At 49.6% G+C, this 60,948-nt stretch overlaps 1 protein-coding gene across 1 annotated transcript; it reads left to right on the plus strand.

The window, feature by feature from the left end:
- Positions 1-22,980: 22,980 nt before the first annotated feature.
- LOC142024961 (C-type lectin domain family 2 member D-like) lies at positions 22,981-42,176 on the plus strand. The gene is made up of 5 exons (XM_075017353.1): positions 22,981-22,996; positions 35,804-35,893; positions 37,790-37,974; positions 40,720-40,829; positions 42,014-42,176. The coding sequence occupies exons 2-5, from the start codon at positions 35,812-35,814 to the stop codon at positions 42,174-42,176; spliced, it is 540 nt and encodes a 179-aa protein (XP_074873454.1). The 5' UTR covers positions 22,981-22,996; positions 35,804-35,811.
- The last annotated feature ends 18,772 nt before the right edge of the window (positions 42,177-60,948 follow it).

Consider the following 60,948-nt stretch of genomic DNA (forward strand, 5'->3'; position numbering starts at 1 on the left):
GCCCGTTCTCAGCCAAGCCCTCCGCCCCCTCTGAGCCATGAACTGATGCAGTGGAAAATTTAGCAAGGCAAAAAAACACCCAGCCAGGACAGAAGGAGGCAATTTAATGGGGAGGCCAGGGGCTGAAAAAATTAAAGAGCCCTTGGGTGGGTGGACAGTCAGAGATCAGTGGCCTCACTGAGGCTAAACACAGCTGGGGATTGTGTTGAGGAATGGGGGTGTCCTCTTGTTAGACAGTTTGTGACCCATCAAGTGATGCTCGCCAAATAAGGTTACCATATAAAAAAGAGGACACCCCTGTGTGGGAGTGTATCTGTATCAGAATCTACCCGCTCACGGTGTAGTAACGTGTACAATATATCTAGTACATTAATACACCGTGAGTGGGTAGATATTGACACAGCCACATTTCCCCTCAAGGATGTCCTCTTTTTTGAAAGGTCAAATAGGGTAACCTAGGGTTGTACCTTTTCGCTACACCCGTTACTGTAACATCCACCCACCCTCCAGCCTGTGCCCCCTCAGAACACCCTGTTCTGTCTGTATAGTAACAGAGAGGAAGCCGTGCTAGTCTATACACTATCAAAACAAAAAGCAGTCAAGTAGCACTTTAAAGACTAGCAAAATAGTTTATTAGGTGAGCTTTCATGGGACAGACCCACTTCTTCAGACCATAGCCAGACCAGAACAGACTCAATATTTAAGGCACAGAGAACCAAAAACAGTAAGCAAGGAGGACCAATCAGAAAAAGATAATCAAGGTGAGCAAATCAGAGAGTGGAGGGGTGGTGGGGGAGGTCAAGAATTAGATTAAGCCAAGTATGCAGACAAGCCCCTATAGTGACTCAGAAAGTTCCTGTCCCGGTTTAAACCATGTGTTAATGTGTCAAATTTGAATATAAAAGTCAGCTCGGCTGCTTCCGTTTGAAGAACAGTGCGAAAATTCTTTTTCAGTAACACACGTACCTTTAGGTCATTAATAGAATGCCCCATTCCATTCCCATGACATGCCTGTTCTCTCCTACAGACAACCTCCCAACCTTAAGAGGATCCTCACTAACAGCCACAGTCTATACCCCAGGAATACCAGTCCTGGAACCTTTCCCTGCAACAAAGCCTGCTGCCAGCTTTGTCCACATATCTTCTCTGGAAATACCATCACTGGACCTAACCAGGTTACTCACAGAATCACGGGCACTTTCTCATGCTCCTGTACTAACATCATATATGCCATCATGTGCCAACAATGCCCAGATGCTTTGTATATTGGACAGACTTCTAACTCCCTTAGACAAAGGGTTAATGAGCACAAAACAGACATCAAAACACTCCAGATCCACAAACCAGTTAGTCAACATTTTTAATGGAATGGGGCATTCTATTAATGACCTAAAGGTATGTGTGTTACTGAATGAAAGTGGTGACAAGTTTGGAATGGGTACCGTTATGAAGACATGTTTAAAAGACTAGGACTTTTCAGCTTGGAAAAGAGGAGACAATGAGAGGTGTATGGTAGAAATCTATAAAATCATGACTGGTGTTGAGAAAGTAAATAAGGAAAAGTTATGAACTTGTTCCTATAACCCAAGAAAGAGGGATCATCAAGTGAAATTAGTAGTGAGCAGGTTTAAAATGAACAAAAGGAAGTATTTCTTCATGCAACACACAGTTAATCTGTGGAACTCCTCGGCAGAGAGTATTGTGAAGACCAGGACTTTAACAGGGTTCAAAAAAGAGCTAGATAAGTTCATGGAGGCTAGGTCCATCAATGGCTACTAGCCAGGCTGGGCAGGAGCGTGTCCCTCACCTCTGTTTGCCGGAAGCTGGGAATGAGCAATAAAGGATGGATCACTTGATGATTCCCTGTTTTGTTAATTCCCTCTGAGGCACCTGGCATTGGCCACTGTCAGAAGACAGGACACTGGGCTAGATGGACCTTTGGTCTGACCCAGTATGGCCATTCTTATGCCCAAAGAGCCTGGGACTGCAGCAAGGCCTTGCCCAAGACTGAAAACAGGATCTAACAGGAAGCAAGCAACACTGGAGTGGCCAACCCCCAAACTGGCAATGGTAGGAAGAAGCTCAGGGCAACCGATTCTGAGGCCCTGTTGGGGCATGGGATGGGATGGTGGGGAAAGTGGGCCAGGCCCCCCTAACTTCCAGACTGAGGCTCCTCAGTCAAGTGAGCATGAGTGGGGGGGGGAAATGAGAGTCACACGCCCTAACCACTAGTCTAGCTGGCCCTCCAAGGTGGCTGCAGCAGATGAGTGCCATAAATAAACCCAACCAAAAGCTGCAAGAAGAAGTGAAACTTGCTGTCACAAAACTGCAAAGGATAGGGCCTTTGTGGATATTTCAGCAGAACTTCCAAAGAGGGGAAGCCTAGATTTCATTCTGTGCCATTGCAGAACCCTTTGAAATGCCTGGGGAACTCCAGCAGGGTTCCCTCGAGTTTTTTCAATCCACGTGTGGAATAAAGTTTTTACAGGCACTGAAGCATGTGCAGATGTCCACCAGAGGTCAAAACATGGGCTGCTGGCTGTGGTCGCTCTGCTAATCAGCTGGGTGGCATTTAAATCTTTCCTGCGTGGCTGCCCAGGCACTCAGCTTATTGGGAACACTGGAAACTGGTTGCTTTCCAGTAGATTTTCACAAGAGGGTGCACAGTCAGAGGGCTCACAGCACATTGGAATGACCATAGTTCTGAACCGACTGAAATAAAAGCTCAACCCTGAAATGAGAGATGCTCAGTGAGGCTTTTACAACCCCAGTTTACAATCCACAGAATCACAGGGCTGGAAGGGACCTCAGGAGGTCATCTAGTTCAGCCCTCTGCTTCAAGCAGGATCAACCACCACTAAGTCATCCCAGCCAGGACCTTGTCCAGCCGGGACTTAAAAACCTCAAGGGATGGAGAATCCACCACCTCTCCAGGCAATGCATTCCAGTGGTTCACCACCCGCCTGGTGAAGTAGTTTTTCCTAATATCTAACCTACACCTCTCCCTCTTCAACTTCTGACCATTACTCCTTGTTCTGCCATCCGACACAACTGAGAACAATTTCTCACCCTCCTTTTTAGAGCTCCCCTTCAGGAAGTTGAAGGCTGCTATTAAATCACCTCTAAGTCTTCTCTTCTGTAAACTAAACAAGCCCAAATCCCTCAGCCTCTCGTCATAGGTCTTGTGCTCCAGACACTTAATCATTTTTGTTGCCCTTCGCTGAACCTGCTCCAGCAAATCCACATCCTTTTTATACTGGGGGGGCCCAAAACTGGACACAATATTCCAGATGTGGCCTCACATCAGTGCCGAATAAAGAGGAATAACTACTTCTCTAGATCTGGCCAGCATGGATTGTTACCAAACAACAGAGGTGGAAAAAGTACCCCAAATGTTACTTAAGTGAAAGTGCAGCTGCTTTTATTTCTGGATACGTGAGTACACCCTCCCCGCCCCCGCCAAGCAGTTGTACTTTTGCTCAAGAAACTTTCTGGGCACTCTTCCCACTTCTGCTAAAAGACTAGCACAACAAAAAGGAAGTGAAGCTAGTGCTTGCAGACTTTTGTGGCTGCATCTGTTGGCACTGTGATCCCTGCTCTGTCCATTGAGTGTGCTGTGATAGGATCAACACACAACTCTTACGAGCACCCCCTCTGGTTGCATGTATCTACTTTATTCTCTGGGGTACCCTCTTTTAGTGTATCTCAGGCAGTTTATCTCGTCCCTCCTGGGGCTCTGTCCTTTCCAGTCTCAGCTCTGTGATGCGGCTGTATCCTCAGCACTTCCACCTTGGAGACATTAGTCTCTTGAGGCCCTCCACAGACTCAGTCCTCACCCTGCCCCTGCGGCCAGCCAGGAGCTCGTTCAGTGCTCCTCTGGTCTCTGCTCGTAGATTGCCGTCAGCTCATCCCAACCACTCTCACCAACTCTCCCCTGCACTGTTCCACCACATCTTTGCATATGGCCCTCATGGGCCCTGATTGATTGCTTCCAGTGCAGCCACTCTAGCCTACTTGGAGGACCTCTCCTCTGCTCCCATCCTGGGATGGGCATGGCAGAGCACTGAGGTCTCCCACACAGGGTCTTTGGGCTTAGTCCGCACCAGTGTTCCCTCTAATTTTTTCCATCCCTGGGCAGAATAAATTTTGTTGTGCTTCAAAGCATGTGAGGATGTGCACCACTATAGAAACACATGCTGCTGATGGTGGGTGTTCTGGTAATCATCTGGGTAGCACCTGAATTGACACAGGGCGGATCTACACTAGACCTGAAAGTGGATCTTAGATATGCAATTCCAGCTATAAGAATTGGGTAGCTGGAATTGATGTGTCTGAGGTCGACGTATAAGGGCTGTCCTCACAGAGGAAGGCCAATGGGAGAAACTCTCCTGTCAACCTCCCTTACTCCTTGCGAGAATGAGGAGTACTAGGGTTGACTGTCATGCCCATTAGGCGGGCTAAATTGAACCCCAGAAGATCGACCCTGACCAGGTCAATCTTCTGGTAAGTATAGATGTGACCACAGCGTACTCTTTTCAGTAAGATCTGAGGTATAAATTGACCTGGGAATGTGGCTGGTCCTTTGGGATTTGCAGAATCTGTGTGTATTTGGTGAGATGGTTCACATGCCTCTTGTCTGTGTAAGGAGGGGACTGGTGGTGGCTCAGGATGGCTGGGATCTCCAAGGGGATTGACTGTATGACTTTTTTGCTAGCCAGTGTGCCGAGGAGATGTGCTCTTTGTGGCTGGTTAGCTGTGCCTCGGAAAACCACCAGTCTTGGGCTAAGACTGTAGAGAAGACTCAGGCTTGGTCAACAAAAGGAAAATAAGTTGATTTCAGATATGCAATTCTAGCTACATCAGCAATTAACCTACCTGGCTGTCCTCACTGAGGAAGGTCTATGGGAGAGTTTCTCTCATTGACCTCCCTTGCTCCTTGCAATACATCAGGAGTACAGGGGTTGACTGTCGATCCCGATAGCTTGATTTTGAGCATCCCTACAAGGCATGCAAAATCAAATTCTGGAAGATTGACCCTGAGTGGGTGGATCTTCCAGGTAATGTAAATGTGACCGCTCTCTCTCTCAGTATGTGGTCTGGGTGCCACTATGTGGGACAGTGAACCACCCCCCTAGGTCTGTGGCTTGCACATGCAAATAAGTTTTGCACGTATTGGTATTGCTAAATTTGGAGGGGGAGGGGCAAGTGAAATTTGAATGGGTTTAACTCTGTTTTGTCTAGGTTTCAGGCATTTTTATTTTGCTGAACTCGATGTTCTGGAAGGGTATGAGATACCAACAGGCAACTTGTAAACTGTGTAAACTAATTATGTTCCCAGTGAATTCTGGGGAAAAAAAGAAACCTTAACAATGGTATGAGAGCTAGTGGAAAGGGTTGATTTTCAATAACTATGAAGAGAAGGCAAAAGTGTGCAATAAATATTTCTGTTCTGTATTTGGGAAAATACATATGGTCATCATCATCATCATCATCATCATCAACCACCATGGGCTCAATACCCGATGGTGTCTGATGCCTCCTTCACTATTTCCTTCTGTCTTTCCCCGTCCAGTGTGGAGTGGCTTCATTTCTGGAGACTAGTTGTAGACATACAGATGGTGCATTCATATTATTTGGTGATTTTGAAACACTTTCTGTTCCAAGAGTAATTCAGGAGAATGTTAAACAATAGTTGGATATTTTAAAATCAGCTGGGCTGGGTAACTTCCATTCAAGAGTTTTTAAAGAGCTGGTAGAGGAACTCTCATCTGACTATTAATATTCTTTTACAAGTCTTAGCAGAGTGGGTCTCAGAAGGGTACATGTACTCATGGGGCTATGCAGAGGTCTTCCAGAGGGTACATCAACTCATCTAGATATTTGCCTTGTTTTACAACAGGCTATGTAAAGAGCACTAATGTATTCAGTACAAAATAAAAAATTTCATACGATGGCTTTTTATACTGCTCTATACGCTAAATTGTAAGGACAATATTTATATTCCAATTGATCTGCAGAGAAAAATGAGAAAGTCAGCAGCAGCTTTCCATGACACTTTATTACTTTAATGTCTGATTTTGTAAGCAAGCAGATTTCAAGTGAAGTGAAACTTGGGGGTACGCAAGATAGATCACACCCCTGAAAGCAGTACAGTCACATATACAGAATGGGAAGCTGCTGCCTAGGATGGAGTACTGCAGAAAAGAATCAGAGGGGGTGTCAGAGTGGACCACAAGCTAAATATGAGTCAATAGCGTGATGCTGTTGCAAAAAAAGCAAATGTGATTCTGGGATGCATTAACAGAAGCGTTGAGAGCAAGACACGAGAAGTCATTCTTTCGCTCTACTCATTGCTCATTCAGCCTCAGTTGGAGTGTTGTGTCCAGTTCTGGGCACCACATTTCAAGAAAGATGTGGAGAAACTGGAGAAGGTCTGGAGAAGAGCAACAAGAATGATTACAGGTCTAGACTATATGAGCTATAAGAGAAGACTGAAAGAACTGGGCTTGTTTAGTTCAGAAAGAGAAAACTTAGAGGGAACATGATAGAGGTTTTCAGATACCTCAAAGAAGGTTACAAGGAGAAGTGAGAAAAATTGCACTATGGGCCTGCAGGATACCTGCTGTGGGACAGACAGAGATCTCAGGCCACTTGTTCATTGTGGCTGCAGGAGGGGATGTGGGGCAGACTGATGAGGCCAGGGGTAGGCTGGGGAGCAGGCACCTGAGACCAGCAAAAGGACCGCACCTGTGGTGGAGGAGCTGAGCTGTGCAGAGATGCTGGGACAGAGGGCAGCTAGTTCCTGGGTACAGTATTGCAGCAGTTTGACGATGTGGTTAATAGCGACGATGCCACGCAGCTGAGGGAAGTTCTGCTCTTTTGCTATTCAGTGCTCGGCTTGAGATGTGCAGCCACCTTCAGACAAGTCCCCCTGCTGCTGCCTCATGTACTGAGGTCTTTACTCAGCATTGCCAGGCAGAGCAAAGCAGATTCACTGCTGGAGGTGCAGCTGTTGCCTGATCTTAAAGAGTGAATGCGATGATTTTGAATAGTACAGGTTATGGGCTTGTCAGCTGCCCTGATCAGAAGACAATAAGGTTCTTGTCCCAGAATGAGGCTGAGCAGAGTTTGCAAAGACCCTCAGGATGTGTGGCAGGGACACTACAGTGAGACAAATACAGCTGAGAGGCTTTTATTGAGCTGAATTATGTAATAATCAGATTGTACCAGCTGAGTGCTATCCTCAGCGTTATAAATGACACAAGGTTGTTCTTGAGACACACATGGTCTTAGGAACTGAAAGCTTTGATTAATATACTCACACCTTTCCTTTATAGTGACAGAATGATAGACATGTTAGTCTTTCCTTGACAGCCTGGTGACAAGAGACAAAGGGCCAGCCTCACCTCTGGCAGGCCAGGAGAGTTCAGGTCCAGGTGCGTCTGTTCTCGAGTGGGGGGGCCAGGGCTGAGGAGAAGTAGAAGAGCTAAGAGCTAAAAAAGCTCACATGGAGATCTACTTAACTCCCCCACTGGAACTTACAACGAAGATCTAACAGACTGTTAGACTAGTAAGCAAAGGATAGTAACCAAAGAACTAAGAAACCTAGAAGCCCCAGCTCCCCCCTCGGCAGGGTGAGGTCTTACAGACCTTGAGCAGTTGAGCACCTATGTCCAAACCCAGTTTGCTCACCTACAGAAACACTAGGTGGCACTGACTCCATCGACAGGTGTGTTTGGCCATATGGGTGACAGGTACATACATTGTAATGGCACTAGCTCAGTCTCACAGCTGTTATTTGTGCCCTAACTATCCACATCACTTTCTCTAACCCTGTGTAGTGCTACAAGGCTGGCCTGCAAATCTGTTGTTGTGGGTTTCTATAGCTACACAGGATTATGGAAAAAGATGGGAGTGGTGTATCAAGCACTCTGTAATTTATCTGCCCCAGCCGTCGGCTGCATCATGTCCAGCTGGTTACTTAGGGACATTCAGTTAGCCATATTTTTTGGTTGGGATTTGCTATGTGTCTGTTCAGAGCTCAGCAACGTGGGGCCTCTTAGCTCCCTGGAGTGTAATGCAAACAGACACATAAGCATTGCATAGACAAGGAAACTAAGGCTGCCTCTACACTATGAGATAAAATCAAATTTATTAATATCCATTTCAAACTCTGGAATTTATACATTTGATTTTGACTGTCCTCACCTCCCCACGTACTCCTCACAACATCGAATTATTGCTGCCACACTCCATTGGCAAACATTAACTGTTGCAGTAGTGCATTGTGGGAACCTATCCCACCATTCCCCCATCCCTGTAGTGTTCTGGGTATGCTTGCTGGTCTTTGACATCATCTTCCCACATTTCATTGTCCTTATTCCCCTTCCACATTAAGCAAACTTCCATTTTTCCAGACAGAAGGAAGGAAAAGTAGGGCATCAACAAAGATGGCAAAGTTAACAGAAATCTTTCTTTTTCCTGTAACTGAATTCTCAAGAATTTCATAAAAAACTCAGCCAGAGTGTCTTCTGAACTGGCCATCCACTGACTGTCCCCACTTCTGTGATTGCATTTAATCCCTGAAAATAACGCAGGGACAATGAAAAGCTTGAAGAAGGAGTTGATAGTAAAGCTGTTGGAAAAAGAGTTGCTGAGGAAAGGGTTTTTGGGTTCCCAGTCCACCACAGCTTCTGTGCGCACACTATGTTCTCAATTGTCCATCCATGATTGTCCCCACTCCCTTGATTCCATCGGATCCTTTAATATAACACAGGGACAGTCTGTATAACAGGCAAAGGAATCTCAACTGGCCCTTCATCCATTGTCCACTGTGGTTTTTCTTTTTGGGGGGTGGGGTCAAAGCATGAAGAAAGGATAGGAAAGGTTAAGAAAAAGATTTTTATAAATGAAATAGCGAAGATTTTGCAAAAAGCAGCAGGTGTCTGCAATGGGCACTAAGCCCCTGGAAATATTTTTGGTGGGGTCAGGCACGGCTGTGGTCTGTGGCTGCAGAGCCGGTTGAGGTGTTCCACCACCCTGGAATATCTTAGCTGCCAGCGGAGACACTCCCCGATGGCAGCAAGCCCCGGTCCTTGCTGAGGTGTGGGGTGAGGGTTTCAGTGGGGGGCCAGTTGAAGAAGTCCCCCTGAATATGTTAGCTGCTGGGGGAGGCTTCCCCCAGAAGCAGAAAGGTCCCAAAAATATTTTTGGTTGGGGGCCAGTTGAAGTCCTCCCTCCAAGTGGCAGAAAGGCCCCAGTTGTGTATCTAGGGCAGGAGTTGCTGAGGAAAGGATCTTTGGGTTCCCAGTCCACTATGCAGCTTCTGCACACTGTCTGTTCTCAACTGGCCATCCGCCGACTGTCCCCTGCCCTCCCTGCGTCTGATCCCTGAAAATAACACAGGGGCAATGAAAAGCTTGAAAAAAGAGTTGAAAGGAAAGTTTTTGAAAAAATGTAGTTACTGAGGGGGAGGGTATCTGGCTTCCCAGTTCATTATACAGCTCTGACAGTTGGAACCGGAACTAACCGGTTTTTCCCGCTCTTTTCCCTGAGCATTCCATCCCCTCAGAGCTGTTTGCCCCACCAGGGCGCGAGGGGCAGGTTCCTCCCAAGGCGTCCGTCAGAGCCGGTGATGGATGGACAGACGTACATCCCCGGGCGGCTGTCCAGCGTTGCCCCCACCCCCGCAGCAGCAGCGCTGTCTGGCCCAGGGCAGAGCCAGCAGGGGCGTCACGCTTCCCAGTGCTGGCCGGCTGCTGCCTGCCAAGGGAGGGGAAGGAGGAGATCGTCCTTCCACCCGCCCGTCTGTCCCCTCACACCCCATCCACGCACCTGCCAGCACCGCCCAGCCACTGCCTCCCTCAGCTCCCACCGCCCAGGGACTCCTCAGTGCCCCCAAGGGCTCCCCGGAGTCCAACAGCCGTAGGTCCTGAGCACCCGCCACCCTGACGGATGCCACCCGGCGCTCCCCGAGGGCAGGGCTCTCTAGCTGGGGACTGAGCGTATGGGTGTGCAGGGGTGCTGGGCTGGGCTCCCTGACGAGTGGGACGGTCCCTGTTCCACTGTTGTGTGCAGCTCTCTGGCCACCCACCACCAGCAGCAGTGCTGCAGGAAGGATGGCAACACCAGCCCATCCCATTCTCCCTCCTCCCCTGGTCCTGGCAGTAGCGCTGCCATCAGAGCTGGGTGTGTGACTAGAGATCATCTGTCTGTGCTCACCTAGCACAGAAGGCAGCAGCCCCATCGGCAGCCGAGCAGAAGGGAAAGTGGCTATAACGTACCACACCGCCCTTCCTTCTGCGCTGCTGCTGGCGGCAACGTTGATTCCTGAGCTGGGCGGTCTGCCAGTTCCCATCACTCTCTGGCCCCTGGGCATGCAAAGCAGCACTGCCCCCAGGCAGGGGCACCGAAGGAAGGGGGGCAGTAGCAGACCATGCTGCCCTTCTGTGCTGCTGCCTGCAGCGGGGTTGTCACCCAGGCTGGGAACCCCACTTATTACCCCAACTTCCTGGCCTCCCTGCTGAGAAGGTATTGCTACTGCCAGAGGTGGTAGAGAAGGAAGGGAGGCAATACCACGCTGTGCCAGCCTTCCTTCTACACTACTGCCAGCGACAGCACTGACTTTCCGGCTCCCCAGCCGGAAGGACAGAAGGAAGGCTGGTGACATCATTCAACACCACCCTTGCTTTTGTGCTGTTGCTGGCATCAACGCTGCCTTCTGAGGCAGGCACCGGGCCAGCAGCAGCTGCGCTCTAGGCACCCCCTTTCTCTGTTGTACGTGTGCAGATGTTTCTTGGCACTGACTGAGGTTTTGCTTGGACAGGCTTAGTCAGTGCAGTAGTTGTGAAATATCCCTGGTATCTGGCAAGTGCTGGGTGCTCCACACCTCTGTCAATCAGGTGCCTTTGTGTGGATTTAGGGGCCTAATTTAGGAAAATGAAAATTGCCAGCCTGGAGCGGACCAGGATCCATCTAGCCATTCTCCTGCCTCTGATGCTGGCCAGCACCAGCTGCTGCATAGGAAGGTACAACAAATGCTGCAGTGGAAAACCCTTCCACAGGTGTTGGAATAAAGTCTGGATACTGTATGTGAAGCAACAAAGGTTTATCACAACCAGCTGGTGGAGTGATTGTGAACTTGGTTGAGTTTCAGAATGCACTGACAGGCATCAGGCTGTGATTGGTTATATAGAGATCAATAGGCAGAGGAAAGGATAGGAGCAGACAGTAAGGAAATGAGCATAATCAATGCGCGATCCATGTGAATTAACAAACAACCTGGGAGTTACAAAGAGTTTCTGCGTGCAGTTTACAGAACATTTTATCTACAAACAAGTCCTTTGAAGAATGCAGTCCAACAATGATGTATAAAGTGATATGTCATCTGTAATACACTGATGTGTAAAGCAGTGATGTCTCGTCTGGCATGCTGCTGTAATCTTCACACGGACATGATCATTCGTGTTATCTCCACAGAAGCAAAGCAAGCGGGCAATGCAGGATCAAAGCAGAAGATAGTGAAAGAATAGTGTCAGTCGCCCTTAACTATAGTTCAATTCCCCTCCCCACAGGGTCACTTCCTGGAATGTGGCTGCCTAGAGACTTGTTTACATCAACTGGGATGCCCTCCCCAGATGGCTGGGGTGGGTAGGGGGGCTTACCAGACTCCATTTTGGAACAGTGGTTCTTAACAAATATCATGGCCTACTTCAAATGTTGTTCCTATAACAGGGAATGTTCTTCCTGACCCCAGTCAGTCAGAGGTCAGATTACACACTGGATCCTGAGGGTTCCTCTCCTTTCTGAACTAGTGGTTGATCTTTCAATCCTTACTTGTGTCCCTCAGGAACGAGACTTTAGGTATATAAAGGTCCAAAACTTTTCTGAATGCTGCTACGCTCTGGGTCCCAACGATGCCTTGTAGCAATGAGTTCCACATGCTCATATAGTAGGTGGGAAAAATGGGCAGATAATGGAGGGTTCATGGATTTAGGGAACAAGAAGTCCTGGGGCACCTTATAGACTAACAGATACTTTGGAGCATAAGCTTTCGTGGGCAAAGATCCGCTTCATCCCTGGATTTCGGGCTTCTCCTAGAGGTGCTGGGGTGCCTCCAGGCTTTGGCTGCATGAGTTGAAGCAGGTGGATTTTGCCCAGGAGGGCCTGGGAGAGAAATAGCCAGGGGGCAGGGCAGATGGCTAACACTGGGACATCAGAGATGGAATATCAGTGGGTCACTTGCCCACCTCTCCTGCTGCTCCAGGATTGTGGCCCTGCAGTACCCCTGCTGGTCCAGCCCAACCTGTGGGAAAGTGGCTTTGGAGGAGCCAGCTGGGGACTCACTCAAGTTAGGACACTTGTTAGGAGTCTGGGGCAAAGAGATTTAAAAGCATATATCTGTTGGATGGTGATAGCTCTTGCTATGAAGGCAGGGGGCTGGACTCAAGGGCTCCCGTTACACTAGAGGCTTTCGCTGACAAAACCTGTGGAGCCTTTAATACACAAATGGGTTCTGTGGACAGTGAGTTGACAAAGCTCAGCACTTCTGCTGGCAGCATTCTGCCTCAAAGCTTTGAGGCATAACGGTGCTGTGGGTAGGTATCTGTCAACAAAACAGCTGTGTAAAGACCCCCAGAGGGTCTCTCTCCACAGAAAGGGCATCCACGACAATGGGAGGCTCTCTCTGCTGTCCTTCCAGGTGCCTGTTGTGTGGGGGGAGCAACCACGCAGTGTGACTGCTCTGTCGACAGAGCAGAGCGCTCTCCCGGGTTGTTTTTGTGTGCACACGCGATCGTTCAGCAGAGGCTTTGTCGGGAAATCTCTCTTGACAGTGACTTCTGCCGACAGAGTGCTGTAGCGTAACCACAGCCAATGACCTGTCAAGGTCCCTTCCACTTCTATGAAATATGTATATCTCCACATATTTAATGGATAAACCAGCAACATGTGAGAGTGTGCTTGTGGGTGTGATTCCTTGAGGACCTTTATGATGTCACATTAGAATGTTCGCTTCGCTTTCCTCTCCGCGAGCTGGATGGAGCCCGGAGAGGAGCTCAGCTGGAGGTGCCCAAACAGCAGGTGACTTCTGCTTTGTCAGAGGTTATAGAGTAAAGAGCTTTCAGCCTCATTGACTAGCAATATGGAAGAGCATCTGGCAGCCATGATGACTGAGATAGACTCCTCCCAGAGTCCGGAGACAGAGGGAAAAACCCCCCTCTTTGTTCTCCAGGACAGAACAGCAGGAGGAGGACAGCCTTGAGGACTCCACCAACTCCTGCTTTATCAATGAGTCGTCCATCCCCACCTCCTCCACCATCTCCACCTATGCTGAGGTCCAGCTGTATGTGCCACCCTGCAGCGCTGTTTTCCAGCCAGCTGAGGGAGGAGCAGGAAGCAGGTGTGATGTGCAAGGTGGTGGGGATTTTGAGGAGCACCTGATGGTCTCAGACTCTGGAGCCAGTGACACCCCTCAGAGTTCCATAGAAGGAAGTGAAGAGCTGACCTTTAAGACCACTCTCAGCAGTCCCAGTGCACCCAGTAGGGGATCCTGGCTGAAGGCTCCAGACTGCAAACCCCCCGGAAGGACTCAGAGGGCCGGACTGACAGGGATTCTAGTCAGCAGAGGAGGAACAAAGTGGATTTGGTCCAGAGGTTATTGAAAACCCAGAACAGCCTGAAGTGACCCTCACAACGGAGGCTGCCCCTGAGGCAGCGGTGGTAGGGTGCCCATCTTCAGGGTCTGTGGAGACAGAGGTAACCTCTGGCACCTCAGCCTGCCCCCCTCCTGTCTCAGCTGGCGTTCCCTCATGAGATGGCTGCGACAGAGATTCTGGAGATTCCCGTCAGGAAAGCCCCAGGCTTGCAGCAACCAGGGCACAGGGGTGTACAAGGGACTAAGGCGCAGTATATTAAGAAAGTGGATCTCCCATAGGCGCGACTCTGTTTACCCCCAGGAAAGCTGCTCTGAACCCCTTCCAACCAGTAACTGGCTGCTGTCAGCTGCAGGAATCTGAATATAGACTACCACACACCAAGGGCTGCTTATTTGTAAATATCTACTATTTTTGTACATGGCTTCCCATTCCCACCACTTTCCTTCAGTGCTTTAGGAAAATGCTTATTTTTCAAATATATACTATTTTTTGAAATAGCTTCTTGTGTCCTCTGCCTCTCTGTAGGACTTTCGGAAGATGGTTAGTTTTAAAATATACATTATTTCTGTTAACAGAAAAAGAACGAGCAGGAGACGATGCAGACCTGCGGTGTCCAACACACCTTCTGCTCGCGGGTGTGCTCCCTTGCACACGCACTCGACACGGGGGGCGGGGGGAGCCCAGGCAGAGCAGTACCATGGCAGTGGGAAGGGGCTGGGTGCAGACACAAATCTGAGAAGGGACAGGAGGCTGTTCCCTCCCACCACTTGGCCCTAAGGAGGCCAGAGCTTGGGGTTCAAACCTGCAAACTCCTCCCAGCACCTCGGCCTTCCTGGCCAGCTGAGCCCTGGGGTCTCACCAAGGAGAGATTCAGGCACTGCCCCACAAATCAGCAGAGCCTCCATAGCCACCCCCAGCGGGCAGCAGGTTTTTCTCCCCGTGGGGCACATCTTCACATGCTCCTGTGCACAGCACCCACACCCTGTCCCTCTGCACAGCGCCTCCTCACACTCCCTGTCCCCGTGCCCAGCACCATTCACACACCCTGCCTCCACCCATTACCCCACTTCCAGACACCCTGCCCCCTGCCCATCACCCCACTTCCACACACCCTGCCCCTGTTCCACTGCCAGCGGCACACCCTGCAAGCATCATTAGCAGGGTGTGTGTGTGGAGCAGCGGGAGGGGCGCCCCACGGAGCTGTCGCTGGCTAATGCGCTGTCCCACAATACTGCCCCCTTACACACTCTCTCTCCTTAAATAGCAGCAGTGTCCAATACTAAGTGAAGGATCACCACACTTGTGGTTGTCATCCTTCTATACTCATCACAGCCCCCCCTCACTCTAACAATGCCCCCTTCTCCCTGGCATCCCCCAAACCTCTCACTCTAAATAAATGCCTTCCCCAGAGCCAGGCACCCCCAGCCCCGCATCTAACTATTGCTCTCCCCCTCCCCACAAAGTCAGGCACCTACACACCCCCTCCCCAAACTGAATGCAGCGACTCACCCAAGCCACCTCCTCAGGAGCCAAAGGAGCCATGCTGGGTCCAGAGCTGTGGCCTCACTGGCAGAAGCCATCCCAGGGCTAAAGCCACAGCCCGAGCAGTAAGTGGGCCCGAGCTGCTGCCAGTACGCATTTGTCCCATCAAGCAGTGGGGTGTGTGCACACAGTGGGACGGCACCCATGTGTGCGGGTTGGAGGAGCTGCATTTAAATGCTCCAAGAGCTGTATGCGGCTCCAGAGCCAATTGCCACACCCCCGTGTCCCATTCGTCACATGTGCCTGACAGTAGAGGCTGCTGCCCTGAGACACCACATGCCGGGAAACAGAAGCCCCATAAAATTTGCCCATGTTCTATAAAAAAGTCAGGACCCAGTGAGACCATTACAATAAGGGACTGTTTCTGTAAACATGGGGCTGATGGTCACCCTGCCACCGCTTGGAGGAGCTAAAATTCCCACTGCAGACGACAGAATTAGAGGAGTGGTAGGACTATGACGTGAGGAGGTCAGGTTCCCTGTCACCTGATGTGCAGAGACCTCTCTGAACCTGTTTTCCCTGTCCCCAGGTTGAGTCCCCTCTCTTGTTGAGTGCAACCAGCAGCAAGACAGCCTCGTCCTCGTGCACATGACAACACCTCTCATTATGTGTCATTATGTCACTCATTTCTGTGTTATTAAACCCGGAGAACACATTCAACTCTCCCCTGGTGGCAGTTAATCCCTCTGGCAGCTTTAACAAATCCCTTTATTGGTCAACAGATTGGCACCTAATGAGGTGAATCCAACGGGAATGACAGGCTGAACTGACGCTGGGACCTCTGTCCCTAAGCAATACACCCTGACTGGACACTCTCTGCAGCACCCCCAGAACACTCCTCCATTAGTGCCTGGGGAGCTCCAGGGGTCAGCCTTCTGCCTGCTGAAGCTGGTTGCTACAGGGGCCAGATTCAAGGTACAATAGTTCCTCTTAATGCGACAAAACAGAACCAGATTGTGCCCCTCCCAGGAATCTGAGAAAACTTTCCACCTCCGTCAGCCCCACTAGAAACCAGCCCTACCTTTTCCACAGGCCCTGGGTCTGGGTACAGGAAAGCAGAGTTTTTATTAGAAGGGAAGTGAGTGTTAGTTTGGGGTCAAAACCAGCCAGTACCTTCAGAGATGGGCCACCTAAGCAAAGCACCTCCCCCAGAGCATGCTGGGAAGCATGCCCTGCCTCAGTTTCTCAGCTGGATGGTGGGAAAATCTGACTAGCACCCTACTCACAGGGAGCAGCCCACAGTTCATCTATTCTACCCCCCACACACTGCACCAGGCTGCCTGGCTCACACTGCGTGGGCTGCTTACAGCTGTGCCGGTCACTCAGCCACTGTTGGCCACTATCCCTGTTGTCACCCCCTCTCTGCAACATTTTCTGTGATGTCACGCCAGGAGGTCCTGCCCCTTAGCCTGGCTCACCGTGATCTCAGCCATTAACCCGGCTCCTCACCATTCCTCATGGACCCAGAGCAGGCCTAGGGTTTAGCATCTTGACCTGGTCATCAGTGAGTTGTAACTCAGCACCAACCAGAACTGATGCCGTGGGCCACTCAGCTTCCTTTGCTGAATTCCTGGCCAGAGTGGGCGTGTCTATGCAAATACAGCCTGGGGCTGAGGTCTCTCCTGGCCAGCTAATGGCTGGAGAGAGTTCCTTCTGACGGGGCGGACATAGGGAAATCCCACAGGCCAGTGGTTCCCAGACTTTTCAGTATCATGCCACTCTTTTGATTTTTGAGAAACCCTGAGGCCCCGCACCTCTTCTTTACCATCATCCAACCCCTGTCTAATAAAAATTCACTTTGTAATTAAAACAAACACAAAAATTAAAAGTAAGCACAAAAGTATTTTTTCTTGGCCCCTTGCGGGTGGCTGGTGCGGTCCCAGCTGACCAGCTGCCTAACCCCCTGCCAGTCACCAGAGCTACCCGCTACAGCCGCCACTCGCCTGAGGCCTGCGCTGCCAGAGCCACCTACCCGCCTGCTAGCTGCTGGGGCTAGCTGCCAACCTGCCCACCCACCAGCTGCTGGGGCCACCTGCCTGCCTGCCAGCCACTGGGGCCCCGCATGCCAGGGCCAGCTACCACCCCACCAGCTGCCCCAGCCATGGACCAGCCATCCGAGCTGCCTGCATTGCCAAAGCCAGCCACCCACCCATCAGCCTGAGCTGCCCAAGCCCCATGCTGCCCAGGCCAGTCGCCCGAGCTACACACTGCTGGGCCACCTGCCTGCTCGCCAGCCACCTGAGCCAAGGAGGGGCTGTGTCAGCCACAGACACACTGCAGGAGCAGAGGGACAGCGGAGGACTGTGTGGCTGCAGTCATGAATCCAGGGGGGCGAGCTGATCCTACAGCTCCCTTGCTGCCTTGTCAGCATGGTAATCAGGAGTAGTTAGTACCATTCGTCCTAGAAAGAGAGGGAGGGGCCCAGGTGCCTCCTTCCTCCCCAGACAACCAAGACTAACTCCAACAGAGAGCTGATGGCACAAAGAACCCCCTTATTGCTTTGCACCCATCTTTTTATGGGTTTCAGTCCATAGCTCCTGTCCTGTCCCACTGCCCCAGGATGCTGTATGACCATGAGTCATCAGCTAACAGCAGATGGGGCTTTGATCTTCTCTTTCTCTTTCCTGGGTGGATGCTTTTGCAGGGCTCAGTCCGACTGTTCTCTGGCCATCCAGGTGCTGCCAGCAGCTAGTTGTCTAGACAGGCTGCTTTCAGCAACTGAATCCATTGGGCCACACCCACATTCACACTTTCCTCCCTCACAAACAAAATATAACTCTATGGAACAGAGCTCAATCTGTAAAACAAAGCTACAAGAGGTATTAGCAAAGTACCTGTACTCTTATACGAAAGCTAAACTACTCCAGCTCGGCTTCAGTATTTCATACAGAAATTCACACTCCCTTATCATGGTGAGATGTTACAATAGCTAAGAGGTTATACGGGCAATGACTATTGCAAAGCTTACAGAAAGTGGCACTTCAGAGGGGCCGGGGCAACTCCACCTTTACCACCCCACATCGACAGACCTGAATGTGTATCTCTTTGTTACCCCAGTTTGTGTCCTTGATCCCCAAAATGTCTCTCTTCTCTCCCTCTCACTCTGTGTTCCCCACCATGGTGTCCTCAGTGGTCCCTAGTATATGTGAGTCCACCCTGCCTTACTGTGTGTGTGTGTGCACGCACATGCCCTTTGCACCCCCCCTCTCCCTAAGCATGTACCATATGAGGATTTCATAATGGATGAAAGAGGGCCAGATTTCACCCCTGTGTACACCTGTGACAGTACTCAGCAATCCAAGCCGTGTGTCTCTCTCTTTCTCCCTCTGGATAAAAGGAAACAAAACCACAACATTTTCCCCCTGCCCCCCAGCCTCACACTGGCTGCTTAGCTCCATTTCAGACACTCCCCATCCCTAGCACATAGCATTTTTGCTTCTCTGCTTTCAAAGGGTCTTTTTTTGCCCTCCCACCCTGGCGCCAGCCACCTCCACATCCTCCTAGTTGTGCCTGCTGCTCAGAGACCATCTGCCACTTCCGCCCCCAGCACACTACACACAAAATAATTGCTCTGTTTACATCTGCTCTCATCCTCCCTCCCATTGCTGCTTGGGTCTACAGTCATTCGGAGCGGCTCTTAAGCCAAAATAAGGACAGCCAGACAGGGACTTGCCGCTGGTTAGCTATCTTGGGGTTCACGCTAATTTCTTCCATCCATGGGCAGAATAAATTTTGTGAACAAAGGCATGTGTGGATGGGCACCACCGGCAGAAACACGCTGTGGGCGCTCTGCTAATCAGCTGCCCAGCACCTGAATCTCTCCTGGGTGGCTGCTCAAGTGCTCAGCTTCCAGGGAACGCTGCCTCTCAGCTCCCTAAGAGTGATGTTGGCCCAGCACTCAGGTATCTTTATTTGGCATGTAGCAAACCTGCTTTCAGTTGATCAGAGTCAAGTGCAGAGGGCAGATAGAGGGCGTATTGCACATCCAAAGGGACCCAGCCAAGCTCTTCCTTTATACACCTGCATGGCCGTGTCTACACATGCACACTACTTCGAAGTAGCGGCGCCAACTTCGAAATAGTGCCCGTCACGGCTGCACGTGTTGGGCGCTATTTCGAAGTTGAAATCAACTTTAGGTGGCGAGACATCGAAGCCGCTAACCCCATGAGGGGATGGGAATAGCGCCCTACTTCGAAGTTGAACGTTGAAGTAGGGCACGTGTAGCCGATCCGCATCCTGCAACATCGAAATAGCGGGGTCCACCATGGCGGCCATCAGCTGAGGGGTTGAGAGACGCTCTCTCTCCAGCCCCGGCGGGGCTCTATGGTCACCGTGTGCAGCAGCCCTTAGCCCAGGGCTTCTGGCTGCTGCTGCTGCAGCTGGGGATCCATGCTGCATGCACAGGGTCTGCAACCAGTTGTCGGCTCTGTGGATCTTGTGTTGTTTAGTGCAACTGTGTCTGGGAGGGGCCCTTTAAGGGAGCAGCTTGCTGTTGAGTCCGCCCTGTGACCCTGTCTGCAGCTGTTCCTGACACCCTTATTTCGATGTGTGCTACTTTGGCTTGTAGACGTTCCCTCGCAGCGCCTATTTCGATGTGGTGCTGCCCAACGTCGAAGTTGAACGTCGACGTTGCCAGCCCTGGAGGACATGTAGACGTTATTCATCGAAATAGCCTATTTCGATGTTGCTACATCGAAATAAGCTACTTCGATGTAGGCTTCACGTGTAGACGTAGCCCATTTGTTACATTCCCCGTGCATCGCTTCCTGGTTTGGGGTTGGCTTGACTCCTTTGCAGGAACCAGCCCCAGCACCCTCTACCTACGCACTAATTCAGCTTTACTCTCTCCTTCATATTCACCCTCCCAACCTCTCTCGCCCGTCGTTTTCTTGTTCAGAAACAGTTCCCAGTGTGCTCTGCCTCTTGTCTTAGCTAGCTCAGACAGCCTTGCTTTCCGCTTAATGTCCCATTTCCTTATCTGATCACAACTGACCTCATTACTGAGTAACCCTCCCTTCCAAGAAATAAACCTCCCCTTCTCTCCATTGATTCATTACTCACATCAAGCCAGGCCTGGGAGTTATGCTGGCTTCTCACAGGACAGAAGTGTTCCCTCTAATGTTTTCCATACATTGGCGGAATAAATTGCATATAAATTGTCAATTGATTTGCAGGGGTGGCTGTTATAAGTCGTCTCGTTATAATTCGTTTGCCATGTAAGTTGTCAATTAAGGAAACTAAATTCATTATACATTGCACAGATCCACACTTAAGTGGTTTTTCAATCTTTTTGACAGCTCATCAGTGGTGGCTAGGAGCGTTCGTAAATCTATGGCTTGCTACGGGAAATTTTAAAAACAAAACAAAACACAGGAAAGCAGCCAACCCTTGATTCTTTCTGTAAGAAGAAATTGAAGCAGCCACTCCCCGATGAGGTTCAAGCAGGACCCTGTGGCTGTTAAGGTTAAAATCTTTTAAAATGTATGTTTGATTTGATGATTTTTTTACATTAAAATGTTTTAATGTATACCGTATGTGGTCGGTTGCAACCGCTCCCCAATGAACTTGAATCAGGGCCCTCTGGGTGTTAAGGTTAAAATCCTTTAAAATGTGTGTTGGAATTCATGATTTGTTACATTCAGAATGCTCTTCTGTGTGCTGTACGTGGTTCGTTGCTAACAGACATTAAAACAAGACAACAACTTGAAGACTTGGTCCCTATCCCAATGTATTTACATGTATTCTTATTGTAGAAAATCTGGGTACCATTACTGCCTGTGAGGTCCGTTTCCCCCTGTATTTACATGTATTCTTAGAGGGAGAAATTCCCCTTTGGACATGGTTTCCCTTTATGTTACGACTTCGCGGTCCCCAGCCACGATGTATAAAGGGCATCACCCGTGCGTGCACCCAGGCATGTGGAGACGTGCACCTCCACTAGGAACACACGCTGCCCGATGTGGGTGCTCTGCTCATCAGCTGGGCGGCACCTCAACCTCTCAAGAGCAGCCGCCCAAGCACTCAGCTTACAGGGAACCCTGCGCTCAGCCCCTTTCAAATCCTTCTCTGCCCCCAGCTGCCCTGGGGCCCCACCCAGCCTGACGCATGGGGGCAGAGACGGATCAGCCCCCCCGCCATATGTTCATTGTGGACAGGGCTCTCTCCCAGGCCCCCTTCCTCACTCACACCCATTCTGACTCTCCTGCTGGAGCAGGGAAGGGCTACAGAAGTACTTGCAGGCACTACGATCCCTGGGGAGAGGGACTTTGGAGAAGTACCACCATCCAGGGCAGGGGGGAGCAAACCTTTTACATCGGGTCCCACATTTCATCCCTGCAACTAGCAGAGCTCCTGTGTAATGTCATCCAGACTGACGGAAATTTCAGTTATCATCGAAACCCCTTTCAGCAGATGGAAATGTAACCTGCACACCTAGGCGTGTTTTACTGCCCCATGTGGGGGCACCCAGATCACTTCACACAGAGAACCAGCGAGTTTCCTCTGCAGCTAAGTATCAGCTGGTTTTCAGCTCAAATTATAGCAGCTCATACACCAAGGTTCCTGGTTCAAGTCCACCTGTGGGTAGTTACATGAGAAAATACATCCATAGAATGTAAAAACCTTATGAATCAGTGTATAAATGTGAACACACAGACATACAAGCAGTAATAGAATTCAGTGTTTCTAATGAGATGGATGAGCCTGGGACCCAACAGCCAATTGTGCTGTACCCCCTTAGGAAATTTCACCCCCCTCACCTGAGGGAGCCCACCCCAACTTTACGCACCCAGACCTAAGGGAAATTGCAAGAACTGCTTTTCACCAGATTCACCTGCCTCAGTCACTCATTTATCCTCTGCAGTTGCTTTTTGCCCTTTTTATTGCCTAGCAACTAAATTCAAATGTCCGGCGTGACATGCAAAATGGCTGCGAGCCATCAGGCCAGCCAAACACTCCAAGCAATAGATGCATGAGACTTTTGTCCTATTCCTTGTGTTTTTTTAAACAAATTTTTGGCCAATTTCTTATTACAAAGCCTGTTTTTCTTCAGCACAGGAGTCTGCATGGGGGCCAGATACGGTTTTAGTCAGAGGCTCTTTAATGAATGGCTGTACCCAGGCCTCGGGCCTGTTTAGCTTCTAAAAGCGGACAACATCCAGGGCGCTGGGGCCAACGGGGCTGGAAACCAGTGAGTACGAACTGAAACCATCATAAACATTAAAGAAACAGAAAGTCGGTGGCCAGCCAATTAAAGAAACTCTGAAATCTTCATTGTGCCAGTAACTAATGGCTTCTGGGGGAGAGGGGTTTTTATATCAGCTGAGCAAGAAATTACTGCCGCTGCTTTTCCGCTGGGGAGGCGTGTTGTTGTTAATCCCACCACGTGTTTCATTACCACGCTTTCCTCTCCTGTTAACGGCCCTGCATGGCTTGTGAGATAGGTGCTATCAGCCCCCTCATAGCCCCGTCTGCTCCCTGACGACAACCACAAATGCCTCAAATCCTTCAGTTACTATTGGAGATAGCTGGTCTACTCTGGGGATCTGATTCAACAGCACCTGTTTTTCTCCATTCGTTTTGTAGCGGAGCTGGAGCACCTCACACAGCCTTGGTACAGCTCAGGGGTGTTCCTTTGTTTTTATTTTTCTAAGCATCTAAAAGTCAGGTGTTGGGACTCTCAGTAGCCCAACCCCCATGCGGATCCAGGCCTCCCTGCCAAGAGGAGAGGAGGGATAGTCCAGCGGTGAGGACCATGAAAAGCCTGCTTTGGAGTCCCTGATTCCCCACCGATCTCTGAGGTACGTCACTTAGGTCCTGGTCTCCATTGGTGTTTACGCGCCTACTGCCCACTGAAATCGATCCATGCCTCAGTTTCCCTTCTGTAACACAGGGCTACTAACGCTGCCCTGTCTTGTAGGGGTCAGTGCATTAGGAGCTGGTGCTGACACTAGCTGCTGTTGTAGTGGCGTCCACAGATATAGGAGACGGGTTCTCCGGGCACCAGTACGATGCTAACAGGAACTTAAATAGGGTTGTGACAATTATGAACTCTGCTAATTAAGAGCCTGTTTCTGCAAACAGATGGCTGTTCCCCTATTGCATTTTCTGGAGGGGCAGGGGCTCCATTAGCAGTGGTATTGATACCACAGCAGGGCCTAGAGACCTTAAGTTTAGATTCACAGAAAAAAGGCCATCCAGTCCTGTTCCCTGCAATGAGCCGGACCAGTAAACCTAGTCCAGCCCTTGCAGGAGTTGGTCCAACAAGCTCTTATACCCCTCCAGCAACCGGGATCCCACAGCCCCTTGGAAGCCTGTTTCAGAGCTCAGCTACCTGAAGAGCTAGAGTTTTTCTTCATAGTGAACCTTTACTTTGCCCCGTTGATCCTGTCCCCTTTATAACAGCCCTGAGCATTTCGAAATCCCCCCTCTGTCTTTTCTCAATATTTAACACGCCTGGATTTTTTTTAACCATTCCTCTTAAGGCAGGTTTTCTAAGGAATTGTCTACACTGGGATTTTTTTTGGGCAGAAAATGCCCTTTTTGCCTCAAAAAAACCAAAACAAAATACGCCTTGTGTCCACCCTCGAGCCTGTTATTCTGGACATCTAACTCAGAATAGTAACTCCACCAAAATGAATGACTTTTGTTGACCCTCCCTCTTTTCATGTTGAAATATTCAGTGTTTACTAAGCAGAGGTAATTATAACTTAATCAGCCTCCAGGGAGGCAGCCCATCATTGCTTTTATTTCAAAACTGGGCTCTCTCTTGTGAATGCTCCGTCTCAACACACTCTGGCAGTGAGAGCGCTCTTCTCAGAAATAACTTACTTTCACGTTAAAATGTCTGAATAGGTTATTTCTGAGAAACCCGGCAGTGTCGTCAGAGCCTACTAAGATTTTACAGTCCCGGGATTTTTTTAACCGTTCCTCCTAGGGCAGGTCTTTGATCCTTTGTTGTTGCTCTCCTCTGGCCTCTCTCCAGCTAAACCTCCACTTTCCCAGATTAGAAGGGTTGTTGTGAAAACAGTGATTACTGCAAATGAATTAGCCTTAAATGCATGGTCTGTTACTGTGTTAGCTGTTGCATCTGATGAAGTGGGTCTTTGCCCATGAAAGCTGATGCTCCAAAATATCTGTTAGTCTATAAGGTGCCCCAGGACTTCTTGTTGTTCTCGAAGATACAGACTAACTCTCTGATACTTGACACCGAGGTCTGGTTCACTCTCCCACCACATACACAAACAAGTCTTCTCTACAGCCTTAACTAAGGGGAAGGTGGCATTTAGCACAAACTGCAGTGGCTCAGTCACTAAGCTCCTGAGATCCCCTGGTTTGAATCTGCCTATGGGAAGTTACAATTGGGGGTCACCTGGGTTGTCTCTGAAGCTCAGGATACTCTTCTCTAGCTAGTGGAAATATGTAACCCACACACCTAGGAGTGGGGTTTGTGTCCTATGTACTGGTGCCTACTTACACTGCAAGAGAAGGTATCTCCTCTATAGCCTTGGCTGAGAGCAGCCAGCTGCCCTTTAGCTCCAACTGTAGATTCCCAGCCTATGGGTTGGGACCTAAACATGGGTTATGATTAGATTTGTTAAGGGCCTTTGCCCATGAAAGCTCATGCTCCAAAATATCTGTTAGCCTATAAGGCGCCACAGGACTTCTTGTTGTTCTCAGAAATGCAGACTAACATGGCTACCTCTGATACTTGTGTTAGCTGAGCTCCAGCTGTGTTTTGTGGGGGTTGTGGCACAGCTGAGTCTGCACTGCAGGGACATTCTGGGTTTTGCAGGAGGGGTTTTATACTTGTTGAGCTGTGGAGACCCCAGGCTGCATTATTATTGGCTGAACAACAGCTGTGTCTCTGGCTTGGTGGTGGAATCTCCATCCCTAGGGGTTTTGAAGTCCTGGCTTGACAAAGTCCTACACAGAGAGAGAGACATCTCATAGAGCTGGAAGGGACCTTGAGAGGTCATCGAATCCAGTCCCCTGCACTCACAGCAGGGCCTAGCACCACTGCTATTTTTTGTTCTAAATCTATGTGCCCAGCGCCTTTTTGGGCCCCTCAGGGACAGCTCACAACAACCCTGTGTTTAGCAGGCCAGTGCTCTAACCACTGCGTTATCCCTCCATGGCTGGGATGATTTAGCTGGGGGTGATCCTGCTTTGGGCAGGGGGCTGGACTTGATGACCTCCTAAGGTCCCTTCCATCCCTAGGATTTATGATTCTATGAAAAAATAACTGGTCTGTTAGCAAGGGACTAAAGGGCAAAGAGCCTTCAAAACATAAGGAGAAGCTTGTGCCTGATGCTTTTATCCAGCAAAGCTCACGACCTAACCCATGGTTATTTTCTGCGGTGCCACAGGGCTACTTGCTGTTGCTGGAGAAGTGGGGGAGCCTGTGGGCGAGACCAGAGAGGCATCAGAGCTGGTAGAAAAACCAGCTCTCAGGGCAGCTAAGCTGTGGAGTACATCTCCTAGAGGGGTGGTGGAGTGCCCGTCACAGGTGGGTTTTCAGATTGGGCTGGACAAACACCTGTCAGGTTCGGGGTCCTGCTAAAGCATTTTTTCCCTGTCCATCGGTGGATTAAATTTTATTCTGTGCAGTGGAGCGTGTGCCGATGTGCACCACCCATGGGAACACATGCAGTGGCTGTGGGTGCTCTGCTAATCCGTCGCGTGTCAGTTGACTCTCTCTTGGGTAGACACTGATACCGGTACCTTCTCTCGCAAGGGCGTCCTCTTCTCTGAACACTCAAACATGGTCACCCTTGAGAATGTTCTGGATGAAACAGCTGAATTCTTAGTTCCAATCATTTCTTCAGTTCCCTGTTCTGCCTCATGCACTTATGTGTAGGTGCCAGGCAATTTAACCCCCTCTGCGCGCACACACACACACACACACACACACTTTTCCCCAAACTTCCCTGCCTGCCTCGCCTGCCACAGTTTGAGCCAGGTTAATTCTGTGAGGCTGCATAGGTAGGGCCAATGTTTAGTTCCTCTCCCAGGGCTTGTCTACTCTCAGCACACTCCCAAATCACTCCCCATTATTTTCACATGCCCACGAGGCCATCCTCCCTCTTGCACTGATAAGGCCTCAAAGGCATCAGCTGATATCCTGGAATGAGGCTGTGTCCTGCTCTCCCTTCCTCTCCCTCTAAACAGCAGCAGCCTGCCCATTAGCTCAGGCCCTGGGGGAGGAAAGGAGTTGGATACAGAGCTATTTGAAAAATCTGACCCCAGTAGTGGGATGGTTTATTTGCAGCTTCTGCACATTGGTGTCTGATTTAGTTATTAGCCTGAGATAAGGTTTGTGGACCTGTTTGTCCATTTGACTATTCTCAGAGGAGAAGCTGTTAGTGCGCCTCTAATTTTTTCCATCCTGGGCAGAATAAATTTTGTTGTCTGCACTGAGTCATGTCAGATGTGCACCCCTGTAGAAACATACACTTCCAGCTGCGAGCCCTCTGCTAACCAGCTGGGCATCCCCTGAATCTCTCCTGGGTGGCTGCCAAAGTGCTCGGCTTCTGGAGAACACTGGTAACCATTTTAGTCAGTATCTACAAAACTAAAAAAGAGCCTTAGTGACTAATACACTTAAGTGGGCTTAAGCTTTGTTGGGTCAAAACCACGTTGCTAGATGCCCGTTGTCAGAAGCAGGCTGCGATACATCTAACGAAGCGGTTTTGACCTACAAAAGCTATGCCCACATAAATCTGTTAGTCTCTAGGCTGCCACGGGTCTCTGCAGTGTTTTTGTTTAACTTTTCTAGTCTTCCCTCCTTCTTAGCTCGTGTGGACAAAGATACAGCAAGTTGCTTCGCCTACTGCCACTTGGGGTGACACAAGGGTAGAAGTAAAGTGTTGCTGGGTGCGGTGGGAGTTTCATATCTGAGTGGACACTTGTAGGCTGCACGACTCCTCTCCCAAGGCAAGTCAAACGTCTTCTCAGGAGTGGTGAGAGGCAGTGCTCCCTCTAAGCCAGGAGAGAGTCAAATGCTGCCCAGCGGATTAGCACTCAGAGCTAGGTTTGTGTTTCCATGGGTGGTACACGTTCCCACCTGCCTTGCTGCATATAAAATTATTCCACATGTGGATGGAGAAAATTTGCCCCTAGATGGAAAAGATCAATGAGTACGTGGGAAAGATGGTCTGGATTGGGGTGGGGAGAGAGAAGCTTGTGTGTGGTTGCGGGGAGGGCCTGCCACGGGTAGGGAAGGGGAGGGGTTCCCCTGGGGTCAGCTGGAAGTTTGTCCCAAGACAGAGTGAAGTGGAGGAGACTTGAAGATGACCCATGCTCCACTTGCAGTACAAGGCTTTAAGTTATGAATCTGGATAAGGGCTTGCCGATCTGACCTAAGAATTCAAGGTTTGACCACCGACCCGGCCACCATAGCACCCCAGTGCTAAATAAGCTCTTGGACACAAGGCTGTTCTCAGGATTTTCAGTGATCACACACACTATCTGAACAGCACAATTCTATTAGAACAATGGGATGAAACATATGGGTTAATATTTGCCTGCAGGGTGCAGATGAGAGAGGTTCAACCTATAGGACGCTACAGAGTGCAGTGGGCTGGAGATGGACGGAGGCACTCCAGCTGTGAGTGTATGGGAGCCACCCCCTGCTGCCACCCCACACTGGGCTCCCTGGTAATCCCCCACGCCATTGTGGACCCCACACATCCTGTCCATAGGGAAGTTGAGGTGACTGCCACGGGACCCCCCAAGCCTGAGGTGGCTGACCTGAGCCTGTGTACGAGATGGCTCTGCCAGAGGGGTTTCCTGTACGGTTAGCTCAAGGGGCTACCCAAACACAACCTCACTCTGTACCCCGCCGACTGAGAGATGCAAGCAAAGGGGTAATGCAGGCCCAGGACTCACAACTCTCCAAAGGGACTATGACTGTGAGCTGTAAGCGCTGGGCTGGGACAAGCGATAGAGGTAGGAATGAGCCTGCTGAGGAAGAGGACGAGGGAAGGGAGACAGGCTCTGCTGGTGCTCAGAGTCGTGTCTTGTGCCACTGGGTAACCCCACTGCCCGACGCATTGCCTGCACATCTGACTCCAGCCTTCTGTTGTCCATCTGCATGCAGGGGGCCAAGCGAGGGCCAGGGGAGCTGGGCAGGGGGGAAGTTTGTGTGGGTTGCAGGGAGGGCCCACCAAGGGTAGGGAAGGGGAAGTGGCATCAGGCAGCCTGTGGGGGCAGGTGGAGGGAGGATCTGAAATACTTCTGGGGCATGTGTAACCACACACCTGGGTGTGGTTCACTCTCTCACACAGTGGCACCGAGACCGCTTAGCAGAGAAAGAATGTGTCTCTTCTGCAGCCTTAGCTGGCAGGCAGCGGGCTTTTAGCTCACACTAGTGGCTCCTGCACTAAGCTCCAGAGTCCCCAGGTTCGGGCAGTTACAGGTGCAATGAATCCAGCCAGCCCCTGCTACCCACTGAGTGCCCCACCTAGTGATGGAACAGCAGCAGAGGCCTGCAGGGGTGTTGTCACCATCACCACAAGGTGCAGAGCAGAGGTCAAACTGCAGGGGAGATTGACTAGCAGCTCTGTGGGCAACTGAGCACAGTATTTGCACCTGCTGGCTTCTGCTAACTGGTCCCACCTGCTTGGACTAATGCTGTCATCAGCCACCCAGCCTGAAAGGGGGGTGCTCGCTTGTGGTTAAAGTCCCATTGAACTCAGGCTAGAGACTTACAGGCCGTGGTGGTCAACGTTCCTAGTGATTTTTTTCCACCCATGTGCAGAATAAATGTTGTTCTGTGCACCGAGGCCCGTGGGGGTATGCACCACCCATAGACACACCTGCTGCCGATTGTGGGTGCTCTGCCAATCAGCTGGGCAGCATCTGATCTTTGGTGGCTGCCCAAGCGCTCAACTTCCAGGGAACCCTGGTAGTGTCAGGTGCAGGGATTCCAGGCAGGGGGCACCAGCCACACGTCCCTGCCCCACCCCCTCCCCACCTGTACTCCCCTCTCCCCACCCCTTCTCTACCCCCTCCCCCTGCTCTGCCCCCACCTACCACTCCCTGTGGCAGTGGCGCAGCACTGACTGTGAATGCGAGGGCAGGGGATGGATGCTGGGGGGTGGATGTGACCCCTGGGTACCCCCACATGGTGCCCCTGTTTGTAGGCGTGCCCAGGAGCTGGGTCAAAGACCATCCCCGCTCCCATGATTAGTGGCCACCCTTGCGGTTAGCAGAGCATCCTGGCTGCAAGGCTGATCCCCACTCTGACACTCCAAGGCTACGTCTACACGTGCCCCAAACTTCGAAATGGCCATGCGAATGGCCATTTCGAAGTTTACTAATGAAGCGCTGAAATGCATATTCAGCGCTTCATTAGCATGCGGGTGGCAGCGGCGCTTCGAAATTGACGCGCCTTGCCGCCGCGTGGCGCATCCAGACGGGGCTCCTTTTTGAAAGGGCCCCGCCTACTTCGAAGTCCCCTTATTCCCATGAGCTCATGGGAATAAGGGGACTTCGAAGAAGGTGGCGTCCTTTCAAAAAGGAGCCCCGTCTGGACGTGCTGCGCGGCGGCAAGGCGCGTCAATTTCAAAGCGCCGCTGCTGCCCGCATGCTAATGAAGCGCTGAATATGCATTTCAGCGCTTCATTAGTAAACTTCGAAATGGCCATCTGCATGGCCATTTCGAAGTTTGGGGCACGTGTAGACACGGCCCAAGTGTAGAATGTGGGGCCCAGAAAAGACCTTAAAAACACCTCTCCTATATAGGCTTCTGCTTAAAAGCTCCCCAGGGTCACAGAATCTGTGACCCTGGGAAGTCGCTGCCACCAGCCACCTTCCCATGAAACCCAGGCAGACACACTTGGGATCTCTCCCTGTAGGGTAACCTTAAGCTCTTAACCTTCCCTTAGGAGAGAGCTTGAAAACAAATCGGAGAAATTAAGCTGCCATTTGATAGCTGACCTTTCGCTCTTTGGCCTGCATAGACACAGGCCCTTCTCTAGGCCACAGAAATCAAACAATTGCCTTAGAAACGGTGATTTATTAGTAAAACAAAAGATATACATGATAAAGTGTACTTGGTTGCTCGCTGTCCCAGAGCAACTAAAAAAGCGGGTAGGTTAAAGCAGGGGAGAGCAAACTGCAATTAGCCAGGGCATCCCAACCTGTCTAGTGTGAGCCAAACCAACAGAAATTTCATATGAAAAAAATAAAAAGAAAACATTCAGCAGGTGTAAGAAAATAAGTCTGTTGAATATAAAAACCATTAACCCGCACATAAATGTGAATGCCCAGACAGAAAAACAGTAACTTGGCTTCAAATTTATGTTTTCTTATTTTGCTACTGAAGGGCTCTGATTTCACATTTGTATGTTTTGTTGTTTTGGAACATTCAACACTTTCATGTAACTTTGGCGTTTTGGGGGGGACGGAAGATGAAGATGTAGAAGTTGTAGTATTTTCACCGGCCATTGAAAGCCATTATCCATATTCAGGGTAATTTAAAACAAAACAGCCAAACAAAAAACCCCACAGCTGTTAGTGATGGGCATTAAACAAATTGCTAGCTGGCTATGCTTCCGTCTGCCCCTGCCAGGGAACTTTACAAAAGGCAATGGAAGTGCAGCCGGGCGGCAGAGACCAGGGAGAGGGGCAGGCAGCAAGTGCACCGCAGGACAGGAAACCAGGCAGAAGCTGCAGGAGACAAAAGGAGCGCCCCTGCTTGCTGAGGGGAGCCGGCTGCTGTGCCAGCCCTTTCGAAAAGGTGTGCCCCACCCCCCCAGGAGGGGCGCACACACCGGCTGGTGCTCCCCTGGCTTAAAGCACGGAGAATTACTTCCGTGGGACCCAGTTGAGAAGTTACAGTGTACACAGGTGTACCTCAGCCAGGTTGAGAAGCCCCCCAAAAAATTAACATGATCGCATCCGACAAAACATTTCCTTAGTCCTCACACATCTGTATGCCCAGATCATGTTGTAGCCTGGACGTGGACTAGACTCATGGAACCTGCTCAGGATTAAACATCTCTCTGTCTCTCTCCTCTGGCCACACAAAAGAAGGACCCCTCCCCCAGCAGGTAACTGCTTCCATTCAAAAGATCCCTCTCTCTTCCCACTAGCATTCATGACACCTGTGCGCCAACAACACCAGCCTGCCCAAACAAAATGCTCCCAGACACCCAATTCACCTCTGCACAGAGAATGAGAGAAAATAAATTGCGTGTGAGAAGAGGTTAATGTCTGAGCTGGGGCAAACCAACGATGCAACTAAAATCAGCCTTTTAATTGTTTCTGCTCTGAAGCCTGGTGAGATGGGTGGGTCTCCTCACCAAGCAGCAACAAGCCCAAGCCTGTTGCCCCAGGCGCTGAGACTCACTGCAGTGGGTGTGATACAGCAGCACAGATTCAACCCGAGATAACTGCAGTTCGGCGGATTTACTGCCATGATGTCCTCACAGATCCCCGCGACGTCGATGAGGATAACCAGAAGGCTGCTTGCGTGTGTGCTCAGTGATGTGAACCCACTAATCACAGCAGACCCCGCGAGGGTCCCCACAGACCACAGCCCAGAAAGGGATCGAAGGTGCCAAGTCAGGTTCGTTGCAAAGTGAAGTACAATAGAGTTGTCAGTAGACTCTGCTGAACCACTGCACAGATGTACCTGCTGCAATGGACTGACATAGTCAGAGGGAAATTTCCACTGCCCCCCCAGGTCAGACAAAGCCTGTCCCCCCCATAAGACACCACTTTACACACAGGTACAAACAAAGCACCCCTCACTGCTGACGTATCCGGTTACTACCCTCTGAGGTTGTCAGGTACCTGCACCTCCAGGTTTGGGTAGATCATCTCTGTCCATCACACTGTCATTTTAGACCCTCTCCAGAACCCGGGTCTGTAGCTGTGTGGAGTGGGTACCAAGGTCTCTTTTAATGAGCTGGTGGTACCTTGTGATTTGTACTTATGACCGGTACCAATTATCATTCTGTACCTGAGTTGGTACCAATGGGAGATTTGCTCTCCCAGCCCGGTTTGTGCCACATTCTGTTCTCAGGGGCCTGCCTCCTGCTCACCGCTTAGCTTTGTGTTAGCCATGTTTCATTCATGTTTGGCCTCAAACCAGGCCTGTGCTGCATGGGCTGAGGCCTTCATCTTACTGCAATAACCAGGGTTCCCTGAAAGCTGAGCGCTTGTGCAGCCACTCAGGAGAGATCCCAGTGCTGCCCAGCTGATTCGCAGAGCGCCCACAGGTAAGCTGGTGTTTCTCCGGGTGGTGCACATTCACATGTGTCTCGGTGCATGTAAACATTTATTCCGCACAGGGATGGATCAAATTTGGAGGGAACATTGGCACGAGAGGTTCAAGGGGGGCCGGGGAGAGAATTCACAGCACTGCACCTCGTCCTTTGGGAGGGGAGGTTTAGCTTTTCCCCAACTGGCCTCTGATGGTCACAATCCAACCCCTTCTGCAGGACTTCTCTACAAATGGACTGGGGCAGCTCCTGGGGGCTCAGCTGTGCCGGAAGAGCTCCCCTCATTCCCGAAGTGGATGAGGCAAAAGACAATGTTATTTCCGCGTGAGAGCCTCCGGCTTGGGAGTTATTCCCAAAGTGCTCTGGCCCTGCCCCACCTCTCTCCCCACTCACTCTGCAATTCCTCCTTCCGGTCACTGCTGTCTCCTTGATAGCTCTGCCCTGGTGAGCACTGGGCTCTTCACCTCCTTCATCACAGCCTATAAAGCCTGGCTTATGGAGCTTCGCACTGGGATAACCTGTCCTAGACAACCACCCTTTGCAGCGCCCCCCAGGAAGTACCCGGGTTGGAGCAGACCAAAGCAGAACCAGGAGAAGGAAGCAGAGGCAAGAGAAAGTTAGGCCACAACCACAATTTCTCTTTGAAGAGATTATCATCAGTTCTGGGAACAGCTCCCACCTCACACAACCCTGTTGCACCTGAGATGAGCTACCCCTCTGAGACACACGCACAGGGCTGGCCCCACACAGGAGAGGGTAGAGCATTCACCTTGTAAACCCTGGGTTGTGAGCTCAGTCGCTGAGAGGGCCTTTCAAGGGTCTAGGGCAGGTTATATGGGAAAAAAAAAAAGTCTGCCCGGGCAGATGATAGGCCCTTCTGTAAGTACAGGGTATGGACTTCATGGCCTCTCAAGGTCTCTTCCAGCTCTATGAGAAAAATATATCTCCATGCTTCAAAAGCTGCACAGCTGGCAGGTCTCACTGCTCTGGGTTGAATAGTAACGGGTGAGCTGGGGCTGCTATCCCAGGACGCATGTGGGCAAGTTCAGGCAGGGTTTCCTGCATGCTTGAGTGGCCCTTCAGGAGAGGGTCCAATGCCACCCAACAGATGAGCTGAGTGCCTGCAGGGAGGTTTTTTGCTTCTCTTGTGATGCACATTTGCATGTGCCTTGGTGCACATTAAAATTTATTCCACACATGGATGGAAAAAACCCTCTGGAGCTCTCTCTGCGGAATCTCTTACGGTGCTAGACACACTGTGCGCTGGGAAATGGGGAAGGTCTGTGACTCTCTCACATGGCAGGGCAAATAGCACAGGGGCGATCTGAGGGCAGAAGCCTGACTTTTGGCATCCAGGATGGCAGCCATTTCTGCAACTTTGTCCACTGGGAAGCAGAGCGCCCCACATGACTCGTTGTATGTGCAGCCGGGTGCAGCGTCAACAGCGCTCGTCCAGTGGGAGCTTCAGGGGCACGGACCCACGTCTGCCCATGACTGTGGTACCGGCTCAGTCAGCACCTCAGGATCTTAGCTCAGCACAACCTCACACTCCTCTAGCGTCTCTGTTCAGATGCTGGAACAAACAAGCCTCCTATGCTGTGGTTAGTTACACCCTCATCCTTGTGCCTGCTCGCTCCACCAACACATCCGTATCTGCTACCCCTCCCTAGCTCATGATAGGCCAGGGTGGCCCTGATATATCTCTGGGGAATTTGTTTATGCCTAACCTTCAGACAGGTCCTGTTGTCTGTGCCCTGCCAGCAGCTGATAAATCTGCTTAGCTGGCATTCGCTACAATCGGGTGTCTGGGTGTTTCGCCAAGGCCAAGGCCTACACTGCTTTGTGCTGTTACTTCTGCCTATGGCTCCAGCTAGACCCCTGCAAATCGGACCCCAGACCTTCCATTGTCCTCTAGTCTCTTACATGGAGTACCAGAGTCTGAAACATAAGACCTGGGTTTTACTGCTTAACTGTGACGTGAGTCTGAACGAGTCCCCTCCCTGTAGTTGGTTTCCTCTGTGGTTTTAAAATTTTTGGGTCACGGACTGTATCTGCCATCACACAGAACCACAGAGCATCACGCTCGGCTGGGGCAGGGACTGACTCTCTGTGCGTCTGCACAGCACCCAGCACAACAGGGCCCTGATCTCACCTGGAACAGGGACTGTCTTTCGGCATGTGTCTGTGCAGCGCCTGGAAGAACGTGGCCCTGATCTCAGCTGGAGCAGAGATGGTCTCTTGCTGTGTGTCTGTGCAGAGCCTAGCACAGAAGCTCTGATGGTAAGACAAAGCTTTTGGCACTCAGGGCTGGAATGTGGAAGACAGACAAGAGGAATCTGCATTCCCAGCTGTCTGAAACGCGCTGCCCAGCCGCCTCCCAACTAAAGCCATCAGGAGGAAGTGGAGGCAAGAAGCAGGGAGCCCTTGGGTGAGGTGTGAGTGGGGCAGCTCTGTGCTCTTGAAAGGCAGGAGGGACGTGCCAAGGGGCAGCCAACCCTCAATACCTCCCAGGACACAGCCCGGTCCCCTCTCTCGCTGCACAGGGTGCACCATGAGGCACTTCAGAAGCAATTGAAAGGGCCCAGGGCTGTGACTGGCACCCCAGAGCAAGTGCCCCCTGTATCCTCCCTCGTCCTGGGTCAGTGGGCCAGGGCAGCGGAAATGCCACCTGGCCCCTGAGTTAAAAGCCAGCTGGTGGTGGAGGCGATCACACTCTTTACTGGCTTAGAAGGAAGCAGCTCCCTAGTCTTATTGGAGTCCCTCAACCAGGCCATGTGGGGACTGTGTGGAGTGGGGATGGCAGGGTTTGGGGACTGCTGGTTGCTTTGAGATCCAGGAAGGGGGCGTGATGATGAACACCTACAAAAGGGGAATGAGGGTTAGGACAGTCTGGGCCTCGTACACAGCCTTGGGCCCTGCGTGGAGGAGAAGAGGAAGAGACTTGGATGTATGATCTGACTGGAAATATCAATTTCTTTTGTCATCTTCTAGGTGAAGAGGTCAGGGTCACAGTGATCACAGGCCAGGGACAAACAGAAGAAAGAATTGCTCCTGGTAAATAATTGTATTATGGGTAATACCATAGCACCAAAGACAGAAGCTAAGTCCTGCTTTGTGCTTCACAGACACACAGTGAGAGATAAATAGTAACAGAGAGAGAAAGCCGTGCTAGTCCATATGCTATCAAAACAAAAAAGCAGTCCAGTAGCAATTTAAAGACTTACGAAATAATTTATTAGGTGTTGAGTTTTCGTGAGACAGACCCACTTCTTTAGCCCATAGCCACACCAGAACAGACTCAATATTTAAGGCACGGAGAACCAAAAATAGTAATCGAGGTTTGCATCTCCTTTTGTATCTTTTTGTATTTTGCAGATTTCAGCATGAAGTGCATTAAAGAGCACAGGATCGCGATTGCCATTGTCATTATTGCAGCTTTGATCATCACCATAATTGCACTGGCTGGTGAGTGAAAGGCTGTTACTAACTCCTGGTCCTGTCCATGCTTGTCACTGATTCATCACTGACAGCTTGTCATTGTTGAAGATCACAGCACCTGTGGCCCTTGCCTTACCCTGTTTTTGCCCTGGTCTGACTCTGTCTACCCCCCATTTAGAAAGTGTGTCAGGGTCTAGGCACGAGAGCACTGAGATTGTTTGGATCAGGGCAAACTGCAAAGGCTGGGAGAGACCATCCTCAAAGCTGGAGGTCATTCTAGCGCTTAGGGTACATCGACAATCGAGATTTGATTTCGCACACCTGGAGGGGAAGCGCCAAATCGAACTATTAGCGGTTGGCAATCAACCTCTCTGCTCCTCCATATCAGGAAGAATAACAGAGATCAATGAGATAGTTCCTCCCGTCGCTCTACCTCTGTGAGGATGGCCTGGTAAGTCAATGTACAGATAAGTTGATGGTAGCTACACAATTATGGTAGCTAGAATTGCATATTTACTGTAATGCTTAGCATACACCTTTCCCTAGATTCCACTCACCTAGGCTGTGCCTACGTTAGACCTAGATGTCGACCGCTGAGATGCAATTTTGCCTTCACCAGTTGCATAGCTAAAATCAACATCAGCATTCGATGAAATGAGGCAAGACAGATGAATTTTGCGTGTCCACAGGCACACAGGATCTCCCCAGGAGGAAACCCTGTGGTCAGAAACTAGGGAATGTAGAGTAGGAGTAGATGGGATCTTGTAACTCTGGATTTGTCCCTGGTGTGACCACTGCGGGAATCTTGTGTCTAATGTCCCCAATTCAAGGATGTTACCAAATCGGAAGGGGGTCAGAACTGAGCAGCAGAATGATGAACAGATTCGAAACCCTGCCTCATACTGCTAGATTCCAAGAGTTCCCTCTGTTTAGCTCCTGCTAGGGAAGGTGAAGGGGGCCCGGCTCCCCATCTGTAAATACCTATGTGGGGAACAAATATTTAACAATAGACACGTCAGTCTAATGCGGTCTGAAGGCTTGACGTAGACCCTGGGCAAATTTAGAAAAGGAGTAAGATCGTGGCTCCCAACCTTTTCACTCATGCGGATCCCCAATCACACCCCCAACTATTCAGAGAACCCCAATCTCTCCCCAAACAGTTTCTAATCCCTAATGTCCCCTCAAACCATTCACAGACCTTCAATCATCCCCCAGCCATTCATGGACCCCCGATCAACCCCAACTGTTCACAGATCTGCAATCTCTCCCCAAACAGTTTGTGGTTGCCCAGTCTCCTCCCAAACAGCTCATAAACTCCCAATCATCCCCCAAACCATTTGTAGACCCCCCCATTCACCCCACAAACCACTCAGAGACTCCCATGAAAGCCAATTCTAGCCACTATAAGCACAACATTCGGTTAAAAAGGAAACCACAATGTAGATGTTTGCACAACAGTTAATAACATGATGGGAAGATATTTAATTTAAAAATAATAGTTGATTGTAACTTTGCAGTTTATTCGAAACTGTGCTGATTACCAGAGCGCCCACAGTGAGGCGTGGGTTTCCTCTGGTGGTTCACCTCTCACATGTCTCAGTGCAAGTTAAAAAAATACTCCACACATGGACAGGGGACATTGGATGCAGTGGATTCTCTATCCCTGATCATTTTTAAATCATAGTGAGATGTTGTTGTAAAAGCTCTGCTCTACGGATCGTTTGGGGGCAATTCTAAGATAGCTGATGTGCAGGAGGTCAGACGAGTTGATTACAATGGCCCTGTTTTGGCCTTGGAATCTATGAAAAACGACAGCCCAGGCTATAAACATGTGGGTCTGTGTGGCCTCCTTAGCAGGGGTTCCCAGGCAGAGACAGTCCCTGGGGATGGGTCCATCTCTTGCCATCTCTTGCTTACTTTCAGCCACGAAAACACCCCCCTGCCCACGTTGCCTGCCAGAGACCAATTCTGCGTGCCCAGACGGCTGGGTTGGCTTCCAGGGGAAGTGCAACTACTTCTCAGAGACCGAAAGGAACTGGACCGATAGCCAAAGCTACTGCTCTGCACTCAACGCGACTCTGGCCGCCATCGATTCCCTGCTGGAGCTGGTAAGGAAGAAACATGCACCTTCAACACAACAAAACAAAAAGCAGTCAAGTAGCACTTTAAAGACTAGCAAAATTGTTTATTAGGTGAGCTTTTGTGGGACAGACCCACTTCTTCAGACCACAGCCAGACCAGAACAGACTCAATATTTAAGGCACAGAGAACCAAAAACAGTAAGCAAGGAGGACGTGTTTTTGGTTCTCTGTGCCCTAAATATTGAGTCTGTTCTGGTCTGGCTATGGTCTGAAGAAGTGGGTCTGTCCCACGAAAGCTCATCACCTAATAAACCATTTTGCTAGTCTCTAAGGTGCTCCTTGACTGCTTTTTGTTTTGATAGTGTATAGACTAGCACGGCTTCCTCTTTGTTACTCTTCAACACAACAGTTTATGGAAAGCCAGAGTCTGGCTCCCCCTGGAGGCCTAAAACCATTGGTAGATTCGAAGAGCTGCTCGTGAAATGTAAATTCAGGGGCAGGATGGGACATTTTTAAAACAACAAATTGATTTCCCACCATAACATTTTTCATTTAATTTTGAACCTGAAATGCTTTTTCATTTTTTTTATTTTTTAAACACTGAAACCTCATTTCTCAATGTTTTGGGCTCTCTTTTTTGTTTTTTTATATTTTATTTTTGCCTTTTCCCTCTTCATTTTATACTGTAAGAAAGGAGAAAAGGTAAATGTGTGCAAATGTTTATGAAAATCTGCCTTTAAAATGACTATTTCCCAAACATTTGCAAGAAAGATAAAATTGGCTATATGGTGTGTTGAAAATAGTCCTTGCTCTTTCAGCATAATTTTCTCTCTTTCTCTCTTTCTATCTATCCATCAACCATCCATCCATCCATGGCTTTATATCTATACAATTTAACTATCTATATAGACAAGGGAAAAGTTTGTCACCTAAGAAGGAAAAAATCAAATACACAACTACAAAAGAAGGGAAAAATGTCTAGGTGGTCAATTATCCTCCATGACTGCTGACAACGGCACAAGGAATTTAATCTGCAGTGAGGGAGGTGTAGGTGTGATCTTGACAAAAAGCTGTCTAACTCTCTGGGTGGTTAAGCTCTGAAATAATTTCTCAAGGGAGGTTGTGGAATCCCTGTCACCGGAGGATTTTAAAAATGTGGGAGGTTCGAGTGGACCACAAATTAGACCTTCTCTACACTTACTTTCACCATCAATCGACTTCAGTTACGCAAATAGCGAAGCTGATGTTGACATAACTACCATGGCATCTACAGTAGACATGGACAGCATGTGAGTCGATCGCTGCCATGTGGATCCACAGAACAACCGACACAAGGCCTTAAATATGAGTCGATGAAGTGCTGCGGCTGTGAAGAAGGCAGATTTCTTCCTTCTGGGCTGTATTAAGAGGAGCGTTGTAGGCAAAACATGAAGTAATTTTTCTGCTCTCCTTGGTGCTGGTAAGGCCTCATCTGGAGTATCATGTCCATTTCTAAGGAAAGATCTACACTAGGCATTAAAGTCACTTGTAGATATACAATTCCAGCTAGGGCTATTGAGTAGCTAGCCTTGACTTTTCTTCAGTCGACTTATCTGGCTATCCTTGCAGAGGGAGGTTGATGGGAGAAACTCCTCACTATATCGAGGAGTACAGGGGTTCACTTCCAACCCCAGAAAGCTCAATTTCACGCATCCCTACCACGTGTGAGATATTAAACCACAGAAGATAGACTCCAATGAGGTTGATCTTCCAGAGGTCATATAATTCATATAATTTAGATGTATCCTAAGAGGCATACTTTTGGAGAGAGGCAGACAATTAAGAGAGAGACCCAACTAAAGCAACACAAATGATCCGAGTTTGAGAAAATCTCTCCTGTGAGCAAAGGTTAAAAAAATGGGCACATTCAGTCTTGAGCAAAGAAGACTTGAAGGGGGACATAATAATATTTAAACATGTGAAGTGCAGTTAGAAAGAGGACACAAATCAGTTGTTCTCCATGTTCATTGCAGGTGGGAAAAGAAGCAATGAGCTGAATCATCTGCAAGAGAGATGTAGGCTAGATAGTAAGAAAAACTTTCTGAGTCTCAGGCCTTGTCTCCACCATGCAGCAGATAGATGCTGCAGCAATCGATGCACCAGCCACCAATTTATCGTGTCTGCTATAGACATGATTAATCAATCTCCAAGCTTGCTCCTGTCGAAGTCTATACTCCAACAAGATGAGAAGAGTGACCGGTGTCAATGGGAGAGCAGCCCCCGTTGACCTGACCTCACACAAAGTGCCGCGGTAAGTATGTCAAGGTCAGCCTCGCTCTTTCCATAGGTGAAGTAGATCAACAGTGATGATAAGTGTAGAGGAATCCTCAGGGGAGTTGGGCTTTGGAACAGGTTCCCAGGAGGTTGTAGCACCCCCATCATTGGAGGCTTTTAAAACCAGGGACGGTCTAGGGGTAGTGGTTTGGACTTGATGATCTCCTGAGGCTCCTTATAGCCCCCACATTTCCGTAAGTCTCTGATCTCCCAAAGTTGGGAAATGGTAAGGAAATAGGGGGACCCCTGTAGTTATGAAATGGAAATGAAAAGGTTTTTTTTAATATATTTTGCTGTGGAAAAAATTCTTTAGGATGATTCTCTTTGTCTTGTGCATTTTGACTTTGGGCAAGGGATCTGTTTTTCCTGTGTACAGCACCTAGTGTGAGGTGGCTGAGAAGGCCATTAAAGCTGCTGTGATACACATACAGATATAATGTGCGTTCTTCTTCCTCACAGAAGTTCACAATGCGCTATGGAGGGGGCCTTTATCGCTGGATCGGCCTCTGCAGGGAACAAGGTCAGGGCCAGCTTTGGAAGTGGACCAATGGAACCATATTCAACAACTTGTGAGTCCTTCGTTATTCACTTATCTGAGGTAAATAGGATGCCATTTAATAAAGACAAGTGCAAAATATTCCACTTAGGAAGGATCAATCAGTTTCACACATACAGAATGGGAAGCGACTGTCTAGGAAGGAGCACTGCAGAAATGGATTTAGCTGTCATAGTGGACCACAAGCTAAATATGACTCAATAGTGTGATGATGTTGCAAAAAACCACAAGATTCTGGGATGCATTAACAAGAGTGTTATGAGCAAGACAGAAAACATTATTCTTTCACTATACTCTGTGCTGATTAGACCTCAATTGGGGTATGGTATCCAGTTCTGGGTGCCACATTTCAAGAAAGATGTGGAGAAATTGGAGAAATCCAGAGAAGAGCAATAAGAATGATGAAAGGTCTAGAGAACATGAGCTATGAGGGAAGACTGAAAGAACGGGGATTGTTTAGTTTAGGAAAGAGAAGACTGAGAAGGTATATAATGGTAGTTTACAAGTACCTAACAATTTTACAATGAGGAGGGAGACCATTTTTTTCCTCTGAGGATAGGACAAGAAACAATGGGCTCAAACTGCTGCAAGGGAGTTTTAAGCTGAATAGCAGGAAAAACTTCCTTCCTGTCAGGGTGGTTAAACTTTGGAATAAATTGTCTGGGGAGGTTGTGGAATCTCCGTCACTGGAGATATTTAACAGCTGGTCTATCAGGGATGGTCTAGACATTACTTTGACCTGCTGTAAGTGAAGGGGACTGGGCTTGATGACCTTTCAAGGTCCCTTCCAGTTCTAGCCTTCTATGATTATTTTCTGGCATAGTTCATTTTGAAAGAATGCTGCAACATACACACATTTCACAACTTCATCTTATTTATCTCTAGTTCGTCCAGATCATTTTGAATTATGACGTTATCTGCCAAAGCATTTGAAACCCCTCCTTAGCTTATTTTGAACTAGGGCTGCTCTGTAGACATTCCCTCATTCTCAGATTGTGGTCCACTATGACCCCTCACGCACTGGGAAGACCAACAAGGAAACTGGCCACATTTTTCCTTTGCTCTGCGAGCCTGATGTGTGTACTTAGGACTCATGGTGACATTTACAGCTAGAAGTGACTGGTGCAGGGTGTGCCAGCTGGTTAGTAGCCAAGCCTGACTGAGAACCCAGGCCAATTACAATACATCTCCTTGCAGCTTTCAGGTCAGAGGGGAAGGGCAATGCGCCTACTTGAACGAACGTGGCGTTAGCAGCTCCAGGTGCCACTCGGAGAGATATTTCATCTGCAGTCAGCTGCACGAGTGCTCACAAAGGAAGCCGAGCCTGACGAGAGGGGACGCAACATCCAAGATCACTTAAAGGGCCAATTCAGCTTCTTGGGGGAAAGTCCAGTTTTCACAATGGTTCTCTCTTGTGGACCACCCTACCTCTCTGACTGTTACTCGGCACAGAGTCCAGCTGAAAATCCGTATTTATAAGTCTGTGTTCCCTCTCATTTTTCCCATCCATTGGCAGAATAATTTTTGTGCACCGAGGTATGTGTGGATGTGCACCGCCAGTAGCAACACATGCAGCCAGTGCTGGGTAACTGTGGGCACTCTGTTAATTAGCTGGACCACATTTGAATCTCTCCTATGCTACAGCTTACAGGAAACACTACTGACAGTACTAAGCTAAAACAAGAAGAAGTCCTATGGCACCTTATAGACTAACAGATATTTTGGAGCGTAACCTTTCTTGGGCAAAGACCTGCTTTGTCAGATGCATGAGTGGGGGGTTCCAGAGGAGAGTCTAAAGTTATAGGCTCCTAAAAAGGAGGGCGTCTCAGTCAAGAGGAGGGCCAGAACTGACAAAGTCAATTCAGTCACAGAGTATGTGGCCCATTAGCAGCAGGTGTGGAGGTGTGGAAAAACTGCTTCTGTAATTGTTCATTCCTTGGCTGATGGTGTCAAATTTGCAAATGAATTGCAGCTCTGCAGTTTCTTTGGAGTCTGTTTTTGAAGTTTTTTTTTGTGGCAGGATGGCTACTTTTAAATTGTAACTGACTGTGCATGGAGACTGAATGTTCTCCTACAGATTTTTGTGTTACCACTCCTGATATCTGATTTGTGTCCATTTATACTTTTACGTAGAGACTGTCCAGTTTGGCCAATGTATATTGCAGTGGGGCATTGCTGTCACGTGATAGCATATATTGTATTAGTAGATCCATCCTATTCTGCCCAAAAAGCTGTAACTTCCATTGTATAACCTTGTGCAGTAGGCTCTCTTTCAGCTGAATCTTCCTTTATAATTCCTCATTAGTAGACGTGCAGGTGAATGAGCCCCTGAGGGTGTGATTTGATAACCATATTTCCATGGTCCTACTTACAAGGTTGTTAGAGGTTTAAAACTAGAAGGGCTTAGCTTATGGAGCTTGTACAGAATCACTTTTTTTCAATTGTTTAAAAAAAAAGTGCATGTTTCTAGTTTGCTTGGTTACGAATAGACAAATCAAACAGCTTGAAACAATGACACAGAAAATTGCCCCATTGCTGGAACTGATATGTTAATCCTGGAACCTAGTGATGGCACTATAATCTTCCTTCTTTCTTTTTTCTCTGTGCTACTACTCCTGCTGAGGGCCACAGAGACATCCTGGGTAGTAAGGAGGATCTGACAGGGTTGCTGACAGACTATGCCATGCTCTGGGCAATGAGGAGAGGGCAGTTCTGGGCCCCCCACTCAGACTCAGAGAAAAAGTCCAACCAGGCTGTAGAGAAACATCATTTCTGTTACTTGTACTTGTGATTTTGTCCTCTTGCTCAGTTTGCCCCCAGCTCCAGTCTAGGGTTGGGGTGACTTTCAATTGGATTTTGGCACCAAAGCTATCTTCAGCCCTTTTGAAAATTCCAGTTTGGATGCTTATTTGGTGAGATGGGGTGAGGGAGATTTGAAAATATTTGGGTGTGTTGTTTTCATTGACATTCTCTCTCTCAATTTCCTTAGAAACCCCCTCCTGAATGTTGTTTGAAGAGGGGCGTCTATTCATAACACTCCAGCCCCTCTGCATTAATCTGGAAATGCACCATAAATAATAGCCTTTCAGTGAAGCAGTACACTTTCATAGAGCCCCTCTCTGCAATGATTCAGGTAAATTACAAATTCAGACCCACCTCCCCATCCAGTAACACACATACACAAAGACACACTGGTAAATTACACATTATGCAACATTCCCTGATGATCATATGATACAAACTGTTTCAGACCAAAGGCCCATGAGCCTGAGTTGCTATGCTCATGCAGAACTCTGCCTACCCAGAGCATGGCTGTACAGGGTCTTGGATTTACTCCAAGGACCATATTAATGAAGGGGTGTGACTCTTAACTAAGGCTGCGTCTATATTACAAGATAAATTTGAATTTATTAATATCGATTTTGCAATTCTGGAATGTATAAGTTTGAATTTGACCATCCTCATGTCCTCACGTGCTCCTCACAAAGTGGACTTATTGGTGCCACGCTTAGTTGGCAAACGTCGACTGTTGCAGCAGTGCATTGTGAGAACCTATCCCACAGTTACCTCATCCCCGTAGCATTCTGCTATGCTCACTGGTTTTTGAGATTATCTTCCCACATTGCATTTTCCTCATTCCCCTCCCATGGTAAAAAAATGTCCATTTTTCTCACTGGACGGAAGGAAAAGTAGGGCATCCACAGAGGTGCACAAAAAGCTTACAGAAAAGTCTTTCTTCTGTAGCTGAATTCTCAACTGGCCATCCACTGAATGTCCCTGCTTCTGTGACTGCATCCGATCCCTGGAAATAATACAGGGACCTGGACTGCAGTCTCAAAGTTAGAAGAAAGAGGATAGAAAAGTTTAGGAAAAAAGATGTTTGACTTTCCTCTTCACTACACAGACATTGCTAACACAGAGGATGGCAGTCAAATATGATACACTGAACTGATAAAGAAAAAACAGGAATCTCAACTAGCCCCTGCCCCCGACATTTCCAAGGGGCTCAAAGCCTCAGGACAGATGGCAGATATTAGCAAAACGAGTTTATAGCAGAAATATCAAACCAGCAGGTCTCTGCAATGGACAGCAAACTCTCGAAAAGATTTTGAGCGGGTGTGCGGGGTGCTGTGATCTGTGGCTGCAGAGTCGCTTGGAACATTGAAGTAGCTGAAGTAGTCCTCTGGACTATCTTAGCTGTGGGGGAAGACTTTTCACCCAGCAGGTGCAAGCCCCTGGATATCTTAATCGCAGGGGGGAGACTTCCCTCCCCCCGGTAGCTGCAAGCCCCCGAATAGCTTTCCCACCCTTGGAGCCCTAAATGTGCACAAGCTAGGACATGGTGCTGCCTGGCAGCATGGTCGGCACCAAATGGCAGGCATGTGCTTTTAGTGGGTTGGGGCTATCCATGTGATGTGGCTGAACGTAGGAAGGACCCCGACTGCGTGGCGCCTGTGGGGGAGGGAGTGCAGGGGTGGTCCATGCACAAATGTAAACCACTGAGAATAATTTTCTTGGACTCTTACACAAGCATGACCGCCACAACAACCGTCTTGCCATGTGGTGCGGCAGGGCAGCGGCTGGCTCCAGACAGCACAAAAAAGATAACCAATGTAGAGACAGAGCTATGAACTCCCTGTAGGGGCTATTTTAAATGGGTAGATGCACTCACAGCGAGGATAGTGAAAAAAGAAGTTGCTCAGCCTATCACACAAGCATCAACCCACAGGCATGGGCTTCCTGGTGCCAAACTCAAATTCGTGGGCTTCCTGTTACCTAATTCCTGTGCACCTGGAGAGCAGCAGAGATGAAAGCGGACAGAGCGGAGCACTGTGGGGCACATTTGGGACACTTCTGGAGGCTGATGAATTTGATTTAAAGACAAGGCACTTTCACACTACCCTTCACTTGGACTTTTAGATTCAAACTGAATGCTACACTAACCCGGTTCCAACGATATTGTGATAGTGATATTAAATCAATTGTAGTGGTCCCTAAATTGAACTAATGGTATTTACAGTGAAGACAGTCAGTAGATACAATTGAGCTGCCTTAAATTTGAATGTATCTCGTCGTGTAGGTGCAGCCTCTGATAGGGAACTGGCTGGTTGCATGTGACCCCTATTCATTAGCTACAAGGGCCAATGCAGACCCTGACAGCAGCTGGGCAAGGCCTCAGCTGCAGTTGCCTCCCTGGTGTAATGGTTGTAAGGGGCTTTGCCAGGAAGCCAGAGTGTAAGGCCTGGCCTGCACTAGGAGATTAGGTCACATTGAGGTAAATTAGGCCAAATTTCTAAGCAATCGGTCCACACTACACCATCCATTCTGCTGACTTTAGCGGTTCCTTAGGTTGAATTTAGTATTCCTGCTTTTCACAAGGAGTAACGCCAAATTCGACCTCGCATGGTCAACCTTAGTGTAGTGCAGATGAAGCGTTGTGAAATTCGATGTTCTTGGCCTCCTGGAGGTGTCCCACAGTGCTCCAATGTGACCACTCTGGCCACCTCTTTCAGCTCCGCTGCTCTACAGGTACGCAGTACCTGCAAGCAGGCCAGATCGCTACCCACAGTGCACCTGCAGAGTGCCACCTTGCAGTCTAAGCCAGCCGGCCGCCACCGCGCTGACAGGTAAGTCAGGACAAGCGACAATCTTGCGCCTCAGATCAGGTCAGGAACGGCGACAGTCTTGCTCCTCTGCCTTCAGTCTTCTTTCTTCTATGTTGGCCCCAAAGGGCTGGCCTAGGGACTTGGTGGACGCCCCGTAGAGCCACACCTTCCTGTCCAGGGCCCTCCTCGAATGGGCTCCGAGCGCCGTTTATATAGAAGAGTCTCATGCATATGTATAAGATAATTTGCATAAGTCCTTTACATATGGAATTCTGAGGGGGATTGGCCCCTTGACCAATCACAACGTTCATTTTTCTTATATTATAATCAGCAGTGAGATCAGCTCATGCATATTCATGATTCTTTTGAACTCAATTCAAATTCTCAGGGGACCTACCGGTCAAAATCGAACCTTTGCAGTATTGCCAATGGGCAACTAATAACAATTTAGAGTTTCATGAGTTTATAAATTTCCTTATCAGCCAGCCCACTCTAGATGACATCATGCTAATACCCTGACCAACGGGGACGATAATGCCCAAGTTGATGATATTACTCGACATGCCCCCGTGGCCACGCTGGAAGGAGCATGATCCATCTCCTACTGCTAGATTGATAGACAAACATGAGAAATTGGAAAACGAAGGTTTTCTTTTATGTCCAATCTAGTTAAGCTACCAACTAAGTCCGGCAACTCTCCCGACAAGTTGAAACTGATTTACAAATTGTCTTGTTTCATCTTATACTTGATTACAATGATTAGCTCTATAAAGTATACCAATATTCAACACTAGTGTCTGTAACAACTTCATTATCCATTGATTCTACAACATTATTCATTTTCTTATTACAAATCTTAATACAATTAAGAAAACATTTAATCAACACAAAGACCAAAAATAATAATACAAAAACCAGTAAAACAATAATTATTCCTTTCATGATGTGATTTCCCTAAGAGCCCAAAGGGTTAGTCAACCATCTCCATAAGTCCCATGATTCCAGTAATTCTATCTTAGGCTCGGGCGGCACATAAGCTAATTTAATTAAATGTTCAGCCTGATTAAAGACTTGATCTGACTTATCTGGGATATATAAGCAACACTGATCTTTTACTAAGGCACAAACACCCCCCCTTCGCTGCAAGCATGATGTCTAACGCCATCCGATTTTGGATGGACATGTGCCTTATGGCAGCCTGCTCAGTCGCCAGATCTATTAAAGACTCAGCAGTCTCATTCAAAATTATCTCTAACAATGATTGCAATCTTAAAACGGCCGCACCTACTCGGGCTACACCAATTGGTGGGATAAAGGACCAGCCAATTACTTCTCCCAGTTTTAGGGGTTTTCATTTGTTAACATCCCACTGGGCAAACTCCAAATCCCTTATATTCCTGATCTTCCCTTCAGGGACCTCCTCATACATTTCTGTGGATGGCACTAAAATGGCTAAGTAACAAGAACCTGCCCAACTGGCTGGTAATTGTTTGTATGCCTTGTTCCCACAAATCCAATAGTGCCCTGCCAAGGCACTAAGGGTTTGCCTACACTGTTGGGTCATATAAATATCTACAAACTGGGCATAGTATCAGGGGTTACTGCTCCCATTGGCTCGAAGCTGCTATTTACCACACGCATTGGGGGGAGCAACTCTTGCCATTTTTGACACCCAGCACTCATCCGCCCACATCCCGTCAGCGGCTGTTTTAAACACAGTTTAATCTCTCATCTGTGGCTCTGATCATTCTCTTGTCGCACTCACAACGGAGTCGGCCCATCGGTAGGGTTGCCCGACATCCTGTAATGTGCAGGACTGTCCTGGATTCCCACTGCAAGTCCCATGTCCTGCATTTAGGCAAAAATGTCCTGCTGGATGCGAGAATTGTCATGTCCCACGGCTGGGGCTGCCAGGCGGCCTCGGCTCACAGCCGCTCCCACATGCGGGGCTGCAGGGGGTCCCCCACCCTCTCAACCATGGCTCCTGCATCTGGGGCTGCCCACACAGCAGCTCCCAGCCGGGGGCTGCAGGAACCCCCGCCAGCTCATAGCCACAGCCAACCCCCAGCTGTCTCCAGCCACATGTGGCTCTTTGCCCATTGACATGCAGCTCCCCCTTAGAGTTGCTCTGGGCACATGGCTCAGTGCGTGGAGAAGCGCGTGGCTGTAAGCAGTGGTGGTGATGGCTGTGGCTCAGTGAGGCCCAGCCTCCGGAGAGGAGAGGAGGGGAGGGGAGGGGGATTGGGTTAGAGCGGGATTGGGGTGGGGGTGCCAGGCTCTGGGGGACAGAGGGATTGGGTTAGAGCGGGGGTGGGGCTGGGTGCCAGGCTCTGGGGGAGGGAGGGATTGGGTTAGAGCGGGATTGGGGCGGGGGTGCCAGGCTCTGGGGGAGGGAGGGATTGGGTTAGAGCGGGGGTGGGGCTGGGTGCCAGGCTCTGAGGGACAGAGGGATTGGGTTAGAGCGGGGGTGGGGCTGGATGCCAGGCTCTGGGGGAGGGAGGGATTGGGTTAGAGCGGGGGTGGGGCTGGGTGCCAGGCTCTGGGGGAGGGAGGGATTGGGTTAGAGCGGGGGGTGGGGCTGGGTGCCAGGCTCTGGGGGAGGGAGGGATTGGGTTAGAGCGGGATTGGGGCTGGGTGCCAGGCTCTGGGGGAGGGAGGGATTGGGTTAGAGCGGGATTGGGGTGGGGGTGCCAGGCTCTGGGAGAGGGAGGGATTGGGTTAGAGCGGGGGTGGGGCTGGGTGCCAGGCTCTGGGGGACAGAGGGATTGGGTTAGAGCGGGGGTGGGGCTGGGTGCCAGGCTCTGGGGGAGGGAGGGATTGGGTTAGAGTGGGGGTGGGGCTGGGGTGCCAGCCTCTGGGGGGCGGGAGGGGGCCCATTGCTCCTTATTAGCATTCTGAAACCCCGGCAACCCAAACCACCCTCCTGATATCCCACTGGGGCTCAGCTGTGCTGGGTGGTCGGGGGCTGGCAGTTGGAACGGGAACTAACCAGTTTTTCCCGCCCTTTTCCCTGAGCATTCCATCCCCTCAGAGCTGTTTGCCCCCCACGGCGCGAGGGGCAGGTTCCCCCCAAGGCGTCCGTCAGAGCTGATGACAGACGTACGTCCCCGGGCGGATGTCCAGCACTGCCCCCCTCCCGCAGCAGCAGTGCTGTCTGGCCCAGGGCAGAGCCAGCACGTCACACAGCCCAGCACCAGCCGGCTGCTGCCTGCCAAGGGAGGGGAAGGAGGAGATCGCCTTCCCACCTGCTCGTCTGTCCCCTCACGCCCCATCCGCACCCCTGCCAGCGCTGCCCAGCCGCTGCCTCCCTCAGCTCCCACCGCCCAGGGACTCCTCAGTGCTCCCTTAACGGCTCCCTGAAGTCCAACAGTCCAAGGTTTGAGCACCCACCGCCCTGACGGATGCCACCCTGTGCTCCCCGAGGGCAGCGCTCTCCAGTCAGGGGCTGAGCGTATGGGTGTGCAGGGGCGCTGGGCTGAGTCTGGGCTTCTTGTTGAGTGGGACATCCCTGTTCCACTGTTGTGTGCAGCTCTCTGGCCACCCACCACCAGCAGCAGTGCTGCAGGAAGGATGGCAACACCAGCCCATCCCATTCTCCCTCCTCCCCTGGTCCTGGCAGTAGCGCTGCCATCAGAGCTGGGTGTGTGACTAGAGATCATCTGTCTGTGCTCACCTAGCACAGAAGGCAGCAGCCCCCTCGGCAGCCCAGCAGAAGGGAAAGCGGCTATAACGTACCACACCGCCCTTCCTTCTGCGCTGCTGCTGGCGGCAATGTTGATTCCTGAGCTGGGCGGTCTGCCAGTTCCCATCACTCTCTGGCCCCTGGGCATGCAAAGCAGCACTGCCCCCAGGCAGGGGCACCGAAGGAAGGGGGGCAGTAGCAGACCATGCTGCCCTTCCGTGCTGCTGCCTGGAGCGGGGTTGTCACCCAGGCTGGGAACCCCACTAATTAACACCACTACTTGGCCTCCCTGCTGAGAAGGTATTGCTACTGCCAGAGGCGGTAGAGAAGGAAGGGAGGCAATACCACGCTGTGCCAGCCTTCCTTCTACACTACTGCCAGCGACAGCACTGACTTTCCAGCTCCCCAGCCTGAAAGGTAGAGCCACTGCCAGCAATGGCACAGAAGGAAGAGTGGTGGCATCACTCAGCACCACCCTTCCTTTTGTGCTGTTGCTGCTCCTGGGACCGGCGCTGCCTTGTGAGGTAGGCACCTGGCCAGCAGCACCCACGCTCAGGCCACTCAATTTCTCTGTTGTACGTGTGCAGATGTTTCTTGGCACTGACTGAGGTTTTGCTTGGACAGGCTTAGTCAGTGCAGTAGTTGTGAAATATCCCTGATTTCTGGCAAGCACAGGGTGCTCCACACCTCTGTCAATCAGGTGGATTTAGGGGCCTAATTTAGGAAAATCAAAATTGCCAGCCTGGAGCAGACCAGGATCCATCTAGCCATTCTCCTGTCTCTGATGCTGGCCAGCACCAGCTGCTGCAGAGGAAGGTACAACAAATGCTGTAGTGGAAAACCCTTCCACAGGGAACATTCTTCCTGACCCCAGTCAGTCAGCGATCAGATTACACCCTGGAGCCTGAGGGTTCCTCTCCTTTCCAAACATCTACTTGGTCTTTCAATCCTTGCTTGTGTCCCTCAAGAATGGGACTTTATGTATATAAAGGTCCAAAACTTTTTTGAATGCTGCTACGAGCTGGGTCCCAAAGATGCCTTGTAGCAATGAGTTCCACATGCCCCTGTTAGGTGGGAAGAATGGGCAGATTATAGAGGGTTCATGGATTTAGATTTTCTCCTGGAGGCGCTGTGGTGACTCCAGGCTTTGACTCCATGAGCTGAAGTAGATGGGTTTTGCCCAGGTGGGCCTGGAAGAGAAATAGCAGCTGGCTCGGATTGGGGCATTGGAGACTGAATATCAGTGGGTCACTTGCCCAACTCTGCTGACGCTCCAGGATTGTGGCCCTGCAGGACCCCTGCTGGTACAGCCCAACCTGTGGGAAAGTGGCTTGGGAGGAGCCAGCTGGGGGACTCACTCGAGTTAGCGCTGACCCTAGAGGGCAGGTAGAATGAGGTGGGTGTCGAAGGGTGTAATAGGAGTTGAATCGATGAGAGTGGTGGGCGACTCACCCTTGAGGCGACACGCCGCAAGGTCAACCTTGGCTAACCTTGGCTTGCCCTGGAATATCTTAATATGTAATGTGTGAGCATTTCTTTGGTTAGGGTAAAGTGGTAGTGGCTTGCCCAAGGTAATAGACTGATAGTGAAGAAGCACTGACGAGAATCCAGAAATGGCTGTTTTGGTTAGTCCAGAAATGGTGCCCAGGTGGCTAGCCTGGTGCCTATGTTAGGTAGCAGCTTGCTAGTTCTGCTCCCAATGGATACGGCGAGGGATTATGCCTCTAACCAGGATAAACAGCAGATTCCCTTCGGTGGAACACGTGCATTTCAACTATCTTATACAGCTAGATAGCAAAATATTCCTGAACAACCTATAACTAACCTAAATAACAAACTCTAACAAACATTACTGAACTATATATGTAATTTAAAGGATATGTTGGGCATTCTGCCAACGAGTCAGGAAATGGGCCTAAGGGCCTTTATTGTACTGGAAAGCCGGTAGTTGGGCCTGCCGCACAGGCGCGAAGTGGTGTGTCAAGCAAGGGCCTGTTGGAATGATGGCACTGCAAACAGCGCTTTGTTAGCAAGTCACAGCGACGCCGGCTGGAGTGACAGTCAGTGCTAGGTGGAGGCGTGTTTGCTGGAAGGCTGACCCTGCGGTTCTCCTTGACAGTTGGGCTCTGCGTTGGTGTGGCGGCACAACAGCAGTTAGGGCTCCTCCTGTCGGTGGTGATTTTAGCACAATATGATTTAGCTCTTTTTTTTTTTTAATCTTTTTTTTCTCTTCTTAATGCTGCCAGAGCATAGCCTTTCATAGGCGCAGCTCATTAACATGCAGAAAGTTCTGGATTAATGTCTATATATGGTATTGGCCCAGTCCAAGCATTGTTCATGAATGGTGCAGTCCAGTGTTTTGTTAGATTGGACCTGTTTGGGGACTGCATGTGTTACTTTTAATTCAAATTCTAAATGACAGTTGCAGCCGTTACTAGTAGCTGCCCACTGAGACCAATAGAGAAATGACCGTACATGACTTTAAAGCAATTTACAAGGAAGTTACGCAATTAATTTAAGTAATTCCTAAAGCAGGATCAGCCCTAACAAAATCATCTCAACCAGGACTTTGTCAAGCTAGGACTTAAAACCTTTAGGGATGGAGAGTCCACCACCTCTCTAGGTGCATTCCAGTGCTTCACCACACTCCAACCTACACCTCTCCCTCTGTATCTTCAGACCCTTGCCCCTTGTTCTGCCATCCATCGCTACTGGGAACAACCTCTCTCCATCCTGATTAGGGCCCCAGCTCATCTGTTTAGTCTGCTGGCCCCACCATATGAACCCCGTTACCCTTGCTGGGGCAGGGGGTGGTCTGGGGGGGAACCCAGTCCCCATCCATTCATTCCAGGTTCCAGCCCAGGGACCCTGGATGGCTACTACCAGTGAGGGCTGACTCCCTTCACCCTGGCCCCTGCAACTCCTGTCCCTGGGCCACTTCCCCAGTTGCTTCCCCTTGGTACCTCCTTCTGCTAGTGGTAGTCGTGTCAGCAAATCCCCTCCTATGTTTGGCTCCTCCAGCAGACCAGTTCCTCAAAGTCTCTGGTGGAGCTTCAGCCCCGCCACCCCAGATTGGGGCAGTCCAGCTCCCCTGGTTACTAAGGCTCCTCCCCTCTTCTGTGGTCTCTGACATTCCTCTAAGTCTTCTTACTTCCCCTCACTCACCTCCCTAACTCTCCTTTACCACCCTCCCCTTCCACTAGATGGAGAAGGGCTTATAAAGGTAGCCCTGAGGAGCATCAGCTGGCCCTGCTTGATTTAGGGCAGCCTACTCCTCAGCTGCTCCCACTTTGACTGTCAGCTCCACCTCTGCTGTTTTAACTCCTGCCTCTCCTCTCCTCGCCCCACCCTGCCACAGGCCCCCTTCAGGAAGTTGAAGGCTGCTATCAAATCATCCCACACTCTTCTCTGCTGCAAACTAAGTAAGCCCAAATCTCTCAGCCTCTCCTCATAGACCATGTGCTCCAGCTCCTTAATCATTTCCATTGCCCTCCACTGAACCCGTTTCAACGCATCCACATCCTTTCTGTTCTAGGGGGCACAGACTTGGACACAATACTCGGGATGTGCACTCTGCATTTGTCCTTCTTGATCCGCATGAGATTTATTTTGGCCCAATCCTCCAATTCCCCTAGGTCACTCTGGATTTCTACCTTGCAGAAAGCAAACACACACAGCACTCTCAAAACTATCCAAGGGCATCCTTCGTTCCAAACTACCGCCGGTACTCAGTAGCAATTGGTCTCATTGGCTTGAAGTGGGAAATCTGCAAGCCTGAGGAACAAATAAGATATCCTCAGCATAATCCCAGATTTACCCCAACATTGCACCAAGGCAGCACCTAGATGATTTTGAGGATGCAGGCTTGAAAACATAGTTGTAGTGAAGCGTGTAAAGGTGTTGAAAGTGACATCTACCTGACTGGTGTATCCATCAGAATCAGCAGAAGCCTGGCTCCATTCTTCCCCTGGCTAATTCATCTGCCCAGTGAAGTGAGAAGGAGCAGCTTGGGGTAGCAAGGGTAGCTCCTTGGTTAGCGTATTGGCCTAACACTCAGCCTAGGTTAGGAAACTCAACCCTGGAGGGGGCTATTTCGGGGTCTGTCGCTGAAAGGTTTAAAAACAAAAATATCTGTCAGGGATTGTGATAGGCCTGTGATGAAGACAGGGGACCAGACTCATGAGCTCCCATTACACTCGAGGTTTTTGCTGACAAAACCTGTGGAGCCTTTAATACACAAATGGGTTCTGTGGACAGTGTGTTGACAAAGCTCAGCACTTCTGCTGGTAGCGTTCTGCCTCAAAGCTTTGAGGCATAACGGTGCTGTGGACAGATATCTGTCGACAAAACAGCTGTGTAAAGACCCCCAGAGGGTCTCTCTCCACAGACAGGGCATCCATGACAATGGGAGGCTCTCTCTGCTGTGCTTCCAGGTGCCTGTTGTGTGGGGGGAGCAACCAGGCAGTGTGACTGCTCTGTCGACAGAGCAGAGCGCTCTCCCGGGTTGCTTTTGTGTGCACACGCGATCGTTCAACAGAGGCTTTGTCGGGAAAACTCTCTCGACAGTGACTTCTGCCGACAGAGTGCTGTAGCGTAACCACACCCAATGACCTGTCAAGGTCCCTTCCACTTCTATGAAATATGTATATCTCCACATATTTAATGGATATGTAACCCTTCTATTAATGCCAGGTGCCTGCCAGAAGGGCCAGGCTCAGCTCCTAGGAGTTTCCTGTCAAGGATACAACCAACCGGCTCGAGCCCCCACGCAGTGGCCTGGGACAATCTCACCTGACTTGCTGGGTGCCTGTAAGGCAGTTCTGCCCCCGCTCGCAAGCACAGAGTCTTAAGATAGAAACAGCTTATTTAATGACAATAACCTACCCCAAGTTTACGGTGACAGATGCAATATATCTAAGCAAAGGAGAGACAAACCCCTTTAACAAGATACCATCTCTATTCGCTATACAACCAAACCTCTTGCTGGGGCTCTTGGCCTTTCCCCACACACAGTTACAGGGTTTACCTCTCATGGTGCAGTCCCGGACCCCGAGCCCACAGATACATCACCAGGGTAGTACTAGCTATCCCCTTGTCTACAGCACCCCCTTGCTGCCACCTGCTGGCCACTCCTCCTACCAGCCAGTCACACAGTCCACCGCTCTTCCGACTGGCCACGTGCCATCATCCATCACTGCTCCCTTAACTGCTACCCTCCAACATCTGCTGGGGATCACCTTTAGGCAGAACCCTGTGGCCGTGTCTACACTAGCCAAAAACTTCAAAATTGCCATGCAAATGGCCATTTCGAAGTTTACTAATGAAGCGCTGAAATACATGTTCAGTACCTCATTAGCATGCGGGCGGCCGCGGCGCTTCGAAATTGACGTGGCTCACCGCCGCGTGCCTCGTCTAGATGGGGCTCCTTTTTGAAAGGACCCCGGCTACTTCGAAGTCCCCTTATTCCTATCTGCTCATAGCCTCTCAGAACCCCTCAGCTGATGGCCACCCTGGAAAACCCCCCATTTCAAAGTAGCAAAACATCTACACATGCCTTACTTCAACATTGAACATCAAAATAAGGCACTGTTCTCATTTTTGAAGAAAAACAACAATTTTAACATTTCACCACCCAGTATCAATGTTAACGTCAATTTCTGCATCAAAAAAGCATATGCAAACACAACATGTTTTACTACCCATTGTGCTAACCACTTAACCATAACCACCTCATATAGACACACCCACAATGTTTTAAACCAGGGAGCCCTGTGTAATCAATGTCTTATGCAGCTATGACGACTGACCTCTCCCCTACAACAACCCAGAGCATTGGTGAGATCCCACAACTCCCACACTAAGTATCAGCATAAATTGTGATTTTACAACAATGTGTTCACAATAAACAAAATCTCATGGCTTACTTGCTACCCATTAGGCTTTGCCTGAAAGGTATCACCCATGCACACCTTTGCATTCTCATGCAAATGATCTCTGGGAGACACATTCCTCCCAGCCTTCAGCAGCATTGGGTTCCTGCTGCCACATTCCTTACAGATAAAACAGTAACGTGAGAGTGTGCTTGTGGTTGTGATTCCTTGAGGACCTTTACGATGTCACATTAGAATGTTCGCTTCGCTTTCCCCTCGGCGAGCTGGACGGAGCCTGGAAAGGAGCTCAGCTGGAGGTGCCCAAAGAGCAGGTGACTTCTGCTCTGCTAGAGGTTATGGAGAAAAAAGAGCCTTCACCATCACTGACTAGCAATATGGAAGAGCAGTTGGCAGCCATGATGAGTGAGATAGGCTCCTTCCAGAGCCTAGAGACAGAGGGAAAAAAGCACCTCGTCGTTGTCCGTGACAGAACAGCAGCAGGAGGACAGCCTTGCAGGCACCCCTGACTCCTGCTTTATCAATGAGTCATCCATCCCCACCTCCTCCACTATCTCCACCTACAGGGAAGTCCAGCCCTATGCACCACCCTGCAGTGCTGTTTTCCAGCTAGCTGAGGGAGGAGCAGCAAGCAGGTGTGATGTAGGGGAATTTGAGGAGGACCTGATAGACTCTGGAGCCAAGGACACCCCTCAGAGCTCAAAGGAAGGAGATGAAAAGTTGAAATTTGAAACCACTCAAAGCTCTCCCAGTGCACCCAGCAGGGGATCCCTGACTGAAGGCTCTAGTCTGCAAACCCCTGGGATGGACTCGGAAGGTCAGGCTGATGGGGAAGAACCTGAAATGACACTCACCAGGGAGGCTGCCCCTGAGGTACTGGTGGTGGGGAGCCCACCTTCAGGGTCTGCAAAGAAAGAGGTAACCTCTGGCACCTCAGCCTGCACCCCGTCCTGTCTCAGCTGGCGTTCCTTTGTAAAGTGGCTGCAAAAGACATTCCACAGATCCCCGGAAGCAAAGCCCCAGGCTTGCAGCAACCAGGGGACAAAGGTGTATGGAGGAAAAACACACAGCAGATGGAGAAGGTGGATCCCCCATAGGCACAATGCTGTTTGACCCCAGGAAAGCTGCTCTGAACCAACTTCCAGCAATTAACTGGCTGCTGCTAGCTTCAAGAATACAAATATAGACAGCCACACACCAACGGCTGCTTATTTGTAAATATCTATTATTATTGTATATAGCTTCCCATTCCCACCTCTTTCCTTTAGCACTTCAGGAAGATTTAGATTTTTTAAATATATATTAGTTTTGAAATAGCTTCTTGTGTCCTCTGCTTCTGTGTAGGACTTTCGGAAGATGGTTAGTTTAAAAATATACATTATTTCTGTTAACAGAAAAAGAACGAGCAGGAGACGATGCAGACCTGCGGTGTCCAACACACTTTCTGCTCGCGGGTGTGCTCCCTTGCACACGCACTCGACTCGGGGGGCAGGGGGAGCCCAGGCAGAGCAGCACCATGGCAGTGGGAAGGGGCTGGGTGCAGACACAAATCTGAGAAGGGACAGGAGGCTGTTCCCTCCCACCACTTGGCCCTAAGGAGGCCAGAGCTTGGGGTTCAAACCTGCAAACTCCTCCCGGCACCTTGGCTTTCCCGGCCAGCTGAGCCCTGGGGTCTCACTGAGGAGAGATTCAGGTACCGCCCCATTTATCAACATAGGACCACAGCCCCTCCCCCGGCAAGTGTTTCTACTGGTGGGGCACATCTGCACATTCCCCTGTGCACAGCACCACCCACACATCCTGCCCCACTGCACTGCACACCCTGCCCCCGCCCATCGCCCCACTTCCGCACACCCTGCCTCTGTTCCACTGACACCAGCACACTCTGCAAATTTCCAGACTGGCTGGGAGGAGGAGGAAGTCATCCTGAGGATCAGATATGGCCTAGCTATTGCCAGAAGGGAGGGCACACCCAGGGAGGTCAGATTTCCACTCCACAGGGCAAGGGAGAAGATTAGAACTTGATGGTGCAAAGAAAGGCCTCAGCCACTTAGCCACAAAATGCCAGATTCTCCAGGATGTTACACAAAGGTTGTGGTATACCAAAGAGCAATGTAAACATACAGTTGCAGTGGGTTTGTTCTTATTACTCATGCTGACTGCTGTAACCAATGGGCACTGCTACCAAAGAGCCATGTAACATGTTGACATTGATGTAGAAGCATCAACTGTATGTTGAAGGCATTTGTAATTCTGAAATTCTGTAATTCTGAAATGTCACTGTTGTTCCCTTGCAACATCTCACATGAGAAGGAACAGTCCAAACCTAATGTGGCATGGAAGGGGAAACTGGGGCGGCTGCCAACCAAATGCCAAGGGTGGAAAGCATTTGTACCTTCATTTACTGGACTGTAACTGAATTCCAAACATTTGCTGGAGCAGCTGTATGGACTGGTGGGCAGACAGGACAGGGGCCTAGACCAGAGAAGAACTGTTCGATCTGCTGGTGCCGCAGCAGCTGTATGGGCTCTGCCTGCCCGACTTGAGAATGTGGCTGATGGACCAGAGGCCGAAGCAGGGAGACCAATCAACCTGAGGCAACTAAAGTGACTTGCCTGGCTACATCACATGAAAGGGACTGATACCAAGCTTCTGACGTGGAGCCTCCCCCTGCAGGATTACGACATGGAGGTGGTACACATCAAGGGGCAAAGCTTTTAGCTCACACTGTAGCAGCTCCTGCACTAAGCACCAGAGGTCCCAGCTTGAGTCTGCCTGGGGGTGGTTACATGTGCAAAGAACCCAGCCAGCCCCTGCTACCCACTGAGCGCCCCACCTAGGGATAAAACACCAGCAGAGGCCTGCAGGGTTGTTGTCACCATGATCTTGAGGTGCAGAGCAGTTGTCAAGCTGCTGGGCAGATTGATGGTATGAAGTGATACCTCGTCTGTAATACACTGATGTGTAGAGCAGTGATGTCTTGTCTGGCATGCTGCTGTAATCTTCGCACGGAAATGCTCGTTTGTGTTATCTCTACAGAATCAAAGCAAGCGGGCAATGCAGAATCAAAGCAGAAGATAGTAAAAGAATCGAGTCAGTAGCCCTTCAACTATAGCCCAATTCCCCTCCCCGCAAGGTCCCTTCCTGGAATGTGTCTGCCTAGGGACTTATTTACACCAGCTGGGATGCCCTCCCCAGATGGCTGGGGTGGGGGGCTTACTAGACTCCATTTTGGAACAGTGGTTCTAAGCAAATACCATGGCCTACTTCAAAATTTTATCCTATAGTGGCTGCCCAAGTACTCGGCTTCCAGAGAACCCAGATAGTGTCAGATGCAGGGATTCTGGACAGGGGGCACCAGCCACACGTCCCTGCCCCGTGCCCCCCTCCCCAGCTTTGCTCCCTCCTCCTCACCCATTCTCTACCCCCTCCCCTGGCTCTGTCCCCACCTACCACTTCCTGTGGCAGATGGCAGAACAAGGAGCAATGGTGTGAAGTTACAGAGGGGGAGGGGTAGGTTGGATATTAGGAAAAACTATTTCTCCAGGAAAAACAAAAAAGCAGTCAAGTAGTACTTTAAAGACAAACAAAATTATTTATTAGGTGAGCTTTCGTGGCACAGACCCACTTCTTCAGACCGTAGCCATACCAGAACAGACTCAATATTTAAGGCATAGAGAAACAGTAATCAAAGTTGGCAGATCAGAAAAAAATTATCAAGGTGAGCAAATCAGAGAGCAGAGGGGTGGGGAAGGGGGGAGGTCAAGAATTAGATTAAGCCAAGTATGCCGAAGTTTTCTGATTTGTCAACTTTGATTACTGTTTTGGTTCTCTGTGCCTAAAATATTGAGTCTGTTCTGGTATGGCTATGGTCTGAAGAAGTGGGTCTGGCCCACGAAAGCTCACCTAATAAATTATTTTGTTAGTCTTTAAAGTGCTACTTGACTGCCTTTTTGTTTTGATAGTATATGGACTAGCACCACTCCCTCTCTGTTACTATTTCACCAGGAGGGCGGTGAAGCACTGGAATGCATTACTGAGAGCCGTGGTAGAATCTCCATCCTGAGAGGTTTTTAAGTCCCTGCTTGACAAAGTCCTGCTTGTGATGATTTAGTTAGAGTTGATCCTGCTTTAGGCAGGGGGCCGGACTGGATAGCCTCCTGAGGTCCCTCCAGCCCCAGAATTCTATGATTCTGTGAGCCTAAATTATATTCATGGCACTGCCAGAAGCTTTGCTTCCGTCTTTGTTTTATGCACTGTCAATGCTGACTGAATGGAAAATTCTTGGTTCTTAGTATAAGATTGTGTCATTATTTATCAAATATGCCTGACATGCCTTGGACATTATATAACAGAGAGATTAAAAGGTGCCAAACTATTGATTGAATGTTTTATTTTTTTTTTATATTGCACGCTTCCCTGAAAAGGAGTCTTCATGTCCTTTAGATGCCTATCCTAGTATATTTCGGAATGCTTCTGGAGTTAGTGGAGTACTTTGGAATATGCACATAGTTGAATATATATTCTGCAATCCACTGTAGAGTATTAATGTTTTGCACTTGCATCATCTTTCATCCAAAGATCTCAAAGCCACTTGCTGATGTTAATTAAGCTTCACAGTCTGCTTTGAAGTAGTAACAGAGAGGAAGCCGTGCTAGTCTATACACTATCAAAACAAAAAGCCATCAAGTAGCACTTTAAAGACTAGCAAAATAATTTATTAGGTGAGCTTTCGTGGGACAGACCCACTTCTTCAGACCATAGCCAGACCAGAACAGACTCGATATTTAAATATGGAGTCTGTTCTGGTCTGGCTATGGTCTGAAGAAGTGGGTCTATCCCACGAAAGCTCACCTAATAAATTATTTTGCTAGTCTTTAAAGTGCTACTTGACTGCTTTTTGTTTTGCTTTGAAGTAGGTGAGCGTTGTCTCCAGGTTACTGATGGGAGAACATA

The sequence above is a fragment of the Carettochelys insculpta genome, chromosome 22 (assembly GCF_033958435.1).
Source record: "Carettochelys insculpta isolate YL-2023 chromosome 22, ASM3395843v1, whole genome shotgun sequence".
Taxonomy (NCBI): domain Eukaryota; kingdom Metazoa; phylum Chordata; order Testudines; family Carettochelyidae; genus Carettochelys; species Carettochelys insculpta.

Bases quoted from the DNA above. Each gene is read 5' to 3' on its own strand.
- LOC142024961 (XM_075017353.1), top strand. From the start codon at position 35,812: ATGAAGTGCATTAAAGAGCACAGGATCGCGATTGCCATTGTCATTATT. The intron at 35,894-37,789 runs GTGAGTGAAAGG...GCTTACTTTCAG, and splicing joins CACCATAATTGCACTGGCTG to CCACGAAAACACCCCCCTGC. The intron at 37,975-40,719 runs GTAAGGAAGAAA...TCTTCCTCACAG, and splicing joins TCGATTCCCTGCTGGAGCTG to AAGTTCACAATGCGCTATGG.